This window comes from Cibotium barometz, chromosome 16 (genome assembly GCF_041138505.1).
Source record: "Cibotium barometz isolate CiBa-2024 chromosome 16, ASM4113850v1, whole genome shotgun sequence".
Classification (NCBI taxonomy): Eukaryota; Viridiplantae; Streptophyta; class Polypodiopsida; order Cyatheales; family Cibotiaceae; genus Cibotium; species Cibotium barometz.
Genome location: NC_141061.1, coordinates 51,085,825 through 51,157,913, shown reverse-complemented (window position 1 = coordinate 51,157,913; position 72,089 = coordinate 51,085,825). Strand labels below are relative to the sequence as shown.

The following is a 72,089-nucleotide window of genomic DNA, read 5'->3' as shown; positions in this document are numbered from 1 at the left end:
AGCCATAACGTTTTTGGCCTTACTGTCGGGGAGCTATCCCTTAGCTTATTTCATATTTTGCTCTCTAATCTATGTAAACTCATTGCCCATTGTCTTGATTAGTGGTTTACCATGAAAAAGATGTGATTAATATGGAGATTTGTGTGTGATTTTGTGAGAAATAGCTCTCTTTGTGAGAAATATGGAGATTTGTGTGTGATTTTGTGAGAAAAAGCTCTCTTTTTTGTCTTTTGAAAGAATGTTTTTTTGGCTTAAATGTGTTGTTTTGTTAGTTTTAATCGTCTTTATTTTGTTAAGCGTAGAGTGCGTTAGGTTTAGTTTGCTTCCATTGCATCGAATAAAGCAATGGATTACAATTTTATGATTTTAAGCTCTCTTTAGAGTTAAACATAGAGCTAAAATTTTAAGATTCCTCCCCAGGCTCTCAAGATGTCCAGCATCTTCCTCTGTAATCAAATCCCTCTTCAGAAATATAAAAGATCTTGTTTCTACCAGTTTTGGACCAGAGAGAGAAAATCTTCTAGAGAGTGGTAATTCAGTTTTTAAATATTTTTGGATAGAAAAATATCTCATCTTATTAAAATAAATTCCCCTGAAATAGAAGTTCAAAAAGATTTTCAGAAGGTGCATTAGAAATTAAGTATAATCTGTTCAAGAGGCATTATCCAGAGGGTCAAGATTTTTTTGAAATTTTAAATTAAGGTTCCTATGGACCAATAAGATTCATCCAAATGTAGGGAGGAGATAAATAGAAGAAAAAAAGAAAAATCCCCTAAAAATGAGTAAATACTCACATAAGATGAAGAGTTGACTAAGGACAAGGTTAATAGTTAAAAAAGAGAGATATTTAGGTGAAATGATGCATTTTTTACACCTTAGTATGGGGGAATCCCCCTCATGAAGGAGACGCCTAGATTATCTCTCCTCTCTCATGTTTCAACTAGATCCAAAAAGTGGACTAAACTGATCCAAAAATGGTCAAAAATTGACCAAACTTATCTGGAAAATTCTAGAATCAGTTGGCTTGGTTAGAATCTCACTTTTTTCTATAAATAGAAGCCTTCCCCTTTGTTGAAACTCAATAGTGTTTTGCACTATTACCCTGCCTCTCCCAAGTGCCAAAAACAGTGAATTTTACTCATAATTCATTAGTTTTTGACCTTCCCTCTTCTAAAAGATTGGTGTCCAGTCTTGTTTCAAACAAGAGTAGAACCCTCAAACCATCAAGCCAAAGGAAAGCTCTCAAATTATCTATGTAATTTGGAGATTCTTCTCTTTTTTATTTCTTTTATGGGTTTTTATGATTTTTGTCTTCTCTAAAATGAAATGATGTTATGCCTCATTGAAAAAAGGCATTCCACTCTCTTCTTTAGTAAATCCAACCATTCTTTATCCTAGACGATTGATTATTGGATAAGATCAAGTTTTTCATAATGTTTCTCTTAAATAAGTAGAAAATGTTTAAACTAGAATGATTTAAATACTCTTGGTGAACTTCTAATTAATTTTAGTGAGTTAAAAATTGAAAAATGGTCAGCCATACAAAGGAGGTTATAGCAATTTTTTTTGAAAATTTGTGAAATAAATTTCATCTTTTATTAATCAAAAAGAGTTATCCCCATCGTTAGAGTATTCTAAAAGTGTTATTTTCATTCATGCATAGAAAGATACAGATTGATTAATTTTTATAAAAGAATGATTTTCAATAGAATTAAATTCTATGAAAGATACTTATTGATAATTTTTTATTATGAAAGTGTTACTTTCTTCATTATGGATTTTTATGCATAAAATAATACTGTGAGATCCCTCTGTCCCCTCCGCGCATCGGACTCCCGGTAGCTGATAGCGAAAGCAACCCCCTCATGCGCGGGGTAGGGTTTCTCACTCGGGGCCTCGCCCACGAATGTCTGGGCACGAGACTAGGCTGGTGGTCACTCCGAAAACTGAAACTAGGAAAACTTCCCATGCCCAAAAAGCAGGGACGATTCCACCTTTTTGAATTTTCTTAACGAATTTTTTTCTAACAAGATCAATTCTAAACTATCCTTTACCTGAATAAACCAGATAGAAGGAAAACTATCACTGATATAATTTGATCATCTGAGTAATTTCAATGCTTTTTTTCTAATCAAGATCAGGCACATCCGTTGATCCACTCAATTGAGAAATTTATCAGCAGGGAATTAACTAGCTACTCGAATCCTAGCGTAATCCTAAGATTTTTCAGTTTGATTATTAAAACTCCACTGATTCCAGCCTAACCCCATCTGGCGGCCCATGGGTTAGCCACCACCCTGCCACCACTGGAATCGGTAGATCCAAACAAGTACTCACCCACCCATAATTGAACTACCTTTCTTAACTTTAGCTTTAGAAAACAGATACGCACACACTCCTCTTTAAAACTTTAATATAAAAATAATCCATTGACAAAACAGATATGATCACAGATTTCATAACTCAAAATTTCCATTCAATCCCTTGTTTCACAAAAACAGTACCACTCTGGACTCTCCGTTGGGACCAACTGGTCAGCAACAACGAGATCCAGTAATAGATTACAATAATCACTTCGTCAACATACATATATATATCTTCCTTGACATACGTATGGGTGTCCTAAGCATCACGAGCCCGTGCATCACCTGGTCAGAACTCTCCAGGATACTCCTTAGGTGTCCTGGTCCTTCACTCAGGGACCACTTCATCAGTCCTCGCCCATCGTACCGGAAGCACACTATTTTTCACCATACCCAGGCTGGTCAAGACTTGGGCAGGTTTTTGCCGCGTGAGCTATCCCTCGAACACTCCTCGCCAACTGTTGCAACCGAACTTCCCTTAGATAAACATATATGCCAAATGCTCCCTCCAGCATTCTGGCATTAGACAGTCCTTTAAGAAAACTGGGTTTTTATGCAAGTTTTTAGTTTTGATTTTGATTGAATACCATGAATAAATCTTAAATCCGTATCCCAATACTTCTAGGTCCAGGTCTGAATTCCAGATAGAATTCCTCAAATTCTGTTAACTAGATCCTCATATCAAAATCAAAGGTCTTAACTTAGTTTCAGATTTGGTGGGGGATTTGAGTATATTTTTCCTGAACTGGGCATATCGTCGTTGATTGAAACTGACGAAGGAATTAGGTCTTGGTCAATAGTCTGAATCAGAGTTTGGGTCTGGAAAGGTTCTTCCTAAACTATCTTTCTCGAAAGGTACTATTTCAATTTCTCTTTTTCTAAATTTCGTTCGACGAATATTTGCTTACAGATTTCTAAAACATGAATTTCTTATGAGGAATAAAATAATCATTTATCTCAATCTCAGACTTTCATAGATTAATTGAATTTTCTCATTACCATTTTAGTGAATATAAAACAGTAGCATTTCTTCTCACAGATTATCTGTTTATTCGTTTTTCTAATTTTTGTAAAAATTAAACAGAGGATTAAGAGAACCCTTATTTAAATATAAAAATTCTATATGCATCTATTTATGCATAAAATCTAATTCTGATGAAAGTCACACTTTTATCATCATAAAAATCATTTATGATGAAAATCACTCTTTTAATATGAAAGAAATTCTTTTATGCATCCATTTATGCATAAAAATCATTTATGATGAAAATCACAATTTTCATATAAAAAAATATCTTTTATGCATATGTTTATGCATAAAAATTATTTATGATGAAAATCACACTTTTAATATAAAAAATATCTTTTATGCATAAAAATCATTTATCACACTTTTAATATAAAAAAATATCTTTTATGCATATGTTTATGCATAAAAATCATTTATGATGAAAATCACACTTTTAATATAAAAAAATATCTTTTATGCACATGTTTATGCACTATGAACTATACCTAGTCACAGCTTGGAAGATATGGCTTGTGCTAAGACTTTCGTATTAAAAGGGTGGGCATCATGGCATCTCATTGTCTGTTTTTAATAGCTAGTGCCCCACATATGTAAGTAACAAAGTAACTTTTCAAGCTAAAAGATATTAGTGCATCTTAAAAAAGTAGATTTCCAAGCCAAAGTAGAAACTTTAAAGAGACTAGTGAAAGTAATAATCCAAAATAAAAAAGGCTTTACATTGAACTTTTTAACTAGAAACTAAAAATAGTGAAAAAGTACCCTTTCAAGCTAAATATAGAAAGTTTAAAGAGATTAGTGAAAAGTAATAGTCCCTCATAAAAATTATCACACTTAGTATTTCTTTCAAAATTTGGATTTACACACCAGAGTTTAGCTTGACACCTACACCTCCCTATCTTTTCAATCTCGCTTTCCATCGCATTCCCTTCATAAAAAAGGATTTACCTTGAACTTTTTCACTAGCAACTAAAAATAGTTAAAAATTACTTTCTCAAGCAAGATAGAAAGCTTAAAGAGATTAGTGAAAAGTAATAGTCTCTCATAAAAATTACCACACTTAGTATTTCTTTCAAACTTTGGATGTACACACTAGATTTTAGCTTGACACCTTCCTATTTTTTCACTCTCGGTTTCCATCACATTCCCTTACACCACATGAGATATCTCAAGTGACCTCTCGAAGCACCAACTCTATTTTTTCAATTGTCCCGTCTCAAAGTCTTATTGATTTTATGCGATTCTTTTCTGATAAATTGTTGCCTCTCTTTCTTCTATGAATTTATACAACACAAAATGTATTGATAAAACGACCAAAATTGGGTTCACTCATCAAGGACTTGGTGGCGAGATTATGACTCCTAACAACATGTAAGGAACATAGCAAATGAAAGGAAGCAATGTGATAAAGAGAAAAACGTTGGAGGTGGGCACATATTTTTGGAGCGCTCTATTGCATGAGGCCTTGTGTGACCACAAAAAGTTCTCCTTGGTGTGGCAACCTCATGCCCCTTCTCACCAAGGCATGAAAAAAATGGCATTCGAGTGTATTTGTACCGGCCATAATTAAGAAAATCCGGTTGAGATTTTAAGTAGCCCTTATTTTAAGGAATGATTTTTCATATATTTAAGTTGTAAAACTGGCATATTGTAGAGATTTTGAAACAAAAACTGGATAGATTTAAGATTTGTCCTTATTTTGATTGGTTGAAAAATATGTTTTTTTCGAGCCCTGCAAGTTCTCACTGTTGAGTCCTGACTCCTTAGGCTTCAAATTGAAGGCTTGGGTTGGATACATTCCCAAAGAAGCCCAATGGCTTGAAATGGGTTTGATTCTCTGAATCAATTAGAGGTATACATTTTGGTGCCATATGGTGTCCCATGCGGGGTAGCATTCGAACTTGTGAAAGTTGAAACTTGAAAGATTCATGCCACATGGCCATTGGCCAAGCCTCAAGGAGCAAATGTCAAAGAGCAATGAGCATTGAGAATCCAGATTTCCCCAAAAAGCTCCAAAAAAAGGGGGGGGCAGGGGGCGGGGCAGTGCTCGGACATATTTTCTAACCAATCAAAATAAGGACACTCTTAAATCTATCTGGTTTTTGTTTCCGAAATCTTTACTATACGGGTTTTATAATTAAAATATACGAAGAATCAATCCTCAAAAATAAGGGCTACTGAAAATCCCAGCCGGTTTTTCTTAATTCTGGCCTATAAAAATACACTAGGATGCCGTTTTTTCGAGCAGGGGGCGGGCATAAGAATATCAAGGCCAAAAGAATTACCCAGTGGGCCCTGGCCCTTGATGATTCAAGTGTGGACAAGCTGTGGGACCATAAATAAAGGGGGGGCTGACGATCGCAACTGCAATTGTTGCCTGGGCATCTGTAAAGGTAAAGAAACTAGTGGTGTTGATACGCCGCCGGCGATTCCGTCCGTAAAAAACAATTAACTAAATAGGGCTCCAAAGAAAATGCGAGACTCAAGTGACGGCGGACTGCCACTCAAATCAATTTTCTCAACTAAGTTTCCTCTCTTTAAAAAAAAAAAAAAAAGCTCAAGTGGTCTCATAAGGGGAAGTTCCCACACACGGGAGTGCTGAAATTTGCAGCCTTCATCTATAAAATTGAATTTTTTTTTTTGGGGGAGAGTGCATATGTGCATGCCGTGTGTCCTGCCATCCGTCGTGTAGCCCCCTCGGTATCTAACCGCACCTCAATTAAAATTTCCCCCGGTAATTGGTTTCAAATGAAGGCCAGGGTACCTTTAAGGCCTTCAATTTTGTAAATTTTGAAATCACAAGGTAAGGTTGCAAATTCCAGGCCTGTCCACCACACAGGGGCTTCGTTTAACAGTGCCTTGAGCATTTAAGAAGGTTCAAGAGCTCAACGAGCCATTCAAGATGGTGGAATTCGCACGAGGAGGCTTCACTAATTTTCAACTCCGCCATTTTTGGTAAAGTTTGAAAAAGGTGGCTTCGCTGCAATAACTGCACTTTTTTCTTTGTTCAACTCAACAAGTTGAATTTTCAACTAGTTGAAAATTCACCTAGCTAAAATTTCTTTTCAGTCTTAGCCCTTCAAATGCAAGACAAAATTTCAACTGTCTTTTTAAATCTCAACCATGGAAGAACACATCAATAGCTTGTTTCCATGCATGGAGTGGTTGTGTCCTGGGATGAAGCCAGCTAGAATTTGGCAACAACCGATTTTCATTCTCCATGCACTTTGTTTTTGTGAAATTTACAATCAAGTGCCAGCTCTACTCACATGGAATCACATGGAATCACATGGAATCATTAAAAACAAACGAGTGAAAGATCTTCATCGATAAAAACTTCAACAACAAAGCAAAGAAGTGCAATAAGAGGAAAGCACACACCAACTTTACGAGCAATGAAGATGAAGGTGACAAAGCCTCTTGCTTAAAAGAGGCACACACGGTCCAAGAAGTAGTGTAAAGAGTGTTTAAAAAAAGGGTTTAAAGTGTTTGTTAATTGCCTTGTCACATGGAGTCATTAAAAACAAATGTGTGAAAGATCTTCATCGATAAAACCTTCAACAACAAAACAAAGAAGTCTAATAAGAAAAAAGCACACACCAACTTTGCGAGCAATGAAGATGAAGGTGACAAAGCCTCTTGTTTAAAAGAGGCACACATGGTTCAAGAGGATTGGACTTTCTAAACATCAAGGCCAGTGGCCAACCCCATTATAAAATCTACCCGCTTGTAAACTCCTAACAGAACATGGTGTAACACTATGTGAAAATCCATATAAATATAGGATACCTAGTAAAGATGGTGAGTCACCGCACCTTTGATCCACCATAGCTCAAAAGCTAACAACCTTTAGCTCATATTTAATGATTGTCAAACGAAATAGTCATTGGAGGAATTTGTCAGTGCCCAAGAAAACATAAATTTTAAAAAAGAGTTTCTTATTAACAACTTGATTTATAGCTAGTTGTAACCTTTTACCATATGCTAGAAACAAGCCCCAAATTTTCTTTTTTTTTCTAGCACCAATGCCCAAGTTTGGGATTTATCTATAAATTTGATATTTTATTTATGGCATTCCATAATTCGAAAGCTAATTTTTTTATCACAAACACCCTCGTGTACGAATATTTTTATCACTCTGTAGAAATGAAAACCCTTTAAGTCCAACCCTTGTAAATTCCTAGTTGAGCCCATCAGAGGGACACAAGCATACTCATGCACATGTGAACATGATCACTTTGCATAATAAAGTTCTTGCTTTATTTAGTAACATATAATTACTCTAAATTTACTTTTTTTGTATTTGTTCAATTTAATCTTACGATTATTTATTACGCACTCTACTTAGCTTTCTATTACTTAATTCAGCTATTACTTAGCTTTCTATTACTTAATTCAGCTAGTTTTTACCTATGGGAGATAAAACCCATATAGCACACACACGCACACATGTTAAAGTACCCATTTTTATTTTTTATTTTTTAAGACAATTGTTTACCCTCATTTTGTAAGTATTCATGTTTCAATATTGAATTAATACCACTCTATGTAAATTTACATTTAAAAATTTACATTAAACACCTATTTATATAATCCTCTTGTGCATGTATATGACATGTAAGTTCCCTAATTTAAAAAAAACAATATGTGCACTTAGGCATTGTGTTACATATGTATATAGTGACCCCCCTAAGGTTTTTACCCAGTTATGTTTGTTAGATTCTACCTTGAGATTCTTGTAGGTGTCATGAGAACCTTACCTCACTTTATAGGAATGTGTGTGTGTGTGCGCGCGCGTGCGCACGCATGTGCGTGCATGCATGTGTGCTTGTAAACGCATGTTCACACATGCACGAGTGCTTGCAAATGCATCTTGAGGAAAGTATACAATAAATCATAAAATCAAATTATGCACTATATGGATTAAATTTTTGAATCCATCTAGGTTATTAATGACTTAATCCAAATTCCAAGGTGATTATTGGGAAGTCATGTGTCATCAATATTGATGAGATGTTATTCATACTCTTTCAATGTAGAGAATGAGAATCATCAAAAGTGTGCAATAAAATTAAGTTCAAGTAGATATGAGTCCAAAAAGTCTTCTAAAAAATTAGGTCTTTACATAGATGTTTCAAACATGACTTGTAGTAAGAGATGGTAGAGTTCATGACATCATATAAGTATTGTTCTCTAGAAGTGAGAAAAATTATAGTTAAGAACTCATAAAGATGTAATAAGTTTAAAATTTTCAACTTTTACTTCCCTTGATTTTGAATTAATCATCACAATATGTTATGAGGACACACTTTTACTAGTGATTTAATAGCTCCTACAAATATTACGCTTTGATTGAACCCATCCATTTCACCTTTTTAACCTTTTTTCCCGTTTCACCCTTTTTCCCTTTTCAAGTCTCTATCTCAATAGTGACTTGTGTCTTGGTCTTTTTGAACATGGTGTGGGCTAGCTTCCAAATGTTAACAAGTGAGGAGGAGGACAAGATTGTAGAGGCCTTATAGCAAGGTACCATCACTTCCACTCTTACAAAAATGATTGAATTCTTAGTTGTCATCCTTTACCCTTCATCATCACAACCAAGGTTTCCATCATTGTTGCATTCCTCTTCTTTTCATTGCAACTATTTCTTCTTAACTTTTATTACATAAAGAAACAAATGGCCTTTGAGCTTGATCTCGGATTGTTACTACACCTTATTAAAAAGTTAAGTCCAATAAGAGATATAAAAATTTTGTTACCAAAAAAATTTCTTGATCATTGCTTCAATTTATGTGGTAGGGATAGCACACACCACCAAAGAGTTGTTGCATACCAACCAACTCATAATAAAAGTTTGCACACTACGGAGAGCATTAAGATTAAGCCTTGAACTTCTCTTTTATAAATACATATGTGCATGCATGCATACATACATACATACATATGTATGCATGCATATATGCATACATATATATATATATATATATATATATATATATATATATATATATGTATGTATGTATGTATGTATGTATGTATGTACAAACACACACACACACACACACACACACATATATATAGATACATATACATATACATACATATACATATATATACATATATATATATATATATACATATATACATATACATATACATATATATATACATACATACATATACATATATATATATACATACATATATATACATATATATATATATATACATACATACATATACATATATATATATACATACATATATATACATATATATATATATATACATATATATATATATATATACATATATATATGTATATATATATACATACTTATATATATATATACATACTTATATATATATATACATATATATACATACTTATATATATATATATATATATATATATATATATAGATACACACACACACACACACACATATGTGTGTGTGTGTGTGTGTATGCATATATGTGTATATGTATGTATGCATATATGTATATATGCATACATATATGTATGCACATATGCATGCATGCATACATATTTTCATACACATAGACAAACATACTAACACATCATGTACATATATATATGCAAACCTAAACACGCAGATTCATGCACATGCACATGATTATACATAGCACACAAACACAACGGGGAGAGAGAGACAGATATATGCATTTTGTATGTGTGCAAGATAGTTAAAGGACACATTACGAGAAGTACTCCTTCCAACATAAGTGAAAATGAGTCTTACTATTGGGATAGGTTAGTCTTCTACTTCAAAACTTTAATAAACCTCATATATATATATATATATATATATATATATATATATATATATATATATATATAAGGCTCCTCAATAAGTTCTCAATCTCAGTATCTAGGGTAAAATGCAAAGTCTAGATATTTATTGATGTGAACAAGACATTAGATCTCATGTGTTCGATTGAAGAATACTAGTAAGCCTTAGACATCAAAATTTCATGTTTCAAGTTATCTACTAAATTTCAAAAAGGCGCTATGGTGGTATACGATTCCAAGTTAGTGGCTGTAAATAAGACAATATTAAATAGAAAAATTCTAATGATGTTAATATGCTATGCCAGTTTTAGCATGGAAAGAAACCGACATCCTATTTGCTATTGGGTTTATAAGCCAACATCAAATAGAAAAATAGATGATGTTAATTTGCTATGCCATTATTAGCATGGAAATAAGAAACCTCATTTCTATGTAGAGCTTGTTCCCTCTTCAACACCGTAACTAAATTTAAGGGCCCACATTGAGAGAGAGAGAGAGAGAGAGAGAGAGAGAGAGAGAGAGAGGTGAAAATTGGGTTTCTTGCACATTGAGCTTACTATAGATAGTTTGCTACTAAGAAAGTTGTTATCTATATTGTGCATATATACACATGTTTATTAATAAGGAAGTTGTTACCTATGTTGTGTGGCTAAATTTTGTGCATGTATGCACATGTGTGTGTGTGTGTGTGTGTGTGTGTGTGTGTGTGTCACACACACACACACACACATGTTACCTTGTCCTTAGGGCTTAAGGCCATGGAGATTAGTCCTTATCTCATGTGAAATTCAAGCACCAAGATCTATAAGGTATGCACAACCAATAACAAAGTGTATGATATAAATCCCTAGGACCTTAAAAAAGAATTATATGATATGTTGTCATCAATGAAGAGAGGGTTTTATGTAAGGTATCTATAGGTTGTGTACACGCACAACACAATTATTTTTACTTATGATATTGTGTACTATAGTTTCATCCTAGACGTAAGTATATTGGCATTCAATAAAATTACATTTATGTTGGGCATTTAATAAAATTTGCATTTAAAAGCCAATGCTCAAAAGGTGCTATGGTGATATAAGATTCCAAGTTAGTGGTTGTAAATAAGATAATAATAAATAGAAAAATAGATGATGTTACTATGCTATGCCATTATTAGCATGGAAAGAAACCGACATCCTAATTGCTATTGGCTTTATAAGCCAACATCAAATAGAAAAATAGATGTTAATTTGCTATGCCATTATTAGCATGGAAATAAGAAACCTCATTTCTATGTAGAGCTTATTCCATTTTCAACACCATAACTAAATTTAAGCGCCCACATTGAGAGAGAGAGAAAGTGAGAGGTGAAAATTGGGCTTCTTTCACATTGAGCTTACTAGAGATAGTTTTCATACTAAGAAAGTTGTTATCTATGTTGTGCATATATACACATGTTTATTAATAAGGAAGTTGTTACCTATGTTGTGTGGCCAAATTTTGTGCATGTATACACATGTGTGTCTGTATCACACACACACACACACGCACACGCACACATGTATGCACATGCGTGTGCATGTGCACATAGAGCACACACACACACATAGAGCACACACACACACATGAGTACGCACGTGTACACACACACACACACACGTTACCTTGTCCTTAGGGCTTAAGGCCATGGAGATTAGTCCTTATCTCATGTGAAATTTAGGCTATTAGTGCTTATACAACATCAAAATCTATAATGTATGCATAACCAATAACAAAGTGTATGATATAAATCCCTAGGACCTTAAAAAGAATTATATGATATGCTGTCATCAATGAAGAGGGGGTTTTATGTAAGGTATCTATAGGTTGTGTACACGTACACATACACGTACACAACACAATTATTTTTACTTATGATTGTGTACTATAGTTTCATCCTAGATGTAAGTATATTGGCATTCAATAAAATTACATCTACGTTGGGAATTTAATAAAATTCACATTTATTTATAAATTTTTTGTACAATGCCCAAAAATATGTTTTTTTTTACCAATCAAAATATAGCCAATGCTCAAAAGTAGCCAAGGTTAGTATTAAAAAGTAAAGTAATTCCTGTACTACAACTAAAATATACATATTTTGTCCCTAAAAAATAGAGGTATTCCCAATTTCCCAATTTCAATTGAGCATTGTAAACTTTAGATGAAAAAAATACAGTGCGTAACCAGTGCTGCATAGTAGGTAGTTTGACTTTTTTACATACCTATCACTAGGCTAGATTTGAGCTATTCAATTAAATTGGCGAATCAGTTTATGCAAGCTCTGAGGAAGCCACATTTAGATGCAGCTAGGAGGCTACTTAAGTCCACATTACTCTATGCACTTCTCTATACAGGTACATTAGTATACATATGCAAATTAGGATGATAGTATCTCAGATAGGAGACCCTTTTAACCACGTTTGAGGCCACATTGTTTTAACACGCACATAATTGAGGACTACTTGCCCTATTTTTTTAAAATATGAAATGCTTCAAAATAGGTACATGGGTATGGTAGTATCTCAGATAGGAGACCCTTTTAACCACGTTTGAGGTGACATTGTTTAACAGACACATAATTGAGGGCAACTTGCCCTATTTTTTAAAATATGAAATGCTTTAAAATAGGTTAATGGCCATCAAAAATCAAAAGTGTGTATAACTTATCTAAGGTGTACCTTTGGTCTATAATGCAACATGTTTGTAGATGGAGAATATGTTACGTAACCCTTTTAACCATGTTTGAGGCGACATTGTTAACATGCACATTGAGGGCTGCTTTTTGACAAAGCAACCCTATTTTTTAAATATGAAATGCTTCAAAATAGGTGTAATGGACATAAAAATTTCAAAAGTGTGTATAATTTATCTAAGATGTACCTTTTTTTTCAAGCTATGGGTAATTAAGGGCACTTATCAAAGGCCGCCTCCCCATTTCCCCACAAAGGAAGTGCTAAAATTCGACCTTAGGAAATAACTCTTTAATACCTTTTTTAAAAAATTAATTAATGATTTTGCACTTTTCACTTATTGTAGAGCCCTATTGTGTCCAATTTCCAAATACACATAAAAATTCCAAAAGCTATCTTGTATGTGTAGCCATCCTTAGAGGCCCATAAAACATTGCCCAATGTAGGCATGTAAATCTTTCATGGATGGCCTATAGAGAAGATGGACGGTGGATGATAGGTGGAATATGTTATGTAAATTACTGAATTGCAATGTAAAAAATTTAGAATAGGCCCCTCGGGGGGGTCACTTGTATAAATATGTAAGTATCACGTGGGTTCAACAGAAGGACATTTTAAATATTTAAAACTTACAGAAATATATTTACAGAGGGGATTTATTTCTTGTATTTTAAAATTTTTTTACAGATTTGAATAGGAAAGGATACATTATATTCACTAAAAAATTCACAGATAAGGGACTTTTTAAATAGGCCTTGAACGCACGTGATATAGAGGATTTACATATAGTGACCCCCCCCGAGATAGGCCCTAGCCCATGGCCCCTCTAAACAATTCTATTTTGCAAAGATTTCATAGTGTTAATATTATAATTATCTATTTCCCAAAAAAAGAAGATGGATGGTGGACATCTTTCTTGTGTTCAACAAAATCCAAGCGATGTGTAATTAGGTTTTCCCATGGCCCAGCTAATTGGGCCTATGTAAGTGGCAAAATAATTTAATGAGAGAAAAGGTCTTGCATCACCACAATCTTGCAAAGGTCCGGTAACCAACGATTGCGGTGGAGAAATTTTAGAAGAAAATTAAAAGACCCCGACTAGGCTAAAATCGGCATAGTTGGGAAGGCTTGGCCTAGTTCTGGAAAGTAAACGGAGCTAGTGGGAGGGCCCTCTAAGACCCCTTGCACAACCCATGGGAAGGCCCTCTAAGGCCCTTAGTTGTCCTCGCACAACCCCATGGTGGGCCCAGACAAAAGGTAGGAACACATTTATATCCTATAGTACATGGTGTAAAACTACTAAACCTAAAGTGGTCTTATATCAATCTATGTCTATATTTATATTAAAGGGGAGGAGCAACCAATGGAACTTGCTTGTTTATCCGTAGACTGAAGCTTGTCTGCCCACCACTATCTCACTCTTTCCTTTGTCGCCGTGGAGTTCATCACCCTTGCTTGTGTGTGTGTGTGTGTGTGTTCAGTGTTCAGTGTTCATCAACCAATTGAGGGCTACTTGCCCTATTTTTTTAAATATGAAATGCTTCAAAATAGGTACATGGGTACACATATGCAAATTAGGATGGTAGTATCTCAAATAGGAGACCCTTTTAACCACGTTTAAGGCGACAGTGTTTTAACACATAGATAATTGAGGGCTATTGCCCTATTTTTTTAAATATGAAATGCTTCAAAATAGGCATCAAAAATCAAAAGTGTGTATAATTTATCTAAGGTATACCTTTGGTCTATAATGCAACATTTTTATAGATGGAGAATATGTTATGTAACCCTTTTAACTACATTTGAGGCCACATTGTTAACATGCACACTGAGGGTTGCTTTTGACAAGCAGCCCTATTTTTTAATATGAAATGCTTCAAAACAGGTGTAATAAAAAAATCAGAAGTGTGTATAATTTATCTAAGATGTACCTTTGTTTTTAAGCTATGGATAATTAAGGGCACTTCTCAAAGGTGGCCTCTCCATTTCCCCACAAAGGAAGTGCTAAAATCCAACCTTAGGAAATAACTCTTTAATACCTTATTTCAAAATTAATTAATGATTTTGCACTTTTCACTTATTGTAGAGCCCTATTGTGTCCAATTTCCAAATACATATAAAAAGTCCAAAAGCCATCTTGTATGTGTAGCCATCCTTAGAGGCCCCTAACACATTGCCCTAACATAGGCACATAAATCTTTCATGGACGGCCTATAGGGAAGATGGACGGTGGAATATGTTATGTAAATTGCTGAATTGCAATGTAGAAGATTTAGAATAGGCCATAGCCCCTCTGTTATGTTTTGTAAAGATTTCGTAGTGTTAATATTATAAATATCTATTTCCCAAAAAAAGAACATGGATGGTGGACATCTTTCTTGTGTTCAACAAAATCCAAGCGATGTGCAATTGGGTTTTCCCATGGCCTAGCTAATTGGGCCTATGTAAGTGGCAAAAGAATTTAATGAGAGCAAAGGTCTTGCATCGCCAAAATCTTGCAAAGGTCTGGTAACCAACAATTGCAGTGGAGAAATTTTAGAAGAAAATTAAAACTAGGGCGAAATCGGCACAATTGGGAAGGCTTGGCCTAGTTCCGGAAGGTAAACGGTGCTCGTGGGAGGGACCTCTAAGACCCCTTAGTTGTCCTTGCTCAACCCATGGGAAGGCCCTCTAAGTGTCCTCGCACAACCCCTCTAAGGACCTTAGTTGTCCATGGTGGACCCGAACAAAAGGTCGAAACGCATTGATATCGTATAGTAAATGGTGTAAAACTACTAAGCCTAAAGTGATCTTATATCAAGCTATGTCTATATTTATATTAAAGGGGCGGAGCAACCAATGGAACTTGCTTGTTTATCCGTAGACTGAAGCTTGTCTGCCCACCACTATCTCACTCTTTCCTTTGTCGCCGTGGAGTTCATCACCCTTGCTTGTGTGTGCAGTGTTCATGCGCCCAAAAGACATGAAATCTTGTGCTAGAATTGCAGCTCCTGATCCTTCAACTATGGGCATTCAATTCATGCCTGATAGCCTCTATAACCACCTCTTCGTTGGCAATCTGTTACATGAAAGCGATGCTAGCTCGAGTCACAGCTTGTTGACCTGCAACACCTTCAAACATGGTGGCTTCTACAGGGATTTGTTACAAGGTGAAGAAGCCTTATCCCATGAAGATATCAAGCCAGTGATTGGATCCATGATAAATGCTAACAATGCATCAACCGGGCCAAATAATGGGCTTCATATTTCATTAGATGGGACAAACAATGCCCTCGATTATAATGTTAGGGTCCCGAATTTGCAAATGCTTTCTCCACGGCTGGGTGCAGATGACCAAGCTAGTTGCTTGGCATCTTCAGACTGCTTGGAGAGCAAGCCGCCAATTAACGATCATGCAAGTGTTTCTATGAAGAGATCCACAAACTCTGGTCACATCGAGGTGAACATTCACAATATTTTTTTTGCAGAATTGGCTGGTGGGGATTGTGTTAACTTTAATCTTCTATTAAGCTAAGCTATGGCGACGGTTTGTTATCAGGCTCTCATGAATGCCGCTTCTAAACGGCAGAAAAGCACGCCCTTGCTCAGAAAGACAGTCTCGGAAGGTGCGAAGGTGGAAGAACCAATGGCCGGGCAAAGGCTAAGTGGGAAAATAAAGACGCCCAAGCCTGCAGAGCCGCCCAAAACAGACTACATTCACGTGAGAGCCAGGCGTGGGCAGGCCACTGATAGCCATAGCTTGGCAGAAAGGGTGCGAGTAATTATAATATGGGCCTAGAAATTTAGTTTCAAATATGTGTTGCTGCTGCATCGCATATATATATATATATTTTTGGGGGTTTGTTGGGCAGGTTCGAAGAGAGATAATCAGCCAGAAAATGCGTTTTTTGCAAGACCTTGTTCCTGGCTGTAGTAAGGTTGGTGTTTTCACGTGAGCTAAATGCTGCCATAAAAAAAATGATAATTCCAATCGCCCTTTCATTTATAATTTGCGGTTTCAAAACATAAGGCTAGAAAAATGACGATTATTGTTTTTTCTTTTTTCCCTGCAGATTACTGGAAAGGCATTGATACTGGACGAGATAATTAACTATGTGCAGTCCCTCCAACATCAAGTAGAAGTATTTCTTCGATCCTTCCTATTCGCTCTTTTTCTGTTTTTGTTTTGTGGTGTGGGGGTATGGGGTTCATGTGCTCACAGGCTTTCATATTTATATTGCAGTTTCTAGCCACAAGGTTGGCTGCCATGAGCCCTAAGCTAGATCATCTCAACGTGAACACCTTCACGGATGGAGAGGTGTGTCTACACTCTTAAACACCAGCATTGCCACATTTACACAAGACAGGCATATACTTGTAGATATGCATGAATTTGAGAGAGAGAGAGAGAGAGAGAGAGAGAGAGATGTATATTGTCGATGTACACACATATACATATACATATGTATGTGTGTGTGTGTGTGGATGTATCATGTGGATGTATACATATACATATACATATATGTATATATACAGATATGTATGTGTCTCTCTCTCAAATATATCAAGGTATATCTATCTATCTATCTATGTGTTAGGCTGATACAATATATATATATGTGGATATATATACATATATATACATGTGTATAATATATATACATATATATATGTGGACACACACACACACACACACACACACACACACACACACACACACATACGCACATGCACAAATACACTCATGTGTGCATGTGGGTTCATATACACACACACATATACGCACATGCACAAACATACCCATGTGTGTCTATGTGTGCATACACACATACACAGACACACACATACACAAACACACACATGCACAAACACACCCATGTGTGTATAGGTGTGCATGCATGCAGCACGTGCGCACATACATGTGTATATGCACATATATGTGTGCCTGCACATGCATGTAGCCAGAAGAGGCACATATATGTGTATATGCACATATATGTGTGCCTGCACATGCACATATATGTGTGCCTGCACATGCATGTAGCCAGAAGAGGCATGTGAATGTGCATGTGTGTGCATACGTGTTTAAATTATTCCATCCAAATATTGAAGTAGTTTGTTTTTTTGTTGAACATTTTTATGCTTTATTGCCAGATTGCCTCTCCTTTTGTCAAGGTGAATGGAGCTTGCACTGAAGTGGTCCAAAACTCCCTAGCAACACAGGCACCCAATTTCGAGATGCAACTTGAAACCCTGTCTACAATTTTTTTTGGGTCATTTGATGAAGCTAACTATGATGTGTCAACTGTGAGTGATCCCTCTAGAGTCACATGCAATAATTTACCACTTGCTAACACAGACTTCTTCAACTCAAGCTAGTTAAGAAACTAAAATATGAGATTTTAACCTTATATTTGCTGAAGAGAAAGTAACTTTTGAGGCTTGAGGTATTAAAACTTCTTCAACTCAAGCTAGTCATGAAGCTAAAATATGAGATTCTAACCTTATATTTATTCAAGAAAAAGCAACAATGGAATTTTTACAAAAATACCACATATTTTATTGTGGATATTTTTGGTAGAATGGATTCCCTAAATTTCTAAAATTTGTAGGAATTTTTTTCCTAATTTTTTAGAAATTTTTTTTAGCATTTGTATGGTTAAAAATGTATTTTTAATATATTTTTACGGGTTTTCCACGGATATTCTATCCATTTTCTGTCGATTTTCTGCTGAAATGCAGTAGGGACAGCATGTTGATGCATGAAATGCTCTCCCATGTACGTGGGACCCTCTTCATCTCTCAAATCTGATTTTTTTTTATTTTCCTCCCACCCGTGTGAACTCTTAATAGGGATTTTTTTAATTAAATATTAATCATAATTAATATTTAATTATGATTAAGCTTTGTTTAATTAAAATCTTTAATCAAAAGTTAATCAACCTGCTCTCTAACAGAGAAGGAGAGGGTGGAGAGAGAATGGAGTGGAGAAGATGGTGAGGAGACTATTTCCCTTCTGTAATTCGAGCGTACCCCCCTCCTCCCCTTATAAAAAATTCTTTATAAGCTTTAATACAAAGCTTAAAAAAGCTTTGTTTTTTTTAGGCTTTAAAAAATATATAAGAAAAAAGACTTTTTTTAAAAAAATTCCAAAGAATGCTTTTCAAAGCTTGAAAAAAAAAACTCTAAAAAAGGGGGGAGGGGAAACATGAATTTTGAGAAAAAAAATTCCATGAAAATATCTGAAATTTTTTCTCTTAAAACCCTTTGGCTTTCTGCATTCCCAGGAAACCTTTTGGCTTTCCCAATTCCGGAAAATCTTTTGACCTTTCGGATTCTGGAAACTTTAACCTTTCACATTCCGATTTTTTTTGTCTTTTCATTTTCCCAAAACTGTTGGCTTTCCGTATTCCGAGAAAATCGTTGGGTTTCCGAAATTCTTTGACTGTTCGTATTCTAAATGCGTTCGGGGTAAATTAAAACTTTTCAAAAATTCTTGAAATTTAGTGAAAAATTTGACAAAGGTTATTTTAAATTTCTGGAAAATGTGGAGTTGGTAATTGGCATGTGTGTTGAATCCATTCGGACGCCCGTGACCATTCAAATTCAGTAAAAATATATTTTTTGACCCAAAAAATAAAAAATCCATTAAAATTATAAATTTTCATTAGATTTGAGAATTGTAGGGTGGAATTGAAAATTTCATACGATGGGATTCTCAAGAGAAATTAGGAATATTTTAGAAATTATTTTTAGAAATCCTAAAAATTGGTATTTTTAAAATATCAATGGTATTTTGGCAAAATTATTTGCTAAAGTTTTTTTGGAAAAATATAGGTTTAGAATGCCATAAGATAGGTTTGATGGAATTCAAAATTATCGTATTTTGAGACCTTATTAAATTAGGAAAATTTAAGAAAAGCTATGATAATTCTTTTTCTTGAGAATTTAATATTTTCAAGGGTTATTTAATGCTAAAGTACGTTTTCTCATGCTGACATTAGATAAATGCGGGTTATTCGCATATTATTAATACGATTATACCTCGTATTAATAGTTATTTTTATTTGGATTAATTTTAAATGATGTTTTCATGATTTTTTACCATTGTCTAGCCATTCTTTTTGGACATGTTCCTTACTTTCTTCAATGATGGCTAGAATTTGCATTCAAAGTGTGTTTCACCTTTGACAATTTTCCATGATAATTTATTTTACACTTGTTTAAGTGTGGTTTGTGCTTAATTTCTTAAGCCTAAGACAAATTCTATCATGGATTAGTTGATCGGTTTGTTTCGGTGGATTTTATTGGATGTTTTCCAAGTTTTATTTGGACTCATTAGGTTTTATCTAGATCACTTGTGTCTAGGGGTTTTTTAATGATGAGTGCTACACACATGTGTTTTCACCTGCTTACTTTGGAGTTTTGCTTGAACGACACCACGTTCATATACTCCGGATTGATAAGTTGGCCACCAATTTTAATGCTTCTTTAGGTATAATTAATGATCATTAGATGGCATGCATTGATTTTTATGATCAACTATGGTTTTCATGGATTCGAGGAGCTTCTATGCTTTTATCCATGGTTTTATAGGATCTTTTGATCTTTTGGATAATTTCATGTGCTTCGAGGGTAGCATTTGCCTTCGTTTTTTGCACATAATTTTGGAGTATATTGCTTGTACTCTTGTACATATTCCAACTTGGATACTTAGTTGCTTATGTATCTAGGTGAGTTATTTTTCTACCCTAACTTTATTGTGTTTTGGGTAGTTATCATTAGAAAGATGCCAATAATTCAAATTCTTTTCTAATGATGTACTCAGAAAGAGTTATTCCTTGATGTAGTCTCAGGAATATAGAGACAGGTTTTAGCATGTGAAAGTTTGGGATAAGGCCATCCTAGTCCTTTTATACAGGATTTTATTCATTTTTCCTAGACAACATAGTAGGGAGTTTCAAATGTGTAAGGTATGTATAGGTGGTATCATGGTAGTATGGGATGCTAGCGATCCCTCACATATATTATCTCATGGGATAATTTGGACTCAGGATTGTTGCTGTGCTTACATCACTTAGCATATTAACCTCAACATTCAAAGACGATCTCATTTTCTAAATTCACTAGAAGTTATAGTGTAGGCATTCTCTAGATAAACTTCTTTTATCTATAGCCTGCATGTATTGATGAGTGTAATCTCGTCAACATTTTCACTTATTGAAATCTCTTTCTTTAGAGTTCAACAAGTGTATTTTGTTCTGTTTGGATTAAGGAAATTCGGATTCTTCCTTTGTTGGCATTTCTTTCTCTAGTTCTGTACTTTAGGTGATTTTTACAATAAACCTGATGGTTTATGGATGGACATATGTGACTCATCGAGACGTTGATGACTCTCTATGTATTGATATGGGTAACTTGAGACACTGATAATTCCATGTGCAGATGTGGGTATGTCGAGGCGGCGATGAATCCCTGATTACTGTTATTATAATGCCATGTTTTCCTACTTTATTTCGAATGGTTTACAACGAGGAAACTACTTTGAGTATGAATTGCTCTGATCATCCGCAGTAGTCTGATAGGCAAACAGAGCGTATGAATCAGATTGTAGAGGATATGCTTCGTGCATATGTCTCTGGAAAAGCATCAAGTTGAAAAAATTATCTTCCAATGATGGAATTTGCGTACAGTTTTAAACATGCGGCTATTGGTTTTAGTCCATTCATATTTATGTATGGGTATCAACCTAGGGCACCTTTTGATGTCGGTCTTAAGAACATCGAGCTTAATGCATCGAGGGATTTCTTGTGTGATATGCAGGAAATACTGACCGAAGCTCGAGATTCTATCAGGAGTGCTCAGGATAGGGCACGGTTCTATGCTAATAGAGGACGCTCGACTTGGTCTTTTGAACTAGGAGCGTTGGTTTATTTAAAAGTTCATAAAGATTTTCAGACTTTGTCAAAAGGAAAATGCTTGAATTTATCTCCTAGATATTATGGTCCATTTCGATTTATACATCGGATTGACATGGTTGCGTATGAACTTAAACTACCTCCACATGTTAGAGTTCATCCAGTCTTTCATATCAATAGATTGAAAGGGAAACTGGGAGTTGAGGATAACATAGTTACTCCTCAAGAACTCGTTGAAGTCGAAGAATTATCCTATGTTCCACATGTACCTGATAAGGTACTTGAATTCAGGGAAAGGAAACTTTGTAGTTGACTAATCCCTGAGGTTAAAATTAGGTGGAAAGATAGGGAAATAGAGGATTCGACTTGGGAGTCGGTTGATATTGTTCAGTGCAGTTCTCCTTCTTTTCATTACAAGAGTGGAATTTTTTGAGAGAGGGGAAGTATGTTATATGCACATTATGTATGTATATACTAGGAGGCTCACCCACATTAGGCTTGTGAGCATGGGAGCATGGGAACAAGTTGTAGTGGAGCATAGGTTAGGACTAACCTTAAGGGTTAAGGTTAGGGTCAGGCATCCAAGGGTCACACATGGAAAATGGAGAATCAAGAGTCACTTGAGGGCCCTCCTATATAATAGGGGCATGGGGCACACTCAAGGGAGGGCTTGGAGGCTTAGGCTATGGTCTCTTGATGTTATCTTGAGGCTAGGTTATGTTATGTTCTCTTGTGTAGAGGATCATAACTACTCACCCTCCATTTCACACTATAGCTACATGCTACTAGATTGGAGTTATACCTCTTGATGGTATAGGACATTAAGGTAAAGGTATGATGTATTTCATTATAATTCATGTGTGAATCCCTTGGGCTCGGGGGGTGGTCGGGTGGATGAGTTTATGCCTGATTTATGCATGTTTATGCATAACAATTATCTAGAGAGATCTTAGGGTTTTAACAGAGAGGGAGTGTAGAAGGGAATTTGAGCGTTGTCTTACCTATAGAAAGAGGAGTAGAAGACATGCTAGTTTAGAGATTTCTGAAGGATACAACATCCATTGAAAGAGGAGTAGAAGGCATGCTAGTTTAGAGATTCTAAAGGATACCACATCCATAGAAAAAAGAGTAAAAGACATGATGGTTTAGAATCAATAGATTATGTAGAACTATTAAAGCAACACTTTATGCACAAGCTTCAAAGAAGAGTAGTAAATCAAGTGACTAAGGGTATCTTGCATAAAAACTACTCCAATCCAATAACCACTAGTATAAGAATTGCGCTAGCCCCATAACCACTAGCACGAATTACAACTATGAAATATGGTTTACGAAAGTCTAGTAGTTGCAACATTAGTACATGAGTAAGAGTTTCTATAAAGGATCTATCTCATCTCTCATTCTAATGATGAAAATGCTTAGATTTCTTTAGGATTTCAGTTAATAGGAGTGCAATGAGTGATGATGTTGTTGATCTTCTTTGAATCAACTTATATTCCTTGTCTTCAGCTTTTCGCACTTGATAGTACCCACACTTAAGGCCTATGATCTTGCTAAATATCTTAGCCCCTCCCAGTAAATCACCAACTCTAGGGATAAGGTATCTATTCTTTATTGTAATCTTATTTGAGGCTTGATAGTCAGCACACATAATATGGTAAGTTCCATTCTTCTTCTTGATAGTCAGCACACATAATATGGTAAGTTCCATTCTTCTTCTTGATAAAAAATATTGGTGCTCCATAAGGTGAGCTACTAGGTTGTATCCAATCCCCTCTCTAAAATTTCTTCTATCAATCTTTGGATTTCTTTTCACTCTCATGTTAACTTTGTATGAAGCCTTGCAAGGTAGTGTATTCACTAGGATAACATCTATTTTTATGGTATTTAGGTCTAGATTTTTTATCGTGGATATTTTGGTAGAATGGATTCCCTGAATTTCTATAATTTTTTTAGAATTTTTTCTAATTTTTTAAAAAAATTTAGAGCTTTTTTATGGTTAAAAATATATTTTTAATGCATTTTTATGGGTTTTCCGCGGATATTTTTTCGATTTTCTACCAAATTTCTGCTAAAATGCAGAGTTGGGTAGTCAATTGACGCATGGAATGCTCTCCCGTGTGCATGGGATCCTCTTCGCCTCTCAAATCGCAATTTTTCTTCTATTTCTTCTCTCGCCCGTGTGAACTCTATTAATTTTTCTTCTATTTCTTCTCTCGCCCATGTGAACTCTATTAATTTTTAATCACAATTAACTTTTAATTATGATTAATCAAATATTAATCTCTCTGTTAACAAAGAAGGAGGGAGTGAGAAGCATGGAGTTTGAGGCGAGTGGAAGAGAGGAGAGAGGAGAGGGCTCCTCCCTCTCCATCTCTCTCACATCGCAACACAGAGGGGGTGCGCTGTTGTGCGCTGGGTGAAAATCGCCACCCCCCCCAAAAAAAATCATTTTTTAAGGTTTTTAAAAACCTTAGTTAAAAGCTTTATTATTTTAGCTTTTTAAATATATTAAAAAGAGTTTTTTTAAATTCCAAAAAAGCTTTTCAAAGCTTGTGAAAAAGCTTTTCAAAGCTTGTGAAAAAGCTTGAAAAAAAAAGGAGAAAGTATGAAATTTTGAGAAAAAAAAACTCTGAAATTTTCTGATTTTTTCTTCTTGAAACTTCTTGGCTTTCCGCATTCCCGGGAAACCTTTTGGCTTTCCGAATTTCGGAAAATCTTCTGACCTTTCGGATTCCAAAAACTTTTGACTTTTCACATTCTGATTTTTTTGTATCTTTTCATTTTCCCGAAACTGTTGGCTTTCCGTATTCTGGAAAAACCATTGGGATTCCAAAAATTTTACCGTTCATATTCTTATGAATTCGAATAAATTAAAATTTTTAAAAAATTCTTGAAATTTAGTAGAAAATTAGACAAAGGTTGTTTTAAATTTTTGGAAAATGTGGAGTTGGTGATTGGCATGTGGTGTGTCCATTCGGCACCCGTGATCATTCAAATTCCTTTAAAAATATATTTATGCATAAATTCAATTCTGATGAAAGTCACACTTTTATAATAAAACAATTTCTTTTATGCATCTAATTTATACATAAATTCCATTTATGATGAAAATCACAATTTTAATATATATAAAAATCTTTTACGCACATGTTTATGCATACAAATCATTTATGATAAAAATCACTTTTTTAATATAAAAGAATTTCGTTTATGCATCCATTTATGCATAAAAATCATTTATGATGAAAATCACACTTTTAATATTAAAAAAATCTTATATGCATAAGTTTATGCATACAAATCATTTATGATGAAAATCACTCTTTTAATATAAAAGAATTTCTTTTATGCATAAAAATCATTTATGATGAAAATCACACTTTTAATTAAAAAAATCTTTTAAGCATAAGTTTATGCATACAAATCATTTATGATGAAAATAACTCTTTTAATATAAAAGAATTTCTTTTATGCATCCATTTATGCATAAAAATCATTTATGATAAAAATAACACTTTTACAATCAAAATAAAAATTTCAATATACTTCCTTCTATACATAGAATTTAATTCTTAAGAAAGTAACACTTTTTTAATAAAATATTTTTAGTTTGCAATTTTTCTATACCTAGGATGAAAAATAACACTTTAGAAATACATATACGATGGGAATTACTCTTTTTGAATTAAAAAAAAAATTAAAACTTATTTTACACAATTTTAGAAAATTTTGCCATAACCTCCTTTGTATGGCTGATCATTTTTTAATTTTTAACTCTATAAAATTAATTAGAATTTCACCAAGAGTATTTAAATCATTCTAATGTAAACATTTTCTACTCATTTAAGAGAAACATTATGAAAAACTTGATTTTATCCATTAATCATTCATCTAGGATAAAGAATGGTTGGATTTACTAAAGAAGAGAGAGGAATGCCTTTTTTCAATGAGGCATAACATCATATTCGTTTTAGAGAAGACAAAAATCATAAAAACCATAAAATGAACAGAAAAAAGAGAGAATTTTCAACTTACGAAGGAATTTGAGAGCTTTTCTTTGGCTTGATGGTTTGAGGGATCTACTCTTGTTTAAAACAAGAGTGGCCACCAATCTTTAGAAGAGGGAAGGTCAAAAACTAATGAATTATGAGTAAATTCACAATTTTTGGCTCTTGGGAGGAGAAGCATCTCTTCATCTTATGTAAGTATCTAATTATGAGGTGTCAACTCTTCATCTAATTATGAGGTGTCAACTCTTCATCTTATGTAAGTATTTACTCATTTTTGGGGGGATTTTCTTTATTTCTTCCATTTATCTCCTCCACACATTTGGATGAATCTGATTGGCCCCTCAAAACCTTAATTTAAAATTTTTAAAAAATCTGGACTCCCAGGATAAGGCCTTTTGAACATATTTTAATTTATTTCGAATGCACCTTTTGAAAATCTTTTTGAACTTCTGTTTTGGGGGAACTTATTTAAATACAAAGAGATACTTTTCCATCCGAAAATATCCAAAATCTGAATAACCTCTCTTTAGAACATTTTCTCTCTCTAGGCCAAAACAGGTAGAAACAAGATCTTTTATATTTCTGAAGAGGGATTTGACTACAGGGGAAGATACTGGACATCCTGAGAGGCTAGGGAGGAATCTTATAGAAATTTTAGCTCCTCCAGGGTCTCTTCCTCCCATTAATAGCAATTGTACAATGCCTATGCACCCTTCTGATAGGATGTGTCTATGCATGCTTTAGAGAATGTAGGACTTTCTTCTATTGTGAGATCAATAATTGATTTCCTTGGTGTTCTTATTATATTGTTGCTTGACTCCCCTACTAGTATAACCACAAGGTATTCTGATGAGAATCTAATTTTTTTTTAATGAGAATATTTGATATTAAATGTATACATAACTCTCATACATTTATTATTGTAATTGTAAATATAAATTATTATTTTTTTAATATTACTTTTAAAAAAATTCCCTCTTCTCTCTCTCTCCTCCCTCCCTTAGTAAGGGCAATGATGGACCCTTCGTAAAGGTGACGGGTTCCGTTAGTAGGACAGTCGCCCTTACTAAGGGATCACCCAGATCACCCTTAGTAAGTAAGGGCTTGTCCTCTCTATCCCCTCTCTTTAACCATCCATCACTTGCCTCCCTCTCTCCCCCCTCTCTTTAGCCATCCATCATTTGTCTCCCTCTCCCTCCCTCTCTCCCCCCTCTCTTTAGCCATCCATCATTTGTCTCCCTCTCTCTCCCCTCTCTTTATCCATCACTTGCTTGTCTCCCTCTCTCGCACATCTTTTTAGTAAGGGCTCTCTCCCCTTTCTTTATTCATCACTTGCTTGCCTCTCTCTCTCTCTCTCTCTCTCTCTCTCTCTCTCTCTCTCTCTCTCTCTCTCTCTCTCCATCGCCCTTGTGTGTGTATCAATATAAACACAATGACATATATAAGATAAATTAATTTAAATATAATTTAAAAAATAAATATAATTAACAAGAAAGAACATATATAAAAATACGTAATCTCCGGGCCCCCATAAAATGATGTACTCTTTAGTTTGATTTAATGTTAAGATATCACCATCTTTGATAGGAAAAGAAAGAGGAATTATATTCTACTTTGACATCTTCAATTGATACTCCAACATATCGTAAACAATAATGGAACTCCATGTATAATATCAACATTGGAGTTCGGTGCCAACAACTACTTTCGTATCGTGTAACATTAGAAAAACCCATGTCTCTCTTTTGAGTTGAAAAGATGCCATCTAGAAAACAAGAGGGAGAGAGAAGAGAAAGGGGAAAAAGAAAGAGAGAAAGAAAGAAAGAGAGGAGTAAAGAGAACAAGAAAGAGAAAGAGAGAAGAACATAAGGAAGAAAAGAAACAAGAGAGAGAGAGGAGAAAAGAAAGAGGAGGACGAGAGTAGGGAAAAAAGGAAGAGAAATAAAGAGAAGGGAAGAAAGGGAGTAAAGAGAAAGAAGAGAGGAGGGGGTGAGAGAGAGAAGGGAGAGGCAAGGGAAGGGAAAGAGAGAGGGGAGATGCAAGGGAGGGAAAGAGAGAGTGGGAGAGAAATATAGAAAAGGGAAGGAAGGGAGAGTTAAAGAGAAAGGAAAGAGGAGAGGGGAAGAGAGGGGAGATGAAAGAGAGGGGAGGAGAGGGGAAGAGAGGGGAAGAGAGGGGAGATGAAAGAGAGGGGAGATGAAAGGGAGTAGGAGTGGGAGATAAAAAGAGGAGAGAGTCAAGGGAGAGAGAAAGGGGAGAGATAAAGAGAGAAGAACATAAGAAAGAAAAGAAACAAGAGAAGACTGTATTAGGTAATTCAAGAAAATCCCAATTCCCAGAATGGCAATATTTAGGGATTTTATAATCAATTTTCCTTAAAAATACGTTTTATGGCATAAATAACTACATATTTGGCGGTGGTTGCAAGATCAGGGTGCCTAGTTTTGTCCACTCACGCACCCTGTAATAAACAGTAAAAAAACAGGCATTTGTTTACCTTTAGTGGCTAATCTCTCCTAGTAAATGAAGGAATTTCATTTCAAGTTCTTTTGTTAGGACATCATATTCAAAGTTGGAAATATAGTTGCATAATTTGATTAAGCATTAGATAGTCAAAAGTCCTCATTTTCTTAGGTACAAAGTCAATGTGTACACCCTGTCCCAAATTTGAACTGATTCTATAAAATGCTAATATCTTTTACATATAAACTCATATGAGATTCCCACTTTGTACCTTAGATCTTCACATAATATGGAGCTTAACTTGATTTTTTGAGAAAATTTTAAGATATTTGTTTATTTTCTTTAAATATTTCAAGGTCTTTAAAGTGTTATAATATACACCACAATAGCTACCACTTAAAATCCTCAATCTTGTAGATCAAAAGAGTGGGTAGATACTAAGACATTAGTAGAATGTGGTGGTTAATAAAAATTGCAAATCCAATGGTTGGATTTTAATGATCTCTTTTTTAAATTTCTTCCAGACTATCAGAAGGCCTGCAAATATTAATAATCTAATTAGTAAAATTACATTTTTGATGTGAATCATATAAAACCTATAGAGACTAGTGTGCTTGTAATGGTGCATCTATGGAAAAATAAATTGGATCACTCTAAGTATGGAAAGATCATTTTTTTATCATTTCATCATATTTTTGATTAATTTTGATTAATTAGACTAATTTATATTAATTTAAGTTATATTGGGTTAATTTAAAGGCAAGCGTATTTTCTATTATTTGCTTGATCTCATTTTAAGTACCTTGCCCCCCAAAATTGCTCTCCAAGCATTGTCCCAGTCTCCAGCATAAACTGGATAAAACTGGACACCCTGATCTTGCAACAACCCTTGGACATTAAAGCATGCAAATTAGTTAATTTGTGATGTAAAACCTAATCAAATTCTCCCAATATTAAGAAAGAAAGCTACATGCACACACATTACCATACTCCTCCCATAGGGAATGAAGATATTATACTTGAGTCATTGAGATTTATAGTCCCAAAATGACACCATTGGCATTTATCAAGGGACTTAAAAGAAAACAAAATGGTTTTTTTACAACAACTGTTTTTTTAATTAAGGGAGAATGGCAGTGGTGCCATTCTTCCTCAATTTTGGTAAAGGACTTAGAAAATACAAAATGGTTTCTAGCAATTGTTCTTGAACGTATGTACAATCCTTATTAGAAAATTGGTTTAGGTACACCCACTATGAAATGAAATTTTTGGTAGCATGAGCTGTCATCATCTCAAGAGTCTTTGTGGTGTTCATAAACACCATCAAAATATTAGATCCAAGAAGTGTTGTTCTACAATTATCACATTCAAATAGTTTAATAAATGGTCATGGTGTCGTTCTCCTCATTGGATGACCTTATTGTTAAGGTTTGGATAACATTATATAAAACATACAAATTTAAAATGTATAGACTGGTCTGTCCACTATCATACTAGGGAAGACTGGTAGGGTGTTGTTCTCCCATCCTTAACTTAGTTTTGAGAGAGATTGTCATTCTCCACTTTTCCTCAATAGAATGGAAGGGTTTAGGACCCTCTATCATTGACGTGGTACTATTCTCCAATCTGCTTGGAAAATTTGATTTTAGTGGTCGAAGATGGATTTGGTACCATTCTCACCTCATTAAGGGAGATGGTAACCCCATTACTTAGGAAAAAAATGGCATGGTGTCATTCTCTCCTTGAAAATTTTGGTTTGAGAGATCAAAAAATTAAAGGGAGAATGGCAATGCTTCCATTATCTCCTCCTCCCTGATCTAATCCAAATTTGATGGGAGAATTGCACCACTGCAATGCTCCCTCTTGTATAAAATGGAGGAAGAATGGCAATGGTGCCATACTCCTTTAATAATTAAACTTTCCAAGGGAGAATGACAATTCCACCATTCTCCCTACTTTGATTACAATGAAAGTATGGTTTTGTTTGATTTGGTGCATTATCATTTTGGCAAGAATAGTAGTATTGACATTCTACCCCCAATCACAATGTCATCTTAGCTAGACTTTTCCAAACTCATTCCCCATTGAAAATTTGGTTTGAGATGAGAAAGGCAATGGTACCATTCTCCCTCTTATTAATTTTGGCTTGGTTTGGTGCATTATCATTGGGGAGAATGGTAGTGGTGCCATTCTCCCCCGAAACAAAATGCCAAACCACTAGCATCCCCTTCTTGGAAAATTAGATGTAGAACATGGTAATGGAGGAGGAAAGAGTGGTACTATTTAAGAATGACAAATATAGATTTTCCTGCCCATTGGTAAAACATTGGTAAAATAATCATGTCTTTTGAAAGTAGAAACAAACTAGATATTTCTTGGAATATGACTTACATATCTCAATTTTTAAAAGACATTTATGAATGGATTCTTGTTTTATTACTTCACTGTCTCAAATTAAACATAACAAAGATTCACATGTCTTCAATTGTAACATTAAGAGACATCAAAGGATTTATACAGAGATATGAATGTGCAAATGTCAAAGTTGTATTAATAAAAAATATAATCCATAACTTCTAAATTACAACTTGAAGGAGAAAAAATGAACTATTCATGGGCACCTTCAATGTTTGCAACAATGAACAAAGTATTCCTCACACAATTAAACATTTTGTTGAAAAGACACAAAAGCATTTATATTCAAAGTGTAAGATTGCATTGACACACAACACACAAAAAATGACATCTGGTAATGAATGAAAAATTATTCATAGTGTTATGTAATTAATCAAACTCATAGTCTACGAATAGCTCATCACCTATACAAATATCATCTATGGTTTCAACATAAATATAACCATATTCTACAATGTCTACATTATCCATAGAGATGGACCAAGGTGATAACTTAGGAGAAAATACATAACATACATTGGGATTGATACTTGAAATTCTACTACTATTGATATACTCTGCCACATTGCCATTTCTAACATCACCAACAATGTACACCATCTCCTTCTTCGATGAGACTTTAGGGTCTTCTAAGATGGAATACTTCTTTATCCTTGGATTGACTTTACAAATCTTTTTCCAATATTTATATGAGTATTTATCCCCTCCATAATAAAGGATGATTGTCCCTCTCTTGATAAAGCTAAGTGAAAAAAGACCAAGTCCAACGCCTATTATGGTTCTCCCAGACCTCAAAATTGATGCTTCAGATTTGAAACACTTGCATGACTAGAATAGGAAATGTTGTTATTCGAAGTGGATCATGTGCCAATATATATCTAGTCAACCACGTCGATCTCCACCCCTTTACATTTGTATCATCCCAAAAGTAACACCAAGAATAAGATATCATATTCATCATCAAATAAACATATGAGATACAAATAGATAAAAGAATACAATATCTATATCATGAGAAACCATGTGCAATCCTTAAGGACTTTATGTAATCCTTAGTACTGTGTGGCTTGATAAATTTTCCATTGAATCCTAGTTGCTTAGCCAGATGAATAGCTTGAATATCTTTCATCTTGGATACTGGAGGTGGATCCCTTAGAAGTCTTAGCTGTGAGGATGAATTGAGTGGAGGACCAAATGTTGCACCACCTAAATATCTCTTATTGGTTAGAGGCTTTCTTAGTTGGGATGCAATAGGAAGGTTTCATGTTCTATACTGTGATATTGACCATTGATGATTATGCTCAACCCATCCTCAACAACTTCTTTGACACTATCCCAATCAACATGGCCTTCAGACACAAGTCATTTGTCCATACCGATTAGTCTCTATCACACTGCGTATATCACTAGCTTTATTAAGATGTAGCAAGTAAGGTAGTAACTCCCCTAGAAGTAGGGTATCATCCCTAACTTGAACATTAAAAGTACGGGGGAAATATGCAATTTGATGGCGGACAACAAAGACAAGCCTTGTAAGGAGAGTCATCAATAAGTATGGTCCTTCTAGCATCACATCCAAATACTTTTGAGATTTTTCAGAAGGGTTTGAACTGTGTCTCAACACCAGACTTATCACGTCAGTTGATTCTCTTCTTACTAACTGTGTAGCAACCTTCTTGAATTCATATCACAAAGAATGGGAGGCTCTCCTTTGCATAGAATTGCAAGTTTTCTATCATCTCAAGAACATTGTGTTCTTCTGCTGTTCACCAAATACCGACATTAAATCTTTCAAGCAATGCTTTTAGAAATTCAATGCATCCAGGCCAAAGAACCATATATCTTCTATTTTGCGACACATTATGGAGGGGTGTATCTATGACTTAAACCAACAACGTGTCAATAGTAAGCCGTTTAGGTCCAATATTACAGACATCCTTATCGTATCAAAATGCAATGGAATTGGAGGTGTATCTTGATTGTCATCAAAATTGCTATCTCTCGACTCCTCTAAAGATCTTTCTTCATCTATCCTTATAGTGGCAGTACTCTCCAAATTACATGTATCATGTAAGCCCCTTGCTATATTATCTTCTATACTTGTAGCTCCCATTCCATCTCTATTTATTGTGTCAATAACATTTCTCACGTCCTTCATTTATGTGAATTTTGATATTAAAAATAGTTAGTTAAATACACACATAAAAATACTCACCAACTTTATATTATCATAACTATCTACACTAAATTTTGGTTTAATGAAAGTATAGCACCACTTCATTATGTACATTGACTTTCATCGGTTTCATCCACTATCGTAGGAGAGAATGGCAGGGTGTTGTTCTCCCATCCTTAACTTGGTTTTGAGAGAGATCGTCATTCTCCAATTTTTCCCCCACTAGAATGAAAGGGTTTAGGATCCTGTATCATTGTGGAGAATGAAAGTGGTGCTATTCTCCAATCCTATTGGGAAATTTGATTTTAGGGGTCAATGATGGATTTGGTACCATTGTCATCTCATTAAGGGAGATGGTAGCCCCATTACTTAGGGAAAAATGGCTTTGTGTCATTATCTTCTTGAAATTTTTGTTTGAGATAAGAAAAGTATAAGGAGAATGGTAGCACTACCATTCTCCCCCTCCTCCCTCCAAAAATAAAAAATTGATGGGAAAATTGAACCATTACTATTCTCCCTCTTGTATGAAATCGAGGAAGAATGACAATGGTGCCATCCTCAAGTTTAATCATTAAACTTTTCAAGGGAGAATTGTAGATCCACCATTCTCTCTACTCTAATTATAATGAAAGCATGAAGCATGGCTTTGTTTCATTTGGTGCATTATCATTTTAGGGAGAATGCTAGTGGTGCCATTCTATCCCCCCAATCACAATGTCATCTTATTAAAGGACCCATTCCCTATTGAATATTTTGTTTGAGATGAGAAAGGAAGTGGTTTCATTATCATTGGTGGGGGGAATGGCAGTGGTGCCATTCTCCCCCGAACCAAAATGCCAAACCACTTCCATCCCCTTCTATATGGTAATGTAGGAGGAAAGAGTGGTACTAAGACAATGGGGAGGGATGATACATTATCACAGTCATATGGATTTCCTATCATAAAATAATCATGTCTTCTAAGTCCAACTAAGTTCTAGAATTTTCCAGCTTCAATTTGGCTGAATTTGGACAAGATTTAGACTAGTTTGGCTCCCTTTTTTATTTGGTTTGATCTAGGACAGAGGAGAGATAAAAACATCCTATTATTTTTTAGTTTAAAACTCATCCACACATGTGAAATAGGCGCCTCCTTGAAGGGCCCCCTTTTCCTTACCCATGTGTCAAAAATGAATGATTACTCCAAAATATCTCATTTTTTTATTAATACTTACTTAGTCAACTCTTCATCTTATATGGGCATTTACTCATTTTTGGGTATTTTCTTTTATTCTTTGGATTTATCTTGTCCCAACACTTGGATTAACCTTATTGGTCCATAGGAACCTTAATTGGACCATAATTAAAAAAAATTCGAAAATCTTGACCCTTAGGCTAAGGTCTTATAAATCAATTTTTATTAATTCCAATTGCACCTTGGAAAATCTATTTTGATTTTCTATTTCAAGGAAACATTTTTTTGATATTTGTAGAATTTATTTACCACTCTCTAGAAATTTTTATCTCACTAGGCAAAACAAAGAAAAATAATATTTTCTTGTATTCAGAAACATAGAATGATTACAAGGGAGTGAAGTAGAGGCTTAATCAATATTCAGCCTGAGGAGGAATCTTACCGAATACTAGTGGACAAGGGAGCATAGGGGTGGCTGCATAGGTAAGCAGCCTGTGGTGGCCAGCCCCCATTGAGAGAGAGAGAGAGAGAGAGAGAGAGAGAGAGAGAGAGAGAGAGAGAGAGCAAAGGATCCCTGGAAAGAAATCGTTGAGGAAGCAGGCAAGACATAAAGATTGAGATAGAGAGCCTGCATGTTTCCGATTGGGATGAATAGATTCTACTCTCTCGAGTGCACCCACGACTGGTTCTCCTCCTCCCAATCGCCCCAACGATCGCGTGGCTCTCACAAATTCAATGATGGCAAGCTTTAAAAAAAATGCTAGGGCTAGCTAAGCTTAGCTAGCTTAATTAGTTTAACTAACATAAGTTAAACTAATATTAGTTAAACTAAGGTTAGTTATTATTCCTATTAGATATATTAATTATTGCTATTAGATATATTAATTATTGCTATTAATTATTCCTATTAGATATATTCCTATTAATCATAGTTGCATTCCATACCTGTACACATCCGATGTGTACCTTCAGTACTTTTTGTACCACTCCATATGTACCGTACCTCGTATGGATAAGGTCTACGTACCAAATATGAGGTTCAATGTACAACACTTATTTGGCCTATTTTTTAGTTATTTTAGTCTTACTCAATAGTTAATAGATTAGTTTTCATTTTATCATTACCATTTTCTTTCATGCTATTTTTATATGGATGCTAGATATTCCTTACCTTACCTTAGGATAAATTAATAGGAATATATCTAATAATTAATAATTAATAGCATAGTGGTTGAGTACTTTAGGTACAGTGCGGTATGGTACGTGTAAGCCATAGGATTTGGAGGCTAAACTCCACCCTTGAATTTTTTAAGCTAATGTTAGTTAAACCAAGGTTTTCTAACCCTTACAAAAGTTAAAGCTTTAACCTATAAATTAAATTAAGGTGAACCCACACACAATAGGCCTTATTAATTTATTTTTCCATGGAAACACTTAAAATTTTATTGTTAATATTTTTAATTAAATATTGGTGTTAGCCCAATTAATTTTATTTTCTTTTTCAATTGGTTTTACGAGTTTTTGCTTTTGATCTAGATCAAATGTATGTGTGCACATACATTTGGGTTTTTTATGTATGTGCACATACATGTGGGTTTTTCACATTATTTTAAGTATATGAACCCTACTAACTCTACTAAGGTTAGTTTATAGGAGCTACATGTGGGTCATTCTCTTCCTAACATTTGAGGAAGAATGGCACTGGTGCTATTTCCAAGGCCTCCCATCACCTTCATTGAAGGGGAGAATGGTACCATTGTTATTCTCCTTACATTCAAGGAAGAATGGCAGTGGCGCCATTCTCAAGGCCTCCAATTACCTTGATTGAAGGGGAGAATGGCACCACTGCCATTCTCCCTTACATTCGAGAAAGAATGGTAGTGGTTCCATTCTCAAGGCACCCATCACGTTGATTGAAGGGGTGAATGACACCACTTTTATTCTCCCTTACATTCGAGAAAGAATGGCAGTGGTGCCATTCTCAAGGTCTCCCATCACCTTGAATGAAGGGGAGAATGGCACCACTACCAGTATCCCTTACATTTGAGCATAGAAATTACTTTTAGATTAGAGAAATGCTTCATGAGAAGCTTCATTCGAATTGAGAATAGGTCATAGGAATGACCTATTCTTTGGGGAAGAGGGAGAAATGCTTAAAAACCATTATAAATTAAGCATAAATGGAAATTTATGTGTTTCTTCATTACAATACATTAAAGAACTTCAATAGTATTCAAAAGCCATTAAAATTAATGCTTCTCAAGCTTGAGAGGGGTTCAGAAGAGAAACATTTGGAGTTTTAAGAAAAAGAAGACAATAATCCACACTTTACCTCCTAAATTATTTGATTCTTTGATCACAGTAGAGGCCCCCAAGCAATCAATTGGTTTGGTATATTGTTGGATTCTCCAAGGAAGATTGAAGAGAGAGAGAATCCAATCTCTTCAATTTTGTAGGGATAATAGAAAATAAGCTTAACTTAGAGTAATACCTGCATAGCTTAGTTCACAGATGAGAATACAAAAGAATGAGGGTCTATTTATAGGTGAGGGAGGCCACTAACTGAGTCCAACTGAGTTCTAGAATTTTCCAGCTTCAGTTTGGCTGAATTTGGATAAGATTTGGACCAGTTTGGCTCCCTTTTTTATTTGGTTTGATCTAGGAGAGATAAAAATATCTATTTGGTTTGATTTGGACCAATTTGGCTCCCTTTTTTATTTGGTTTGATCTAGGAGAGAGGAGAGATAAAAATATCCTATTATTTTTTAGTTTAAAACTTCCTGAAGGGCCCCCTTTTTCTTACCCATGTGTCAAAAATGAATGATTACTCCAAAATATCTCATTTTTTTATTAATACTTCATAATTTTTAACTAATAAACCTAGTACTTAGTCAACTCTTCATCTTATGTGGACATTTACTCATTTTTGGATATTTTCTTTTATTCTTTGGATTTATCTTATCCCAACAGTTGGATTAATCTTATTGGTCCATAGGAACCTTAATTGAACCATAGTAATAAAAAATTCAAAAATCTTGACCCTTAGGCTAAGGTCTTCTAAATCAATTTTTATTAATTCCAATTGCACCTTGGAAAATTTATTTTGATTTTTTGTTTCAGGAATATATTTTTTTGATATCTGTAGAATTTATTTATCCAAAAATATTCCAATATTGATTTACCACTCTATATAAATTTTTATCTCACTAGGCAAAACAAGGAAAAATAATATTTTCTTATATTCAAAAACATAGAATGATTACAAGGGATTCAAGTAGAGGCTTAATCAATATTCAGCCCAAGGAGGAATCTTACATCCTCTCCCACTTGAAAAACGGGAGATGTTCTCATCTCGCAAAATGGGGGTAATCTTTCGCCAACTCTTCTTTTTCCCAAGTGGCGTCTTCTAGAGGGAAGAACTTCCACTTTACTAAGAATTCTCTGAGGACTCTACTCCTGAGAATCTTCTCCCGAATGTCAAGTATTTCCTCAGGTTGGAGTACCATCTGGGTTGAGTCGGAGAGATCAATTGCTCATCATCATCAAGCATGTAACTCGGGCTAGGTACATACTTCTTAAGCAAACTGACATGGAATATATCATGTACCTTGAGATGGGGAGGTAGAAGAAGTTTGTAGGCTAGATCGCCCGCTTTCTTTATGATGACAGCATACGGCCCACAGTATCCTGGGAGAGAGCTTCTTGTACTTCCCTAAGGATAAGGAACTTCTTTTTGGTCGTACTCAAATGAAGACCATATCTGATTCTTCAAACTCTCTCTCTGACCTCTTTTTATCTGCATAATGCTTTTGTTTGTCTTGGACTGCCCTTATATCTTTACGGAGGATTGATTGCATCGGCTGGTCCATGTCGTCAAGCGTTTGTCTGGACATTTCGACTCTGATCAATGGATCAGACCAAGTCAATGTGTAAGGCAATCTTGTCCATACAAAGCTTTGAAAGGACTCATCCCAATGCTCCAATGATAAGAAGCATTGTAAGCGAATTCGACCAAATGCAAATGACTTAACCACTTCTTGGGCTCCCTACTGTAAATGACTGAAGGATATCCTCAATTACTTGATTCACCCTTTCCGTCTGGTTATCTGTTTTGGGGTGATAGGCTGTGCTGAGATCCAAGAAAGTTCCTACTGCTTCAAAGAATGCAGTCCAGAATTTCGATGTGAATTTGGGATCTCTGTCACTTACTATCCTCCTATAAACCATGCAATCTGAAGATCTCCTTAAGGAAAACTCTAGCAACATCCACTACAGCAAAAATGTTTACAACACTTCAAAATGTTATAAATTTCGCATACAAAATTTCGTTACACTAAATCCAAATTCTTCCTTCTCGTCTTCTTGTTGATAATCTCTATGCCGCATGACGTGTTGGTCATGTGCCAGGTTTCCACTTCAGTGATCTCCTCATTTTGGCTTGATTTCGCGCTGCCTTTGCTAAATCACTTGTACGAGCCTTTTCCATTGATAGTTTTTGTCCAAAAGTATATCTGTAGAACCAATTGAACATTTCTTTGAGGTAATTTGTACGAGTCTTTCCTCTTTCATGTCGGGTGTTTTTGAAATATACTCCTCTATCTTGGTAGTGAGATTTTTCCATTCCTTGGGTGCTCCACATGTCAAGAGAACCATATTCATTCATGAAGTATGCACTGTGCATACAAAATGTGCTGCCAAAAGAAAACGGGACCAATTCAGAAGCTATACTTTTTATACCTTATAGTCATTTCAAATTGATGATGAGTAGAAAGAAACTTGTTTACCATGTAATGCATAATGTTGGTATCACCCCATGTATCAACCATGGATTTTGTAAATTTTGAAGCTCTTCTTGAAATTTTGGCGCTCCTCTACAGTCGTCCTACTTTTGCTTATTAATTTAACCACTTATTGAAGTTTGACCAAACCTTTTCACGTAGAACTATAAGACTTGGATTGGTGCAATCAAACATTGTGCATTTACACACATCCTTCCACAAGTCCCAGGACTTTTTCTGGCCTCTCTAGAAAATGTCTTGCCTTATATCCACTCATTGACACCTGCTGGGCCACTTCATGATTTATGCCAGAGGTGTTCTCATTAACAATAATCTGCACATTGCCGCCATGGCACCCAATTGAGTTCAGTAGTTCCTCTACTTTTTGAAGAGCTTCATGTTGTCTTTCCTTGCCTTGCATAGTAAATGAATAATCAACGTGACACTTGAGCAGACGATCAGACACATGCATGAATGCATGAAAAGTACAAAAGTGGACATTCTTGAGCTCGAATGGAATTACAGGATTCCATTCAGGGTCTCTCAAATGCGTGTTTGGCTCAACTAGCATGTTAGCAGACAAGACACCACCAACCCCAGCATTATCATCCACTGTGTCATTCTCATCATCTTGATTCTCTAGCTTCCTCTTCCTTCCTGCCTTCTTCTATTTCTTTTCTCTCACCATTCTCATGCACCATGGATAAGGATTTGGGGTGTTAGCACCTTGTGGTGGGGACACCCAATAGAAGGCACCTTATTGTCTTCAAGTCACCTCCTAAATGCCAGTCTATTGTATAAGTGCCCTTAGCCTCCACTTCTAATAATGACATTGGTAATCCATGGTATCCTATCAAACATCCAAGCCAGCACTTCATGTGTCTCCTTCAGTACTTCAAACGCCCCAAGCCACCATATCTCTCGCTCAGATGGACACTAAAGAGGGGAAACTTAACTTGCAAACCCTCTTCCTATTACTCGTCTAATTGTCTGGGTTTTCATTAGAACCTTCTAAAGGTAACTCAATCTCCTCAGTCATGTTGATCTCACTCTTTGCATATGCCATTGCCTCATTCATAAGTGTGATACTCATTCGTTCTAACCTCTTGCCTTTCAGAAATCTGACACTCATCCACTTTCAACACAAAACTTTACCTTATCACCTTGCATGACAAACAAAAGTAGATAAGTTTTAGTACTTAATTTTTTTTATTAGCTCGCAAAGAATGTAAAAAATTACTTACATTGTTTAGGTAGTCCATAGAATAAGATCATAGCTCTCTGAAGACGTAGATCAACAAATATATTGTTGAACTCATTGTAGGGATACATAATCTTTGTGCTTTGCTTTTCCCCCCAAGCTCCAATGGTTAATGTATCATTGATGCAATAGTACTCTCCAATTTTGCGTTATACATCGTCATTGCATGTCCTCTTTGCTAATCTTATCTTTCTGGGGGAAGGAAAAATATTCCTTGTGATGCCTTGTTTGCGGAGTGTATCTATTAACAATTGGTGGAGGGCTTGATATCCATTTGTGCTAGTTCCCATCTCATCGCATATGCATTCTGAACCTCCTCAATGCTTAGAAGATTGGTAATGTCATCCATTATCTCATTTGCGAGTACCTGACGTATCTTCTTGTCACGTGGGTCTCGAATGATAGAAAGAATGTCATGCCTTCTCACACAACTATGTAATATTTCTCCAAAATCTTGAGGACCATTATCACCACATGCTTCTTTCAAAAAGTTCCTATCACAAACCAATAAAGATTACCAAAAAAACCACAACCAAAAATACCTTAATCAAAATTACTTGCAACAATAATAGCCAAAGAACAAAAAACAAACCATGCTACATGGATTCTTCGCTTGCGAGCACTACCACCAACTACGAGTTTTTGAATGTTATTGCTTGTCCTCTTTTGCTCTCTTACTCCCACATGCGAGAGATTGTGTCTCGTAGCTTCATAACACAAGCCTCTTTCTCTGTCTCTTTTCTCTAGCTCTACAATATTATTTTGTGCATCTTGTAGTGCATGTTGCGCACTACTCAAAGTGCTTTTTAAGCTTTGTGTTTGTGAGTGGAGAAATTGGACTCTCCATGCATCGCTCATGCTTAACCTTCTACAATACCCAAGCAGCCCATTCTCACCCTCTCCAACAAACTAAATAAATGAAGGGAGATTAGTGAAGGGTGGAGGCCAATGAGAAGAAGGATCATTAGGATATAAATTTCCATCAATCCAAAATAAATTTCCATCAATCCAAAAATCCACATTAGTTTGACCCTGTTGTCTTCTTGCATGCTTCTCATGTGCATTCAGATGTTCTTTCTTGATTGGTGCATATTCATTCAATATGCGAATATACAAGTCCACCTTCCGCACTCTTGTTGAATCTGAAATTTTTGCCATTCGAAAAATGGAAGAGACTAATCTGAAGTGACTCAGGGCTTCCCTATTGTATTCACAACAGGGCTATTCTATTGTGAAGAGGGAGAGAGATAAAGAGAGAGAGAGAGGGAGATAAACTCAGGGTTGTTCTATTGTAGGAGAAGAGAGCTTGGAAAAAAGGGAGGGAGAGAGAGAGAGAGAGAGAGAGAGAGAGAGAGAGAGAATGTTATTGTTGCAGAGGTTGGTATAGGAAAGGTGATCAATAATAGTAATGATTGAAAGGAACGGAATGTGGGGGGAATTTCAAATATGACTATTAAAGTGGAGTAAATAAGAACGAAAGCGTAGATATTAGTGATCTTAGTAGGGGGTTTTAATAGTTAGAAAGAGAATCCTAGTTCAAAAATTAGAGAGATCCCCTACTTTTAGACCCAAAAGTAGGCGTCATTATGAGCTTTGTTTTCTTAAGCCACAATAAAATTATTCCTAATTCCTTAAAATTAGGGATCCTTACAGGGCCCTTTTATGCTCAAATGCCCCCTAATGTGATTTCCAATTGGTTTGACCTTGGCATCAGCTAATGACAGAGAAGGTTTCTTAAGGGAGGTCCATGTCTTGTAATGAAAAAGAAGGCTTCCCAATGGAGGTCCATGTCTTGTAATGACAAAGAAGGCTTCCCAAGGGAGGTCCATGTCTCGTAAGACATCAAGCTGTGATGACAAAGTACAATCTAGAAGATCTAGTTTGTGAACAAAGTCTTTGCCTTCCAGCAAATGCAACCATAAACGAGAGGGTCTTACGTCCCAACATTCTTCTTCCTCAACTCCAACAAGTCTATCCATGTTGGTTAGGTAAACTCCCCCATCCTTGTTAGTTTTCCCATCTGGACCAAAGTCTTCATGGATCTTTCTATTATGGGGTTTTTTACATCAAGCTTCTAGTTCCATATAGGTATAACCTCATTTGTGTTATCATCACAGAACCATGTACCATAAAATTTGGGCAATGTATCCATGGTAGCAAGGATGTGAAGCCAGTTCTCATCCTTCCCAAGTTCAAAGAAGCCATTTGCATCAAAGATCAGTTTAACAGATGATACATCATCTATTTGGAAAATTCAGAGGCAAACAACCCTGGCTTCATCTTCGTTACTTCGTTCAATGAATCATTATCTTCAAGTAGGTGTTTGGTTGTTGGATGATAGTTCTAGTTCCAAAGATTGACCTTCATGATGTTATCATTATTTTACAAGAAGGATAACATGGTGTTATCCTTCTTTTGCAAGATTGACCTTCATGATGTTATCCTTCTTTTGCAAGAAGATGTGGCCAGTTCCCCAGTCACATGGATCATCTTCAACTATCTCATAAATTCCTGCCTAACATCACATTTTAAGTGGTTGATTTCTTAAAGTCCATACAAATATGTGATAAAAAGTTAATCCACATGAGGTCAACCGGTTCACTCTTACCACTCCTATGGGGTAAAGTGAGGTTACCATTAGCCAATTTAGATCAAATTGTTTGTCACATGAGTGCTAGTGATGTCCATTTGTCCCACTGCTTTTTGGTTACAATAATCACTCTAGCCCTATTTCTTTTTAGTAGTAATACTCACTCTAGCCCCACCATCTAGGATGGTTGTGGATGTTTTAGTTCGTAGCCGCAAAGACAAGGTGGCATTAAGTTCTTCACCTTCAAAGTACTTTGCCAAGTTTGTTGACAGGCATATCCTTATACAATTACCTAGGATTTTTATCACTCTCACTCTCTTCAGTCTCTGAGTTGGTGTCTTCATTGGGCCAAAGCATGCATCCATCCATTCCCTTACATTGTGCCAAAGACCGGGGTCTCTTGATATAGGAACTCACCCAATGTGAGTGCGATTGGAGCAAACATAACTATAGACATCCCTAATGTGTCCATTTCTATCTTGGTCCGTTGATTGAAGATAAGCGCTCTCAGTAAGGTAATTACACCTTCTAAGGTGAGATATGAGTGTTTCCTAGGTTTCTCAAGAAGTCTAGGGACTCATTGCTAAGTTGAGACATCTAAGGTAGTCCCAAACTTAATGGAATGGTCGTATGCTTTGGTAATGTGGTGGCACTTCCACACAAGAATAATCTTCAACCAAGGGTGGGTGGCTTGAGGCAAGAGGATCTAGATTTTTAAATAGAATCCCCTCCACAAGGTTTATGATCGGCAACTCGCCCATTGACAATGAAGGGGGCTCTCCTTCTAAGCGAGCATTTGTATGGTCAAAAGAGGTTTCTCTTGTGACACTAAAGGGAACCCTCTTTCTAAGCGAGCATTTGTGTGGTCACAAAAGGGGTTTCTCCTAGTAGTAGATGTTCCCATGAGTATCTGTGCACACTCTACACCCATTTGTAAATCTTTGAGCCTTTGGGTTTAGAGTTTCAACTACACTTCTTGGTTTACCCCTTCAATCTCATAGATCTGGTGGTGGCCATCAACTATTCCACTTCATGGGTGATTGGATTGATCATCTATTTAAGGATGTCTATACACCACCCATCAAAGGTTTCATGGGATTCCTCCGATCTGGTAGGAGGGAGAGCATTAATGTTGAAGGTGACCATTTTCTCACTTGTTGAGAGTGGGGTTATTGTTCTTGAAGTGGGGGTAGGTCTAGACCACTATTGGAGAATTCATCAATGGGCCGGTTCGTAGCCATTGGTGGCTCTATGAAATCCTCACTTGCTGATCAAAAAGTGTCAAGGTCAAAGAAATGGGTTTTTGAGGAGACGTGAGGTTAGGAATTGCTAAATTCATGTTCTGCAACTTGTCGTGGGAGCACGTGAGGCGACCTCACTGTCTTCGTACACAGAGGATTAGCGGTAACTGACACCACCACTTTCCAAGGAGGGAGTGCCAATTGAAGGGTGTTATGGCTCACCCTAACCCCTCTTGAAACACATCCAACAAGAAATTACCTAGTGAACCACAACTATCATGAGGATCTTTCCAATGGCCGAGCTCGTAACCCTCGAGGTCTCTAATCTCTACAACTCCTCGAGAAGTGAAAAGATGCAGGGGGGAAGAGAGCTTGAGCTCTTGCAAGCACACACACACACTCACAAAACCCTAATAGAGAACACACAAGGTGAGAGGCTGAAAATCTTCTTCTTCTCTACTCAACACTCAACACACCATATACAAGAATAAGAGTACACACAATATGAAAGGTACTCAACCAAATACATACACAGGTTCTCTATAGTGTGAACCCGACTAAATGAGCTGGCGCTATAACTATGCCAGTCTCTAGAGTGGCTGTCACACAGCCTGTCATCCCACTGGCCGCATGTCACCCAAGATCTCACCAACCATGCCAGTGGTGTAAGTGTGGGGCCTATCCCCCAGGCGGGTCATCAGTGGCCACCGCCTCACTAGACGAGCTCGATATCTCAACACTCCCCCTCGAGCTCAACTCCATCTCATGTACACCAAGTGAAGCCCTGAATCTGCGGAGCTTCTCTATACCCAATGCTTTGGTGAAGATGTCAGCTACCTGATCCTCTGTGCTGACATAAACAAGGTCAAGGTCTCCTGCCAAGACCTTCTCTCTGACGAAGTGGTAGTGAACCTCTATGTGCTTCGTACGAGCATGAAAGACTGGGTTCCTGGCCAACTGTATACTGCTAATGTTGTCACAGAAAATGACAACTTGTCTATCCACTGATAGACCCAAATCTGCAAGTAGCTTTTTCAACCAAGCTACCTCACATGCTGCCATAGCAGCTCCTCTGTACTCGGCCTCTGTACTCGATAGAGCAACCGTAGGCTGCTTCTTGCTGCTCCAAGTCACAGCAGCACTCCCCAAAGAAAACATGAATCCACTGGTAGATCTTCTATCTGAGATACTACCAGCCCAATCAGCATCTGTGTACCCATGTACACATATCTCTTTCCCAGTCTCATAGAATAGTCCACAGTGTAAAGTAGACTTCACATACCTCAGTATGCGTCTCACTGCATCCAAATGCGGTTTCCGTGGAACCTGCATAAACTGACTCACCAACCCAACAGCATAGCTCAAATCTGGTCTGGTGATCGTCATGTAGATCAAACTTCCTACTATGCTCCTGTACATAGTAGGATCCTCCAAGATCTCTCCTGAATCTGCACTCAACTTGCTATTCTGATCCAATGGCACAGAAATAGGCTTACAGCCTGTCATACCATACTTGGACAACATGTCCAAGCCATACTGTCTCTGCAGTAATCCAATACCATGTGGTGACCTAATCACCTCAATGCCCAAGAAATATCTGAGCTCCCCCAGATCCTTCATCTCAAACTTCTGTCTAAGCAAGATCTTTACATCAAAGATCTCTGCATCATGGTCCCCCGTAATGATCAAGTCATCTACATAGATGACAACAAGCACAACTCCTCTATCACCATGTCTCACATACAATGAGAAATCTGCATTGGCTACATGAAAGCCAATAGTGACGAGATATTCAGAAATCTTGTCAGACCATGCTCTTGGTGCTTGTTTTAAGCCATACAAGGCTTTCTTCAACCTGCAAACATGCTCGGGGTGACCCACATCCTCATAACCAGGTGGCTGCAACATATACACCTCTTCTTGCAAATCCCCATGCAAGAATGCATTCTTTACATCCATCTGATGTAAAGACCATTGCTTTGACGCAGCCACTGCTATCACAACTCTCACCGTTGCCATCTTGGCAACTGGGCTGAAAGTTTCTTCATAATCAATGCCATATGTCTGCGCATATCCTTTGGCTACCAATCTAGCCTTGTACCTGTTTATGCTTCCATCACTGTTATGTTTAACTTTGTACACCCACTTGCATCCAATGGCTTTCTTGCCTTCTGGCAATTGCACTAAATCCCAAGTTTCATTTCCATATAGTGCATCCATCTCCTCATCCATAGCTTTCTCCCAACACACATTTCCAACAGCCTCATCAATGCATGTGGGCTCAACATCCTGCACAACCTTTGCCATATATGCATAGTGATGTGCCACATAACCATCATATGTAAATCTCTGCACAGGGTTCTTCACTCTCCCTGATCTTTGCAGCTTTTCATTCATGGCTTCCATAGCCTTCTTTACACCAGGTGTTCTCATAGCTGGGATCCCAAGCTCCTCATCAAGGCTCATATCTGAGCCACTAGACTCTCCATCAACATGAGAATGCCCTGCAGAAATGTTAGGCATACCAAGGGGCTCAACCACTTTCTCTTTTCCTTTACGTGATGTAGTAATCACATTTGCAGGGCTGGTATTATGACGCAGCCTGCCACTCCATGGTCTATCAATAGACCCACTAGATGAGGACTCTCCTGGTCCACTCAAAGACTGTGATTGCTGACCTGCATTCTGTGCAACCACACTTCCACTCAAATCAGCCCCAACAGCTTCTTTTTCAGCAGCATACCAGCTGCTCATCTCATCAAATACAACATCCCTGCTTACCCTCAACTCACGTGTAGCAGGGTTATAACACCTGTATCCCTTTTGCTCAAGGGAATATCCAATAAACACACATTTTTCAGCTTTCGGATCCAGCTTAGTTCTCAGCTCATCTGGCACATGCACATATGCAATGCATCCAAAGACTTTCAGATGAGACAAATCTGGTTTCCTGCCAGTAAACCTCTCCTCTGGAGTTACATCATGTATGGCTGCAGTTGGAGTCCTGTTCATGATGTATACTGCTGTAGAAACAGCCTCAGCCCAATAGCAATGCGGCATATTCTTCTCTTCCATCAATGCTCGCGCAATCTCAGCAATGTGCCTGTTTTTTCGCTCAGCAACTCCATTTTGCTGCGGAGTGTATCTGCATGTATACTGTCTCCGAATACCATTCTTTTTCAAATATTCAGAGAACTCATTGGAGAAGTACTCTCCCCCTCCATCTGACCTTAGGCACTTTACATATTTCCCTGTTTGCTTTTCAACCAAAACTCTGAAATTCTGAAAGTGAGTGAACACCTCACTCTTCTCCTTCATGAAATATACCCACACTTTCCTTGTGTGGTCATCAATGAAAGTGACATAGTACCTGCAGCCTCCCATAGACACGGTCTTCGTAGGACCCCATACATTTGAATGCACAACATCTAGTGCATTTCTGCTCACATATCTGTTACGTGGAAACACATGCTTTGTTTGCTTCCCAAATTGGCATGCTTCACATATTTTCTGCATACCTTCCACTTTAAATTTTGGCAGCCCTGTCACAATTCCTTTTGTCTGCATAGACTTCAATCTCTGCACATTTACATGTCCAATTCTTTTATGCCATATGTCTGTGTCTGCAACAACTCCTGAACCATTTGCAAACATCGCAGCACTCATTTCAGGCATGTCTACATCCAACGTAAACATTCTGCCCACTCTGTTGCCTTTTGCAACCAACCTGCACTTGTCTTTAAAATCTTCAACATAACATCCATCAGGGTTAAACCGAACCTGCAAACCCTGCTCAATCATCTGGCCAACTGAAACCAGATTCTTTGTTATGTTCGGTACATGAAGTACATCTGCAAGGTACTTCACTTTGCCATCCTGCATAGACAATGGCACATCTCCAACGTGGGCAATTGGATGAGCAGTGTCATCCCCTGTTTCCACAAAACCTGGTCTTTTCGGGTTTTTCATCTCCTTGAACCACTCCCCATGACTCGTCATGTGGTTCGAAGCGCCTGAATCCACATACCATACATTATCTTTTTGTGCTGCATCAACATTTTCAGACATGGCATTCACAACATGCTGCATAACAAACAACCTTTCATTATCCTCATTATTTCTGCTTGAGGATGCATAGTTGTTTTGCTGCACTTTCCCATTTTGCATGTCAGCCTGCTTCTTATAACATTCTGACTGCACATGTCCTGGCTTACCACAATAGTAGCATTCACGTGCATCATTATATTGCCTTTGCCAATTTCCACAGCCTCTTTGACTCCCCCTGCCTCTGAATTTGCCTCTTCCACCTGCGTGCTGTTGTTGTTGTTGTTGATTCTAGGACTGTTGTTGCTGTTGCTGCTGCTGCTGCTGCTGGCCATAATTCTGATTACCTGTTCTGCCACCTCCTTGACCGTGTCCACGGCCTCCTCTACCTCGTCCTCTTCCTGAACTCGTGTAGAAGGCCTGTTGCTGTGAACTATTTTTGCTTTGTGAAGACTGTTGGTCTTCACCCAAGCTCTTCTCTTCGATAATCAGCATAGACACCAAATCTGTAAAGTTGGGAATGTTTTCCCGAGTCTGAATAGACGTCTTAAACGCCTTGTATTGTGGCCCGAGACCACGTAGACAGACTTCCACCTTGTCATCGTCATCTACTGACACACCAATAGATGCAAGGGATTCCACAATACCCTTTATCTTCAGCGCATAGTCATTCACCGACATGCTCTTTTTCTCCACAGTATGAAGTTCATTCTTCAACTGTATCTTACGAGCCTTGGTATTTGTTTCATAAAGCTTTACCAAGGTGTCCCACGCCTCCTTGGGGGACTTGGCATCCTGAATATGCCCAATCATGGTGTCCTGTATACTAATGGATAGCCAATACATAACCTTCCTGGCTCCTTGGTTCCAGTCTTTAAACTCTTTCACATCTGCAGCAGTCGGCGGATTTATATCCGGTATCTCCGGTGCCTCTTCATGCTCACCTTCTATGTAGTCCCAATAGCCTTTTCCCATCAGGAAATTCGTCAACCTGAACCTCCAAGCATGGAAGTTATTCTTATCCAGCTTCTCAGCCACAATCTGTGTTATGCCATCATTAGACATCTTGCCAAACACACAATTTTACCAGAAACTGCACTCTGGTTTTTTTCTGCACAAATGCTGTATTTTCTGCACAGCGGTACTGTAGTACTCTCAAATGTCACAACCAGTGACCTCAATGTGCATACATACACCCAATGGCAACTGTAGACCTCTTTGCAGCACCCACAGTGTCTGCACAGTCAATCTGTCTTCCTGCAGAACTTAAAACAGAGTTCTGCAGAGAATCGATGACTTACCCGCAGTGCTCGAAATCGCCTGCTTTCTGAAAAACGGAGGTCCAAACGTGCCCGAAACGCGTTTTCGGCCCGAAAATTCAGTCCGTAGGAGCAGTCTGTAGGACTGTATAGTTGCCCTGTAGCTTCACTCCCGCGAAGAAAGCTCCTCAATCGGAGATCGTTTGCCAGTGCCTCCCGTAGAGCTCCCGACAAGGGTGTAGTCACCAACACAATAGGGAAGAGTAGTTGAAGCTCTTACCCTCGTACCGCTTCCTGTGGTTCTCTAGCTTGCAGCTCAGCCCTTAGCACGAACCAGGCTCTGATACCATGAAAAGATGCAGGGAGAAAGAGAGCTTGAGCTCTTGCAAGCACACACACACTCACTCACAAAACCCTAATAGAGAACACACAAGGTGAGAGGCTGAAAATCTTCTTCTTCTCTACTCAACACTCAACACACCATATACAAGAATAAGAGTACACACAATATGAAAGGTACTCAACCAAATACATACACGGGTTCTCTATAGTGTGAACCCGACTAAATGAGCTGGCGCTATAACTATGCCAGTCTCTAGAGTGGCTGTCACACAGCCTGTCATCCCACTGGCCGCATATCACCCAAGATCTCACCAACCATGCCAGTGGTGTAAGTGTGGGGCCTATCCCCCAGGCAGGTCATCAGTGGCCACCGCCTCACTAGACGAGCTCGATATCTCAACAAGAAGCAATTTCACCATGCCTCCCGCGAGCGTTGTCACACCGCTGCGTTGCACTATGGATACTCATCCCTCCTCTCACCTCACATCACTCACACACAACACTCACTAGCATGCATTATACTTGTCCATCCAAGACAGCCCTACAATGGCTTCGAAGGCGTCCATTGAGACCACAAGGAAGTCCAACTTGGCTTTCCATGTGCTCGCTTGAACCAGCACGGAGTACACCATCAGCACATTGGAATCGATCCCTTCTTGAGAAAAAAACACCTCCATGGTTGTTGTCGTTAGTGTCAGGCACACCCCCAGCCTCTTAGCACATTCAGGCATCATAAATTGTGCCCCCCCTGTCCACCACGATGTTCTACTTTGCACCATTCACCTGAGCTGCAAAATACAAGTGTGAAACGGTTTGTAGCTGTGCTGCCATGCATCGCGCGGCTGCCTGCACTGCCCCCACACGAGGCGTTGTTGGTCCACTACCTCGTGGTTGGGAGCACTCTGGTTCATCAATCTTTGTGATCCGTACTCCCCGTAGTATTCCCTACCATTATCTATATCTTGGACATTCACTGTGTTGACCCTAGATTGGGCAGGTCGTTTTGGACACTCATTCTCATAGTGGTTCTCGTTGCACCAACGACAGGCCCTCCAAGTGAGAGATCTTCAGTTGCCTCTATTTGCGGTGGACTGATTGTTACTCCGCCAATTGTTACTTGCTTGATTTCCATAGCCACCACTTCGGGCGCGTGCATTTCCACACTTCTATTGCTTGCCAAAAAAACTGAGTTCCCAAGGACTCATTCTTTGTGTCTCGGTTTGAATTTTCTGGTTTCCCTTGAGCCTTAGGCACATTCGCATTGCCTCCTGCAGTTGTGTTTGCTCTTGCATTGACTCTGCGTCGACTGTGAGCATGTGCCAATCTTTCGGCCATGACCATGGCCTCTTCATAATCCTGCGGGTTCTGTTTCTCCGTCGGGCTCAATCCTCTAGCCCAAATAAGAATTTTTGTAACCTATCCACTGAGGTCATCTTGGCAATCTGTAACATGACCAACACCCACCCACGCACTCAGTCAATTTGCTTTCCCCTTGATATAGGTTTCACCAATCATCCCTTATCTTGAAAACTTCATTCAAGGGAACAAAGTCATCCGTGATATCATTCTTTAATTCATCCCAAGACCTCCAGGGGCTAGTTTCACCGCGTTTCACTACAGCTAGAAGCTAGTTGAAAGCATCACCCGTGAGGAAACAGCAGGCGATCTTTATCCAATGGCTATCTGCCACCTGATTCATTTCTAGGTATTCTTCCACCTCACAGATCCATTTCTGAAGGACCAATGAGTCTCTTTGCCTTGAGTACTTCCGGATGGTTGCGGTTTGTATCTTCCAAACCCATCATCATCATGCATTCTACGCCTCTCGTCCTGCTGACAGTGGCGTCGACAGCTTGATTGAGCATACTCCCTTTCGAAGTCAGGAGAAGACCCCCCGCAGTCTCTCCCTGAGGGATCCGGTAACCTCTGCATCAAGGTGGCCAGCATGTCCTCCAAATGGCCCAAACGTTGGTCTTGTTGTGACATCTGAGCTTGCACCTCGGCACTATCCCGGTATGCCTTCCAGAATTCCCGTTCATCATCCATGTTTCTCAAGGGCAAGGGCCTTTACCGTTCTTCAGATTTCGATCGAGAGGATTTCCTACTCCTTTGTTTGACGAGCTTCTGCTTCAGACAAGGGGGCATCGCCATTGCTGTAGCCGACTTTTTGCAAAATCTGCTTTTGGACCACGTCGTGCCTCTTAGGCATGGGACGTTTGCTCACATGAGCGAGCTGTGGCTCTGATACCAAGTGTGACGGCCCGGCCCCAAGGGTACGACGGGGCTTGTTTCACCTTGCCAACATGCCAAAAGGCAACACAACAAACGGGACCGGCCAATATCCCCCCACGGCTCGCAGCGGTGGAGAGCCAATGGCAACGAGGGACTCACTTTGGCTTGCCAAGAGAGGGGGGGGGGGGGGGGAGAGGCAGGGGGGGGGGGGGGCGGCGGGATTTGCTTGTGAGAAAGACCCACGTCGGAGTGGAGATTCTATTAACAAGAAAAAGATTACAAGAGAGCACGTAGCGCGTTTGAGAAGGGATGCGAGCTGCGGTCATCATGGGGTGGGGGGGACTCCAGGTGCAATCATCACGGGGTGGGGAGCGAGAGGGAGAGGTGAGCGCTTGGTTGCTTGAAAAGGAGAGTTGGTGGTTGCTTAAGAGTTTGAGTGCTTGTTTTTTTTTTTGTTTTTAAGCTATATATTCCGAGCGTCCTACATCCCTCCAAAGCAACAAGGGGGGTTTGATAGAAATCCCACAAGAGGGGGCCTTGTAAACCGGGTCCCTATTTGCGTCAAAGTGTTGGGGCCAAGAAGGTGTGGCATTGGCCTGTGCGCAACGATGAAGAGCAGTGATAGCCTTGTGCGCCAACGTGATGCAGAGCAACATGTGAGCCAAGCGATGGCAACCATGGGTCTCTCAAAGGCCCGCGCAGCTAACACGTCGTGAAGAGAGCAACACCAATTGAAAGGAAAAGCGTGACTAGAAGCCAGCGATGGCGGGGCACAATGGAGTATAGGCAAAAGCAAACGCGCCTGATACAGAGGAGGGAGCCTGTGAGACGCTATGATAGGCAAAATCAACCCTATTTGTGCCAAGCGTTGGAAGGAAAGAAGCCACGCCTTGCAGTGCCGATTTGGAGGCCTGTGCACCGCGCGATGGAGAGCAACGACGATGGCATGTGCGCACCGACTTGTGACGTGCTAGCCCTAGGCTACTTTAGGCTTTCTTGCTTGCTTTGCTATCCCTAGACTAACCTAGTTTAACCCAGTTAGTTGGTTTAACATAGCCTAGCCTAACTAACTTAGTGATTAATACTTGCTACTATTAACACTAACTTATCCTAGTTAGTTTAACCTATGTTAGTTAGTCTAAGCCTAGCCTAACTAACCTAGTGATTAACACTAACTTATTACTAACACTAATTAATACTAACTACAAAAACTAACCCTAAATATTAACATCAATTAGCTATTATTAACACTAATACTAATCTTAATTACTAACACTAACACTGACTAATAAATAATAATAATACAAACTAACAATAATACTGGGATAGGAGACAAAGAGAGTTCACATTTGAGCACACATGGTCTAGGATAATCCCCATGAAGATCTCTTGTTTGCTTTTGCTGATTCCACACCCATGGACCAATGAAAGAGGCTTCAAAATTGGCATTGGCAATGGGGTCTATCCAAGACATGCCCTATCTGTTCATTACATGTGATAGGAACAAAGAAAGCTTTAGAAGAGTTCACATTTGAGCACACATGGTCTAGGATAATCCCCCTGAAGATCTCTTTTTGCTTTTGCTAATTCCACATAAGGTGGCATGGACCAATGAAAGAGCCTTCAAAATTGGCATTGGCAATGGGGTCTATCCAAGACATGCATAGTCAATCCCCTATCTGTTCATTACATGTGATAGGAACAAAGAAAGCTTTAGAATTCCTTCACATATGCATTCATTCACTCTATCCACCCAAATGAGTTAACATGGAAGGAAATTATGCACCATTGGACTCTAGAATGCTATTAGATCAGCATATTTATGGAAGTCTATTTGGCTACACATGAACATGCTTGTCTTTCAAAATAAACATAACGATTTAATGATGGGTCTTTCTAGAGGACTAGATGAGAAACTGTTAAAATATAGTATCTCATGTGGAAACGAGTTGTAACAAAGGGCATAAGTTATTATTTAACTTATGCTACATGAGTCGGCCATTTCCATTGTGAGGGTATATATACCCATGCCCACCCATTGTAATATCCATCTATTCATTGCTAACGTTCAAGCTGTTCGTCAACTTTTCTCTCTCTCTCTCTCTCTCTGCGTCAACTTCTCTCTCTCGCGCACTGCCTGTGTAAAGCTTTCGCTGCACCAACTCTGACATGGTATCAGAGCTTGAAGGCTTGTGATCCTTGGACACACACAAGGCACGAGGGAGGAGACGCGCGGCAGACTGCGTCTGCATCAAGGCTAGAGCAAACCTGCGTTTCTTCTTGAAGCAGCCAAAGCACCCAAGGCCAGCAAAAGCTACGGAAAGTTGCTGTGCAAGGGGCAGCAAGGAGTCGGAGGGGAGCTCAGAATCGAAGAAGGCACCGGAGCAAGGCGAGCTGGTGGCGCTGGACAAGGGATTTTCATTCGAGCTGGACGAGCTGCTGCGGGCGTCCGCCTACGTTCTTGGCAAGGGCGGCCTGGGGATCGTGTACAAGGTAGTGCTGGGCAGTGGGCTGCCGGTGGCCGTTCGACGGCTGGGCGAAGGCGGAGCCCAGCGCTTCAAGGAGTTCGAGACGGAAGTTCAAGCCATCGCCCGCGTCCGGCACCCTAACGTCGTCAGGTTGCGAGCTTACTACTTGGCGGACGACGAAAAGCTACGTTTTCTTGCATACGATAGAGCAACATCGTGAGTGCATTTTCTTGCAGGCGGCAGAGCAAGAGGAGGCCAGTGGCACGGCTCGTGCAGCAGGAGTGCAGCCGCAAGAGAACCGCCGGCTGGGAGAAGAGAAGGCGAAGGGAGGAGACGTGCGTTATCGAAGACCGGGTCGACTGAGAAGAGGTGGACGGAGTTTTCAAGATGGGACTCCCGTGTTCGAGCAAGGATGACAAACTGAATGGCGACAATTATGCACATTGGAACTTGATCATGAGGCTATGGTTTAGCAGAAAAGGCTTATGGGACATTGTTGATGGCTCGGAGGAACGTCCCCGAAGGGATAGCAATCGTTTCACACGTCTTGAGGAGGAGGAGTTTCTCAAATCTCTTGTGGATTGGGAAGCTCACAATGCGAAGGCGATGTCGGCGATTGCAGAATCTCTCACCAAGGAAATTTCCCCTGCCATTCAGACTTTAAAGACTGCCAAGGAAATGTGGTCAAAGCTTGCAGGAATGTTTGATCGAGACTCAACAATGCGAGCAGTAACCCTTCTCGGCCAGTTGTTTTCCATCAAGTTTGAAACCGGGACCTCTATGCAGTCACTTCTAATGAAGGCAAAGGTTATCCATGATCAGTTATCGGCTATGAATAGTGCATTAACTAGTACCCAGTTAGCTGCCTTGGTTCTTACGAAGTTGCCTGAGGAGTACGAGATGGTCTCGAGGGCATTACGCTTACAAGTCACGAAGGAAAAGCTGGAATTTGATGATCTCAGCTCTTTTCTCATTGAGGAGGAAGCAGTGCTCATTTCCCAAGGCAAGATTCGGGTTCCGAAGGATGTAGAATCGGCACATGCTGCATCGGAATCCAATAAGAAGTCTAGGAGCCGTTGTTATAAGTGCGGAAAGCGAGGGCATTTGGCTCGGGATTGCAAATCCAAAGCTAAAGCTCAAGGCTCGACAAATGACAAAGGCAAAGGCAAAGCTGACGAGGATGACAGTGAGTGATTCTACTAGGGATGCTACGGCGTCTGCCGGTGTGGCGAGGACTACACTGGCACATGCTCCAACATTCTAGCTTGGTGGATAGATGCTACCACGTGCTTCAGCCAGAGAGAGGCATGTGAGTGGCAGAGAGGGGCAGTCTGTGCTCCCGTTTTGGTGATTTGGACCCGTGTGTCGGAGATCAAGGCACATGCATCTGGCATGGAACAGCTTGACAAATCTATGGACGTGATGTGTTCATAGTTCATTGGTAGTAGACTATGGTTGGGATGAGTTCCTGGTTCATTGTGTAGCAGAATTTTGGGCGTCGTGTGACGACAGTTCAAGGTTCAGAGGATTTTTTGAACGTGATGTGTTCGCAGTTCAACGAATGGGGGATCATGAATGTGGAGTTGTCTGCAATTCATTATTCTATGTGTGGCAGCTAAAGCTCAAGATGGCATTTTCTTGTGGAGACAGGTTGATTGGTGCATTATCCGAGGTGTACCTAGCAAAGGCCACGCTAGGGTGTACATGGTTGCATCTGCATCGACTTGGTTTCTTCATCTATGCCCACTATGAGCTACAGAGAGGGTGTTAAAATATAGTATCTCATGTGGAAACAAGTTGTAACAAAGGGCATAAGTTATTATTTAACTTATGCTACATGAGTCGGCCATTTCCATTGTGAGGGTATATATACCCATGCCCACCCATTGTAATATCCATCTATTCATTGCTAACGTTCAAGGTGTTCGTCAACTTTTCTCTCTCTCTCTCTCTCTCTCTCTCTCTCTCTCTCTCTCTCTCTCTCTCTCTCTGCGTCAACTTCTCTCTCTCGCTCACTGCCTGTGTAAAGCTTTCGCTGCACCAACTCTGACAGAAACACCTTGTAGGTTTCAAAAAATAAGCTAGTTGCTAAAACTGTTGATTTGGAGATTGCTGCCAAAATCGAAATAGATTGCTGCCAAAATCGAAATAGATTTTGTTGATTTGGAGATTGCTACCAAAATCGAAATAGATTTTGTTAATCACACATGAAGCATGTATTGTGTGAGATTTTGTTAATCTGCATGAAGCAAGTAATGCAGAAAAGGATATAGAACTCAAAAAGCAAGAAGTGATTACCTCTTAACATCAGGGATAATGAGTTGATTCAATATATTGTGCAACTAGTGGAATTTCAAATCCATGTCACTGCTTAAATAACTTATTATATTTAATATAATACAACTATAATAAATAACTCACAAATATTCCATATTATAGCATATATCCAATGATAATAATACAACCTTTTTATTTTTGTATTGTGAGGGTTATATTTTATAGATGGAATCACGGACTTATTATATTTAATATACTACAACTATAATAAATGACTCGCAAATATTCCATATTATAGCTTATATATCCAATGATAATAATACAGCCTTTTCATTTTTATTTATTTTTGTATTGTGAGGGTTATATTTTATAGACAGACCGCATGCTATTTTGGAGATGGAATTGACGGACGGCATGCTATTAGGCATGGAATTGACGGACGGCATGCCATTTGGCATGGGGGAGAAGGGGGCGGGGGTACAGGCTTCTTATTTTATATGCATTTCAAAGAAAACAACGAATATTTAAATTAACGTTTAAATTTAACGTTTTTCAAGGAATAACACTGGTATCTATCTAGGTTGTATATTATTAACTAATCCATGTAAGGTTGGCTGATCTCCCGTAGAAACCTCCGCCCTCATGCGGATGTGCTTCCCTTGCGTATGCATGTGTGCGCGAGCGGGTTAAGCTTAGAGAGAGAGAGTGTGTGTGTATGTCATGCAGAGGGACGTCTGGAGGACAAAATCCTTACAAAAGTGCAGACAACGAAAAATTCACAGCAGGTTTCATGAAGGTGCCGGCACATATTTCACACGCGTGCAAGGTAAGAGAGAGACTCATTTGCAGGCTACACAGGCATAGAACATAAGTTGCAAGGAAGGAGTCTCTAAGAAACTGTGGCTGGTCTACCTCTTGGAAACCTGTGCAAATGGGCTCACTCACCTCTTATGTGTAACAAAACCCTAAGGCACTGATTGCATCCAGAGGGAATGCAAACACCATTACCAACTTATGGTAGCTTTTCTTTTTGAAGTGCTTACACTCGGTGTGCGAGCGACAAACCCATGAGATGGAGCTACTAATGAGATGCAGCCTTAAATCAAAATCTTGTTTGCAAGGGCGTCTGAAGCAAACTGTAAAACAACAATGTATTTAAATATGGATAAAGTATGGAGCCAAGTTCGTACATCAATACATCACCACGGAAGATGCCTGGCCAAAAATTTAAGCTTTGTGACTGAACGAACGCATGTAAACACCCAAGGTTTTCTATGAGCACATGCGAGCCATAAGTCTCAAAGCCAATAATCAAAGACGAAGCCCCTTCACCTGAGAGATCATTGGAAAGCTCAATCTCTGATTGGTTTTTACTTGATCTCCATGGAAAACCACAGCTGTCTTTTCATTCGGCTTTAGAGGATTGAAGCCATTTGGTGATTTATACTGAGATGGTGATTTATGATGAGATGGTACTTGTTTGGTAGTATTCCAGCTTATCTGATTCTCCATTGCGCATAGAGGACCTAGTGACCCAACAGCAGCATTGCGCTTGAGTTGAGGTCTCAGACATGCCAACTTGCTCCCCCGCTGTTTATGACAATCTGGCAGTGATGCCACTAGCAAATGTGCTTCACTCTCCCTTTCCACTGGCGCTCCACTTGGATCCTACAGTGAGCCATGCCCATTTAGACCAAGCTAAGCAGCACATAACGAAAGACTTAACATACATTATGCTTCATTACATCTAGAGCTTTCTCATCTCATCCTTTTCAAAAAAAAATCACAAATAAGAGAGCGCCTTACCCCTAGCATTAGAAAGGTGAAATCATGCTTCACCTCTGACACCTGCCGCTCTAGCTCTCTCCTGAGCTCTGCGAGGGTTGCATTTCGCTTCATTTTGATGGTGTTGATCAGCTTCCCAGAGGAGTCCTTTGATGTTTCCCACTTCACATATACTTCACATTTGTCAGCATCGAGCTTTGTAGCCTGTGGATTTGTTTCCACACTAGCGTCACTTGGAACAGCAGGCAAAGAGTCTTCAAAGTTTAGCATTGTGGGTGACTTGGATTTTTGAGTATTGGACGACATGGACATAGGAGATGAATAAGAAGGCACCATCCCACAAGGCGGAGTGTTCTCTGAAAATAGGTGCTTTGATTTGGAAGACAAGATATGGGCAGGACTTCTATCCATGGCTTTTGTGACTTTCGATCCGGAGATATCTTTGGAAATCGTGGGGGATGCCTTCAGAGCTGTTGGAGAGCTTGTTGCAAGTCCAATATACGGTCCCTCACTGAGGTGAGTCGTATGTAACAAGGACAGATGGTCAATGGAGGAGATAGGATCTTCCAACTGCTGATTCAAATCAGGAGTGCTTTCACAATAGCTCATTGGCACAGGCTCATGGGGTTGCTTTTGAGTGTTTGCAGCAGCAAGTTCCCTGTGATTGCCACACAGCAAAAATATGTTTTCTATCCGTGATCTACGAGAGGCAGCACTTGTAGGGGCAGCATGGCTTCCCCCATCAGCTCTCTTCAAGTTTACAAAAGCATCTGCACGGCTTAAATATGTATTTCCTGATGACAGAGTGACATCATGTTCTGAAGGCCTGCAAGGAACTTCAGAGAGAGCATCTTCTGAACTCCACTCATCTATGTCCATGTGAATATGGTGTGAACGATCATCAACTGACTCAGCATGGTCTCTCAATTTCATAGCTGAGGAAGCCCGTTGTGCAGTCTTTGTTAGAGAGGGTATCCTTTGTGACTCATCGTGATTAACTTCATTGTCTGCCATCATGTCTGCTTCTTCCTCAGACTCCTCCAGTATGATGGGCAACCATCGATTTGGCTCATGCATTCCATGTTCAAATACATCAAAATCACCTTTGCTTGTTCCAGAAGAGGATTGTGAATTCAAATTTTCAATGGATTCACATGGTGGTTGAGCCTCATGGTAATCAAGCTTTATTTTATTATTATGATCTCTGATCATCATTACCAGTTCCCCCGACTCATTGTCTGGTGCAATCTTTTCATAATTTCTGTAGGTATCATCAACCAAACTATTAGAGGGCGCCTGACCTGAAGACCTCTCTTCATTTTCTTCGATTGCCACCCTGATATTCTCCAACACATCCCTTGTCTTGCCACTAATATCACCACCTGTTTTCTTAGTTGCAGAGACAGCCTCTGAGAAGACAGGAATTGTCTTCAAAAAAAGATCTACCTCCCTCTCGATTTCCTTCATCCGAGACCGCATGCAGTTGATCTCTTTCTGCTGCTCTGCTACCTTTTCCTCTAACTTCTTCTTCCCTGATGCTATGAATTCTTCAGCAACTTTCTGGCACTCTTTTATGCGGTTTTCCATCTGAACCCTTATATCTTCATTGCAGCATTTGGAGCACCTCTCTTTGGAATCTTGTTCCATTTGCTTTAACACCTTCTTTAGAGCAATCAGGTCCTGCTCCTTCTGCATCAACTCCTTGACTGTTTCCTCTTTCTCCTTGTCTTTGCTCTGGTTCTCTGCCTCAAGTTTACTGATGTAGATTTCCATGGCTCGTATTCTGGCCTCCAAAACTGATGGGTCCATTCTGTCGGTGCTATTTGATTTGTCTTTTGCTGGGGATACAGGTAGGCAGACAATGCATTTTGCCTTGCATCCGTATTCCAGGGTTCCAATGGTTTTATGCATGTCTCTAGGGTCTGGACTGGCACACAAAATCATCAAAATCTTGGCTCCATCATCCTCGAACGAGTCCTGCATTGGCCGACCATCCACATCAATATTGTGTTTAAGGTGTAGAAACACCACCAGGAAAAAGTAAGTTTAAAAAGTGCTAACCTGAAGAAGCATCGTAAGCTTGCTGTCCCGGAAAGGGATATACGAGTCACCATTAGCAATGGCCTCCACAACCCTTTTCAAGGCTATATTGCCCTGATTGATCTTGCCAGTCTGCAAAGAAGCTGAGAAGGTTAGCAAACCCGATGAGCTTGCAATGTAGCATACCAAAGTTAAAAATGATAACATAAATGATGTAGCACCTGCATTTTTGAGTCTATCCCCAACCCAGCCTGTTCCAAGTTCTCAGAGCCAGCCATATCTACAAGCACTAGTCTACCTCCAAGAGCTGGCACATCCAGCATTACCTGCAAGATTTTTAAATTGAAAAGTCTGAAAAATGTGCTCTCTTGTAGTTTAGGGGGTGAATTCAGAAGATAGAACAGTATCCGCCCCCCCCCCCCCCCCCCCCCCCCCCCCCCCCCCCCAAGCCAGCCACAATCAGGCGGCCCTCTGCAGCCACCCTCTTTCCTTGGACAACTCCAATAAGATCTGTAGCCGCCTTCACAGGGAGAGGGGGTGGTGAGCAGGCGGGTTGGTTTAAGCCACCCTCAGTTCCTAGTTAGCATCATGTACGAATGAAATGAAAAACACCATTAAGGTCATGTGTTACCAAACAATGGCTGCGTGAGCTTCGTTCATTGCATGACGTGCTCTTTACGACACGCCTTTTCTCCACTTTCGCAATCTCCTTAGAGATCTTGTCCGCATCTGTGCCAGAGATTGAAACAGTATTTTTTGCTTTCTTGCCCATGATTTCCAGCCTAGCCTGTTTCCCCAACAACTGGTCAATTTCTACACCACTAAGAAACACATACCTCAAACATTTTTTGCCAGACCTAGGAGAGGGTGGAAACACATACCCGGGACATGTTTGGCTTTGTCCAGTGGCCATTTGGGGTGTTAGAGCAGCTAGCCAGCAAGTCAAATATTTCTTCATTGTAAATCTCCAGAATTGTTACAGTAACCCTAATTTTCTTGACAGAATAGTCAGGAGAACCATTACCATACTTGGCATCCACTCTTCCAGGGCTTCCATTGACTCCACCAAGTATGTTCTGGAGTGCACGGTAAGCAATTCCCGGCTCTTTAGCTGAGCCAAACATGGTATGGCTCTTGCCGGCTCCTGTTGGTCCATACATCATGATGGTGCATCGGCCTCCCAGCTTGACAGATTCGATTCTGCTCTCCACATACTTCTTGTAAAAGCTCTGCAGATCCTCACTCTCTGCAAGGGAAACCCCATCCAAGCCAAAATCTCGGTACCCTTGATCGGTTCTGACCCTAACTGTATGGCCATTCTGGAGCACCTGCAGCACAGATGGCTTATCCGAGCCCTCAGGATGCTCTCGGATGCGCCCAACAACTTCAACAGGGTGATCTGATGATGAAGGGGGTTGTAAAAGACATGGCGATGGTGTAATGAGTCTGTGTATGAGGGAAACTGGTCTGTGCTTTGATGATGATGATGGAGTGCGAGGGTTGTTAATGTGGCTCTGAGGTGTTGTTGAAGCTGAACGTACTGCAGAGTGTGGAGCCATGCGCTCTTAAAGCAAACACACGACCTGCAAGAGTAGAAACATCAGAACCCGGTTTCCTGCAGCAGCAACTGGTTCAGGGATTTCTGCAAAGAAGGTGACATACCTGGGAAGCTGAGTCGATCCTAGATGGGTAGAGACAATGAGCTAAGGTTAGTGAGTTGAAATTTTCACAGTTTCTGTGAGACCTGCAGACCAGAACACGAAGTGATTTAACTCAATCATAAGAAATCCTAAATTGCATGTTAGAGAATAGGAAACGAAGGGTTCTGCAAGTAACCAGAAATAAACACGAAATTTCACCAGTTATCTGCAACAGAAGGTGGAAAACAGTACCTGGAACAGCAGAAGATCCAGTGATGGCACAACAGAGAAAGAGTCTAGGGTTTGCACTTTACAATTGACAATCCTGCAAGAGAAGAAATCCAGGGTTTCGGCTTCCGCCATATGGAAGAAACCATAACTGCAGCAACAGAAAGAGGAAGGAAGCAGAAGCAGACATACCTTGGCGCTGTTGAGCGAGCACAAGCTATAACCGGAAACAGCCAGGAATACAGATATACCAAATTAGGGTTACACAGAACAGAGAGAAGCTTAAGTTAGGATTCGCACAGAGATGCCCAGTGAAGGTCACAGAAATGTCTAATTAGGGTTTTGCACAGAAAACAGAGATTCCGAGCTAAGGATGGGGAATGGATGATAGGCTTTGCAGAATCGACAAGTTCAGAAAACAGCAGAAGCCTCTTCTTTCCTTTCTTTCTTTCTTTTGTTCTGCGCATGTTGCCGTTTACGTTTGGCGGGACTAGCCGTTGGGCGGACATGTAACTTATGACTAGACTAATGGCTACGGTTAGTTTGATCATTAGTAGGAGTCAGAGACTACTTAAACAAACTAGTGGCTTAACGAGTCCCTCACGCGCAAGAGTATTCTTGCATGTATAAAAACAAAGGATTCGTCCTTGTTGCCGCAAATAAGTGCAGTGGAGAGAGGTGTTGCTCGAAGTCCCAAGGTCACGGGTTCAAGCTCTCATTGCACAAGCGATGGCACACATGGGTGTGTGTGTTGTATTGCACTTTTTAATTCCAGCCAATTCCAACCAAAAAAAAAGGCTCATCATCCTCGAAGGGTGAGTAGAGAAGAGACCACTTAAACAAATGGTCACAGCAGAAGTCAAGTTGACGTAGGCCTGCCAAGTAGGTGACCCGCTCATGTTGTTGTGGTATGAAGTTTTTCCTTGTATGCTTATGTGCATACATATGTATGTGTGTATGCAAGTGTGTGATTGCGTGCGGGGATATATGCATCCATGCATGTTTATGTGTGCAAGCATGTGTGAGTGTGTTTGTGTCACAAAGGCATTGGGTACAACGAAACTTCGCACATGAGGAGGAGTGTTGAGATATCGAGCTCAACTATAGTACTGTGGATGCCTAATGCCAATGACATGGTTGGTAAAATAATGGTTGATATATCGCCAAGAAACTCAAGCTCTCCCTCTCCCTTGCATTCTCTTTAATATATACACATGCACATGCACATGCACTCTCTCTCTTCTCACTCCCGTCCATCATACACTCACACCCACATGGAAACTCTCTCTCTCTCTCTCTCTCTCTCTCTCTCTCTCTCTCTCTCTCTCTCACACACACACACACACACACACATGCACACGCACCCTCCACGTGCATGTGCGTGGTTGTATGTACACGTATATATAGGTGTGTGACTATGTTTATATATAATAGTATTAATATGATATTATTATATATTTACTATATATATATATATATATATATATATATAATTTTTAATTTATACTTATGTAGTAGTATTATTATTACTACTACTACTATTATTATTGTTATTATTATATACACATATAACATTATACTATAATATCTTACCATAAATTTAATAAATGTATTTATTTAATATCCTTACTTATTATATGTTTACATGTAGTTATTATATATATTTATATTCTTTATATATTTTAGACTTATTTATTATATATCTTTATATTTTTATATTATATTATCTATTTGAATTTTCTTCTTTCAACATATCCCTACACTCTTCTCTCTCTCTCTCTTCCTATTTCCTCTCTCTCTCTCTCTCTCCCCCTTCCCCAATATGTGGCCTCTACTCTCTCTCTCTCTCTCTCTCTCTCTCTCTCTTCCCCAATATGTGGCCTCTACCTTCCCCAATATGTGGCCTCTACTTCCCCTGCCTCTCTCTCTCTCTCTCTCTCTCTCTCTCTCTCCCCCCTATGCCCCAATATGTGGCTCCTCCCCTCCCCCATCACACCCCCTTCTCCCTTCCCCTCTTACTTCCCCTGCCTCTCTCTCTCTCTCTCTCTCTCTCTCTCTCTCTCTCTATGCCCCAATATGTGGCTCCTCCCCTCCCCCATCACACCCCCTTCTCCCTTTCCCCCATCCCAACTCTTGGTCCTCTTCCAACCACCACATGTACTCCCTCCCAAAAACTTGTGCATAATAGATAGTATAGATAAATGTATAGTATACACATAAACAGACGCTTTCTCTCTCTCTTTCTCTCTCTCTCTCTCTCTCTCTCTCTCTCACACACACACACACATGCATGTAAATATATAGTCTATATAATATAATATTTTATTATGTTTAGAGACATATATTTATACATACATATATTTGTGTATTCATGTATATAAATAAATTTTTATACACACATACATACACAAATAGTTTCAATTAACTAAATTTTAATTTGGATTCGATTTTAATGGTTGGGGGGTTGGGGGGATTTGTTGGTGAAGCGCTCTCAAATAAATGCATCTAACATGTAATCTCTCTCTCTCTCTCTCTCTCTCTCTCTCTCTCTTATAAAGGCCATGATCCACACCTGAGTTCAAGTCCCACCGTTGGTTGTATATGCCCTTGTGTTGCATTCTATCGACGTTAATACCTCTCTCTCTCTGATCCACCCCACCGTTGGTCGTATATGCTCTCGTGTTGCATTCTATCGACGTTAATACCTCTCTCTCTCTCTCTCTCTCTCTCTCTCTCTCTCTCACACACACACACACACACACACATATACACACTTGCACACCCACCGTTGGTCGTATATGCCCTCGTGTTGCATTCTATTGACGTTAATACCTCTCTCTCTCTCTCTCTCTCTCTCTCTCTCTCTCTCTCACACACACACACACACACACACACATATACACACTTGCACATGCACTAATGCAAACACACTGTTTGTGCACACCCGCACATGCACTAATGTAAACACGCTCTTTGCACCACTAATGCACGTGCACACACACACACACATGTACACACTCGCACATGCACTAATGTAAACACACACTCTCTCATACATTGAAATTCTCTCTCTCTCTCTCTCTCTCTCTCTCTCTCTCTCTCTCTCACACACACACACACACACACACACACACACACACATACATACATACATACATACATACATACATACATATATATATATATATATAGGTATATATGTCTAGATATAATATTATATAAAATATATATATATACATATACATACATACATATATATATATATATAGGTATATATGTCTAGATATAATATTATATAAAATATATATTCGCGTTGTATGTGTGTATTTCTAAATATAAATAAATTTACACACACATAAACAAAGACACATATGTATGTACATATATAAAATATATATATATACATATACATACATACATATATATATATATATAGGTATATATGTCTAGATATAATATTATATAAAATATATATTCGCATTGTATGTGTGTATTTCTAAATATAAATAAATTTACACACACATAAACAAAGACACATATGTATGTGTGTATTTATAAATAAATTTACACACAAGCGCATACTATTATAATTAGTTAAGTTTAATTTAGATTCAATTTTAATTGGTGGAAACGCACGGTGAGGTGTGCTCACTCTCAAATAAATGCATCTTACATGTATTTTCTTTTGTCTTTTCTTTACAATGAGTGAGACAAAGCGAGAGATACTTACACGTTGAAGCTTTCATTATGAAGCTCACCTTTTAAGACAGAAGCCCCTATTAAGGAAATCATTATGTAAGAAGGGATAGATCTCCTTTCAAAAATTGAGATGAGATAAGAAATATCGAAATTGAGAAAGGGGTAGCATGAATCGGTCCCCTTTCTCCCTTGGCTGTCTCCCTCCTCTCCTTTGGCTACATGATGGAAAGGGGAATAGTTTGTGTTTAATAAGAGTATAGCTTGCGTTGCTGCAACATGAAGTTTTTTCTTGTGTGTATATGTGCATATATATGTATGCAGGTGAGTGCGTGCATGTGTGTGTGTGTGTATGCATCTATGCATGTGTATGTGTACAAGCGTGTGAGTGAGTGTGCGTGTGTGTATGTGTGTGTGTGTGTGGTTGTATTTGAAGAGGCCTATGTGTTTGTATACGCCTGTGTGTATATGTGAGCACATATGTGTATATGTGTGTACATGTGTGCATACGCCTATGTATTTGTATATGCCTGTGTGTATATGTGAGCACGTATGTGTATACATGTGTACAGGTGTGTGTATGTCTGCATATGTCTATGTGTGACTCTCTCACATAGACACATATTTGTGTGTGACTCGCGCATGCATTCTCTCTATGTCTCTATCATGTGCACATGCACAACCCTCATACATAACCCTCTCTTACACACATACATGTGCATGTGCACTCTCTCTCTTCTCACACTCGTCTCGCACACACACTCTCACACACATATAGACTCTCTCTCTCTCTCTCTCTCTCCCCCCCACACACACACACACCCCTCCCCTCCACATGTACGTGTGTGATCGTATATATGCATACGTATGTGCACACACACACACACACACACACACACCTTCCCTCCACAAGCACGTATGTGATTGTGTATATATGGTATGAACATTATAAGCTTGAGGACTTGTAAGACTAGTACTTTGATTCTTAACCCAACCACATCCCAAATAAACCCTAAACTTAAGGTTATATAGGCCTAAGTGGTGCATGACCTTCCAACTTTAGCCCTTGACCTTTCATTGGCTAGACATTGCCTTTTCCTTATCCAATGCCTCTTCAAATACCCCTAGAAGGGGTATTTGAAGAGGCATTGGATAAGGAAAAGGCAATGTCTAGGCCTAAGTGGTGCATGACCTTCCAACTTTAGCCCTTGACCTTTCATTGGCTAGACATTGCCTTTTCCTTATCCAATGCCTCTTCAAATACCCCTAGAAGGGGGAGCCTACTTTTGTGTCCCCCTTGGGCTTCCATTGTGTACCATCTACTTCCCTTTTTACTTTAACTTTAATGCCTATTAACCATTGCTTCGGTATTTCCTATTTGAAATCCCCTGAACCTTATTTATATGTAACCTTTTACATATAAATAATCTTTCCTAGTCTTACCTTTCAGTGTTTCCTGTCAATATCACAACACAAGGTCTCACCCCACACTGAGCCCAACCTACCTCCCGCCCAATCCTTTTTTGGTTCACTTTCGGTTAAAAAACCCTTATCAAGGGTACCAAAAAAAAGGGGGGGAATAAAAAGAGAAGAGAGTTGAAGAAGCAGAATGCAAAGTGTCGAAGAAAGCAGCGTTGGAGCCTTCACTGGAAGTAGCTTCTACATGAGCCCACCCTTTTCTCCATGCCCATGCACGTCACCTATAATATCCATGGACTCTGCATCATGTAATAGACACATAGGCCCTATTCTTTCACCAACCTGTGTTGAGCCTCATCACCGACACATAATTGACAACCCTCCTAGGTACAACTTTGGATGGCAGGTCATGGTGGTTTTGACCCATGGTATGAACCACCACCATCACCTAGACCTTCCTACAATCACCAAGACCCTTTCATACCTCATCTTTGACCACCCCACCCATTTGAGTCTTGAAGCAATCTCCAAGCCTATCGAGTCTTGTAGCAATTTGCCTGCTGCCTCTAACAAGATATTGATCTTAACTCCCTAAGAAAAGGGTAATCAAGTAAATGTCAAAGAAAGGAGAAAAAAGAGTTAAAGAAAGTAGTTGTGTTGGAGAAGTCCTTGTGTGGTGAAGTGCACCCACACGCGCACACCTTATGTCCATTGCCCATGCACATCATCTACATATTTCACTATGGGCATCACTTTTTTTCACTTCTCACATCTCACATCTCACATCATGTATAAACATGTTCACCTACTCCTAACCTCATCAATACCAACCTTCCACATCTCACATCTCACATCATGTATAAACATGTTCACCTACTCCTAACCTCGTCACTTTTTTTCACTTCTCACATCTCACATCATGTATAAACATGTTCACCTACTCCTAAACTCATCAATACCAACCTTCCAGGTACATCTCTGGATGGGGGGACCATGGCGAGTGTAAGCTTGGCCCATAGTATGACCCTCGACCTTGTAGGTACCTTCAATGACCTTCCATGCCTATATCCTCCGCTTCGACTCTAATTCACAACCAACAAAGCCTTCCTAATGTATTCATCAAGAAAAGCCCCATCTGGTCATAATACCATGTCAAGCGCCAAGCTGTTTTGGACCTCTATCTAGCCATGCCAGTCATATGTGGACCTAGCACTCATTTCACTAAATAAAGGGTGCGAACCACTTCTGCCTACTCCCTTATTAAAGGGTCCATGCCACTTCCATAACCAACAAATGCACGACATGAAGAATATCTATGCTACCTTAACAAGCTACTTGCATCAAGGCCACCCAAAGCTTCCCATGACTTTGTCCTGCATCTGGCTATGGATTGGTCTCAAACTAATCCCATAACCTCAGGTGTCATCAACTCCATGGCATATCCATATCTTGGACTATCCACTTCTTGGCATAACAACTTCATCGCTAACTTACACAAGGATGCATTCTCACCATTAGGAATGGGGTATATTATGGTTTTGCCTGCCCGACCTACCATAAGGCATTTTTCCATCTTACCTACACGAGAAAGAAAACTCAACTCTTATAAGATAGTGTTGGAAGATAGTGTTGGAACATATAAAGCAGCCTTACTATATACACTTAATGTCGAATAGGGAAAGTCTATGAACTTATTGTACATAGTTTACGACATGTTGAGGTTTGACGACTTCACTTCTAAACTCTTTCCACCACGTGGGGGCACACATCTTATCTGTAGCTTCAAGATTCCATGGATCATTGAACATTCTCTCATGGTATGCAAGCTTCACACGTTGTATATATGCATTATTTTCCTTGATCACACCAAGCCACAATTTTGCATAAATAATCTTGAAGTCTTTCATTACCTCAACATTTTTAGATTGTTGGTAAAATTGAAATTGTGGGTCCAATACAAATGCGGCTCCATGAATAGGTGTATGCATCTGCTTCCAACAAAAAATTGCTTGACGAACAATCATAGTTCTTTCTTTGCTACATAAAGCATTGTGTCTCATTTTTTTTAGATGGCATCGTACACCCTCCAATACAAATTGCCAATTATAAAACTCTCTATATCAACCATGCATAAGCATGTAACAATTGGTTTTATAATAGTTACAATCTTCTCAATGTTCTCTGGACTTTACACACCAAGGTTGTGCATTTACAAGCAACCTCAACAAACTTTCCATTTTTTGCCAACCATTACTCAAAATGTCATTCAGCCACCACCGTCTCAATTACACTAGCTTTGATACCTAACGCTCTAACACAAGAAAAGCAGTGGCAAATTGAGTAGCACAATAGGTCACAAGACACAAATTTGAATGACGACAAAATAAACCATATGTAAACCGATGCTCTTTAATAAATTTGACCACAAAGTTTGCACCCAATGTGTGTTACATGAAATTAAACTTGCCAATACCTTTCCATAGTAAGTTCAATGTATGTGTATCACATGGAATCCAAGTAATTTTTGGGTATTTTATCATCATGTTTTGACTTACTAGCTTGTAGTTTGATGCATGATACAATAGTTATTACATTTTTGGGCACACCTAATCTTGCAATAGAAAGCTTGTATATTTTTTAATAAATAAAGCACTTTTCTCTCATAGAGAAGTATCAATTATTTCCAAAAACACAGTGCCACGCGGACAAATGCACATAACATTTATCAATGGCTTACATTGGTTATTAATTCAACCATCAATAGCAATGGTGCATCCATATGATGCTACATCATCAAACACTTGACGTTTAAAAGTCTGCTCCACCTGATCTCTAAATTTGTCTAAATATTCAGTTCTCATTTCATTATAGCAAGGGAGTGTGAACCCTAGTTTGGATGTGGACATTAAGGCATCTTGGAAAATGGGATTATGTATCACATTAAAAGGGATTCCACATGCTACAAGTGCTTGTGTCCACTTTAAATGCAACTGCAAATTATTTTATTTGTCAAAGCCAGCTTTCAAATTGCTTTGTCCTACAAATCTATTGGTATCACATGGTATATCACCTTCTATTCGGGCATTGGATTGAGAGTGAGAACCTGCACTTATATTACCTACATTCTCTTCAAGCACAGATAGTCTTGATGCATCGTCATTGAAGATGAGACAGATAGCTTTATTTATTTTTAGGGCCAACCTTCATGCTCCTTAATGAAGTTAAAAAATACTGTTTCAAAATTATATGGTGGATTTGGACATATATCCACATTTGCACTAGTGTTCTTTAATACGAGTTGCACCACCAATAAACTCATGATTACAAGATTTACAACGCAACTTAGAAGTTGTTGTGTTTTTTTTAATAATTCGATAACGTAATTCCACTCCATTCCTCATCGTCGATGCATGGTGACCTCATGAAAAACACATCTATTATTTATAACATAAAATACAAATTACTTCAAAAAATAAAAGTATATTTTTATTCATACTTTTTTAAGTCATCATAATATTATGAAGATTAAAACTAACATTAAGAAAATATTGTTAACATTATTATTTTTACTCATAATAAAAATATTATAAATGTTCACAATAAATTTAAAATAATAATTTAGATTAAAAATAATATATATATATTTATAATTATTCTTTTGAAGTTTTATGTCACTTCATACTTTCTTTCATAAATATAGTTTTACAAATGAAAAATGAACAATATCACGAGATAATTAGATTAACAAAATTATTCATTATCTTCTTTACTTTTTTTTCTTTATGATAAATAATCCATTTTTTCTTTTAAAATAAAATAACTACTTACTTTATTAAATTTATAATTTTTTTTCTCTTATTTAATCAAAGATCAATTAAGTATCCAAGTAATAATTAAAAAGGTTATATATAAATTTAATAAAATGTAACATAAATAAGAGATAAATGATTATTTTTTAAATCATAACAAAAATATTATAAATGTTTATAATAAAATTTAGAAAATCATTTTGATAAAAAAATAATAGATATATTTTTATAGTTATTTTTAAAAAGTTTTATGTCGCTTCCAGCTTTCTTTCATAAATATATTTTTATAAATGAAAAATGAACTATGTATATGTATATATGTATAATATATACATCTATACTATCTATTGTGCGCAAGTTTTTGAAAGGGAAGGGGACATGTTGGTGGTTTGGAAGAGGGCCAAGTGTTGGGGTAGGGGAAATAGAGAAGAGGGTGGGATGGGGGAGGGTAGCCACATGTTGTAGAAGAGAGAGAGAGAGAGAGAGAGAGAGAGAGAGAGAGAGAGAGAGAGGGGGGGGGTGGGGGGGGGGGGCGGGGGAGTAGAGGCCACATATTGGAAGAGGGGAGACAGAGAGAAGTGTAGAGGTATGTTGAGAGAAGAAAAATTATATAAATAACATAATACAAAAAATAAAGATATATATGTATAAAATATATACATAATACAAATATATATAGTAACCATATATAAACATATGATAAGTAGGATATTAGATAAATATATATATTAAATCTATACTAATTTATTATAATCTAATGTTATATATAATAATAATAATAAGTATAAATAAAAAATTAAAGATATATATAGTAAATATATAATGATAATTTATAAATATGATAATTTAATCTAAATAATTTAATGTAATATATAAATATATATAAGAATATAATATAAAGATATAATTAATAAAATAAAA

The 72,089-nt window shown here is 38.3% G+C and overlaps 3 protein-coding genes across 3 annotated transcripts; 2 read left to right on the top strand and 1 right to left on the bottom strand.

Annotated features, from left to right (window-relative positions):
• The first annotated feature begins 15,801 nt into the window (after positions 1-15,801).
• On the top strand, positions 15,802-18,423 carry LOC147630717 (uncharacterized). Its single transcript, XM_086810039.1, has 6 exons — positions 15,802-16,360; positions 16,460-16,672; positions 16,773-16,838; positions 16,974-17,042; positions 17,144-17,218; positions 18,055-18,423. The coding sequence occupies exons 1-6, from the start codon at positions 15,869-15,871 to the stop codon at positions 18,277-18,279; spliced, it is 1,140 nt and encodes a 379-aa protein (XP_086666165.1). The 5' UTR covers positions 15,802-15,868; the 3' UTR covers positions 18,280-18,423.
• Positions 18,424-52,581: 34,158 nt separating this feature from the next.
• LOC147630716 (uncharacterized) lies at positions 52,582-54,731 on the top strand. Its single transcript, XM_086810839.1, has 3 exons — positions 52,582-52,773; positions 54,021-54,424; positions 54,511-54,731. Exons 1-3 carry the CDS (start codon positions 52,582-52,584, stop codon positions 54,635-54,637), a joined length of 723 nt encoding a protein of 240 aa, XP_086666965.1. The 3' UTR covers positions 54,638-54,731.
• A 2,947-nt stretch (positions 54,732-57,678) lies between these two features.
• On the bottom strand, positions 57,679-62,789 carry LOC147630715 (kinesin-like protein KIN-10A). The gene is made up of 9 exons (XM_086810687.1): positions 62,437-62,789; positions 62,269-62,341; positions 62,039-62,120; positions 61,258-61,959; positions 61,008-61,163; positions 60,598-60,702; positions 60,398-60,508; positions 58,358-60,313; positions 57,679-58,219 (listed from the first exon to the last, which is right to left on the bottom strand). Exons 4-9 carry the CDS (start codon positions 61,933-61,935, stop codon positions 57,863-57,865), a joined length of 3,363 nt encoding a protein of 1,120 aa, XP_086666813.1. The 5' UTR covers positions 61,936-61,959; positions 62,039-62,120; positions 62,269-62,341; positions 62,437-62,789; the 3' UTR covers positions 57,679-57,862.
• Between the last annotated feature and the right edge of the window lie 9,300 nt (positions 62,790-72,089).

Coding starts and splice junctions, on each gene's coding strand:
- LOC147630717 (XM_086810039.1), top strand. CDS start 15,869: ATGCGCCCAAAAGACATGAAATCTTGTGCTAGAATTGCAGCTCCTGAT. Junction 16,673..16,772: donor GCCATAGCTTGGCAGAAAGG/GTGCGAGTAATT, acceptor TTTGTTGGGCAG/GTTCGAAGAGAGATAATCAG. Junction 17,219..18,054: donor ACACCTTCACGGATGGAGAG/GTGTGTCTACAC, acceptor CTTTATTGCCAG/ATTGCCTCTCCTTTTGTCAA.
- LOC147630716 (XM_086810839.1), top strand. CDS start 52,582: ATGGAGTATAGGCAAAAGCAAACGCGCCTGATACAGAGGAGGGAGCCT. Junction 52,774..54,020: donor TGTGCGCACCGACTTGTGAC/GTGCTAGCCCTA, acceptor GACACACACAAG/GCACGAGGGAGGAGACGCGC. Junction 54,425..54,510: donor CGGCACCCTAACGTCGTCAG/GTTGCGAGCTTA, acceptor ATTTTCTTGCAG/GCGGCAGAGCAAGAGGAGGC.
- LOC147630715 (XM_086810687.1), bottom strand. CDS start 61,935: ATGGCTCCACACTCTGCAGTACGTTCAGCTTCAACAACACCTCAGAGC. Junction 61,164..61,257: donor CAAAGCCAAACATGTCCCGG/GTATGTGTTTCC, acceptor TTGGGGAAACAG/GCTAGGCTGGAAATCATGGG. Junction 58,220..58,357: donor TCACCTTTCTAATGCTAGGG/GTAAGGCGCTCT, acceptor GGCTCACTGTAG/GATCCAAGTGGAGCGCCAGT.